The sequence below is a fragment of the Uloborus diversus genome, chromosome 5, assembly GCF_026930045.1.
Source record: "Uloborus diversus isolate 005 chromosome 5, Udiv.v.3.1, whole genome shotgun sequence".
Taxonomy (NCBI): Eukaryota; Metazoa; Arthropoda; class Arachnida; order Araneae; family Uloboridae; genus Uloborus; species Uloborus diversus.
Window position 1 is genome coordinate 160972531 of NC_072735.1, and position 72089 is coordinate 161044619.

Consider the following 72089-nt stretch of genomic DNA (forward strand, 5'->3'; position numbering starts at 1 on the left):
GCAATGTGATTTGCAATAGCATGGGAAGGCTTGGAGGAAATAGTTTCGTCCTAATGCTATCAAGATTTTTTAATCTGAAGTTATTAGTTTCAAATTAACACAGTTATAAATTTTACTTCGTTCTCAGATTAACAGGGCTATAACCCCCCTCCCCCCACGTATGAGTTCAGAACTTACTCTGGATAAAACCGAATTTTCGGAGATTTTAAATGCTGCAACACTTTTACAAAGAGAGCCTAAAACTGTTTTTAGGCCTGTAACTTCGAAGAATTTTGTTGGGTGAGCCCCTGCTTCCCCCTAATGTCATCGAAGATCACTTAAAATTGCATTTTTAGTACACCATTTCCGAATATTTCTGGAGAAAATTTTCTAGCTTTTTTTTCCAATTCACATAATCTTCACCCCTTTTTTGGACAAACATAGAATGAAATTTTATTTTGGCTTTTCAATTTCAAACTACATCTTGTGTGAAACGTCTCCTATCTATATTTATTGTCACCTAAGTAAGCTTTAAAACATGTTTTGAGGACGGAGAAGGGCGCCTGAATCTCTTTCCCCTAACAATACCATAAAAAAGCTTAATATTACCTTTCTTGCTTTAATGTCGAAATTTTGTACGGAAAGAAAGTCCTCACAAACACTCTCCATTCCCTTAACGTGACTAAAAACCTTCGTTTTTATGTCTTCAAGCTTGAAACATTTTCTTTAAAGACAACCCATTCCATCAAAATATAAATTAAAATTGTGTTTTCAGAACTTCAATATCAAAAAATTGCAGAAGACAGCCCCCGAACCCTAACGCATCTTCTAGCATCGTCTAAGAGAAAATAAAATGTGTTTTAAAGATTTCGATTTTGAAAAAGTTCTGGAGTAGATCTCCGAAAACTCACTCTTTTCCTAATATTACTATAAAAGATAGAATAAATTGACTCTTTGAAACCTCAATTTAGAAATTTAGTCGAAGAAGATGTCCAAATTCTTCTCTAGACGCTTACCGTCTTTAACGCAGCCAAAAATTGCGCTTCAAAGACTTCAACTTTGATACATTTCCGAACGATCCTCCCTAGCACCTCCCTTCTAGTATCAGCACAGATAGCTTTAAACTTCGTTTTAGAAATTTCGTCGAGACTATCTCCGAACATTTCTCTTCAAATCCAACCTAAAAATGACTTCTTGAAAGAGATTTCTGGAGGGAAGGAGGCTGATAGAGTCAAGAGGAGGCAGAAGGTCCTCTTTCCTCTATTTTCCCCAAACCTAAACCTTTAGTCACTAGGAATTCAATTTTGAAAAAATTCCAGAATAAAGACCTGACATAACTTTTGTGACGTTAGGAGATCCCCCTAACGTTGACGAAGAAGGCGTACAGTTGAGTTTTTTTTTTTTGAAATTTTAAGGTTAAAAATTCAAGAGACAGCTCATGGACTTGTTCCACTTCGCAAACGAAACGCCACCAAGGACAGCCTTTTGAAGACTTAGTTGTTAAAATATTTCCATAAAAAGCATTCAGAACTTCCCATTTTCTAAACTTAACAAACATCAACTAAAATTGCGTCTTTCAGACTTCACTGACGAAACTTTTCCAGAGAGGGCCTCCGAACCCTCTTCATTTCCTTAACGTCACCACTTATAGCCTTAAATTTGAGTGTTCAATCTTGAAAAACTTCCGGAGGAGAGCCGCCTAGTAACGTAATCATTGTGATAAAATTATGAATATTTCAGGCTTTCCAATTTGATACATAAAAATTTCCGAGTACAAATTGTGAACATGTTCAGTATATAGAGAGGTAATAATTGAACGGGGATCGAAAATAGCATTTATAATACCGAGGTGTTCATATCATAGGCTCTTCCGAGTACAGAGAGGTCAGTCTATGTTAATTCTACGGAGTTTCGCGGGACTATCAAAATGTGTTCAGAATATCGGGGTGTTCACATTAGGGAGTGTTAACACTCCCTAACTCCCCCTCACAGAGAGAGTCTACTGCATATATATTTTTTATTTTTACAAACTTTTAAATCCATCCGGAATAGAGCGCCCCCCCCCTCCCGGAATGACGCTACTTTCTTATTGTCGTAAAGTTTTCGGAGAGTTTCCTAAAGTTGGTTATTTAAGACTTCTGTCTCAGAAAGTTTCCCAGATTAGCTCCGATCCTCTAACATTGAGCTCCTCAAATGTCAGCAAAGCCAAAGATATCCTAAAACCTACTTTGAAAAGAGCAGGAACGCGGGAGTCAGGGGAGCTGTAACTCCCTCTGAAATATTTCAGATGGGCTCTTCTCCCCGGGAAAACTTTTGGTTTACGGTTCACATCTGTCTCGGCATATTGTTGATCTCTAACCTGAATTCAAAAATGTAGTCTTTGGTTTTAGAAAATTGAAGCATTAAACAACAAAGTAGTTTTATTATTCTAATTATTTTCCTGTCTTACATTACTCGCACTTCTTATAATTTTCGATTGCATAATTCCTTGATCGCGTTGTAACTTTCCTGAACGTAAGTGAGTAATATTGAAATTAAAAGTTGAATTAGATTTCAGTACTGGTTTTCAAAAGTTGTGTTCAGAATTATTATTATCATTAGTAGTAGTAGATAGTAGAATTTTTTTTTTTTTTTTTTTTTGATTGACACACAACGTGATTCTGCGTCTTGCATTTCCATTAGGGGAGATGTCTCCAAGGCTCCCCTCTCCCCTACCAAGAGATTCGCCTCCTCAGATTCCGGTTACTGGCTGCTTATAACGTGCCCCATCGAAAACGCTGACAATGTACCAGACATCCCGGTTATCATATCCAGAGACTGCAGTTTCGTTCATTGGCACCCATATGCAAAATTTTAAGGGGGGGGGGATCAGAAATTTTCCCCATAGTTTAGCAGAACATTTTCTCCATAGAAACCGATTTCAGTACAGTTTAGAGATATTAAAGTTTGACATTTTTAATAACTTCATTCATTAATGGCTGGAGAAGATTTTTTTTTTTTTACATTTTTTCAAAGGAAAAAGCGCTAAAAGCAAGGCAGTTCTCATTTCTAAGGGAGGGGAGCCTTGAGCCCCCACTTGCCTCCCTATATGGGCGTCCTTGGTTTCGTTCTTATTAGAACTCATCAGTCTGGAATTGTGAATAACCGAGCTGGGAGGCAGATGTCATCTCATTGAAGCTGAGAGCACCAGTTTGTTGGTGCTCTTAGCTTCAATGAAATGTAGGGGTTAAGGGGTGTCCACTTAGGGGGGTGGATGGTCATGGCTCAGACTGCGCCATTGAAATTTTTAAGGGGGTGTTTTGAAGGGTATTTCTCTCTTTTTAGGAAAGGGGGGCTCCTGCTTTGGGGGAGTCTTTACGATATTTGGGGGGGGGGGATTGCACCCTTGCTCTTAGAGGGGTGGGCACCTCTGATGAGATGATATCTGCCTCCAGCTCGGTTATTCACTATTCCTGACTGATGAGTTCTAATAAGAACGAAACTGCAGTCTCTGGATGTGATAACCGGGCTGTCTGGTACATATGTAGTTCTGCCTTAGCCCTAGTTTAGTGGCGGTAACTTACTGCTAATCGCTGTTATAGTTCACCTCACCTATATTGCCACTTGCCGGAAGAGGCAATAACATCAAGTTCGGAAGCAATGGGGAAATTAGTAAAACCGATCGTAAATCAGGACTTAGGAGCATATTTAAAAAATAATAATAATAAAAAATAAAATAAATAAATAAATAAATAAATAAATAATGTTTCGAATTTCAAAATTAATTTGAATTCTGAAATTTTGAATTCAAATTATGTTTTTCGCAATCACGAGTTGCGACAGGACTCTACTCATTGGTTACTACCCCACTCGCTTGTGTCTAGAAACGGTTCCTGTCCCTCCTCTTGGGCGGTTAAGTGTGCATAGTTGTGTATGGGTAGGCTTGTGTGTGCGCGTAGACCTGTGTGTGTGTACGTTGGCGTGTGTGTATGTGTGTAAAGGTGCGTGTGTGGATGTGTGTGAGTGCGTACGAGCGTGCGTGTGTGTAGGACATGGACGCCACCGACCAGGAGCAGCTGCAACCAGGAGGAGTCACGCCTGCAGAGGACGGTGGGGTTGAAAAAGGAACCGGACATCAAGAACGGTCAAATGAAAACAATTAGCAATCGTGATTGCTCAAAAAAAAAAAAAAAAAAAAAAAAAAAACAGAATTTGATCGAATCGAATACGATCAATGATCAACTGAATATACCAATAACGCAGCCAGAAATTTGTTTTCCTTCATTCAGAAGAAAATTTATCGCTACGCAACTTGTATATAGAATTCGACCGAACCGAACACAATCGAGTTGAATATGCCCCTATGCACAGTTGGAGCATTAGCGGGGAATTTAGCGTGAGATTCAAAAAAAAAAATAAATAAATAAATAAATAAATAAATAAATAAATAAAAATAAAATAAAATAAATAAATAAATAAATAAATAAATAAATAAATAATAATCCTTTCGAATTCTCAAAATTAATTTGAATTCTGAAATTTTAAATTCAAATTATGTTTTTCGAAATTACGAGCTGCGACAGGACCCTGCTCATTGGGGGCTATTGTTTCTAGAAACGGCTCCTGTAACCCCAATCCTGCCCCTCCTCCTGGGTGGTTACGTGTGAATAGTTGTGTATGTGTGTGTGCAGGCTTGTGTGTGTGTAGCCGCGCGTGCGTACACGTACACGTGTAGGCTTGTGTGTATAGACCTGTGTGTATGAACGTAGGCGTGTGTGTATGTGGGTAAAGGCTTGTGTATGAGCGTGTGTGTGTGTATGTGCGTGTGTGTGTGTGTGTATGAGCGTGTGTGTGTGTGGGTGTGTATATGAGCGAGTGCGTGTGTGTAGGTAATGGACGCCATCGACCAGGAGAAACGGATTCCAGGAGGCAGTGCTCGGAGCCGCGCCAGCAGAGGCCGGTGGGCGGTGGTGCTGGTGTCCCTGGTCCAAGCTGAAAAAGGAACCAAACATCAAAAATGGTCAAGTGAGAACAATAAGTAATCGTGATTGCTCAAAAAAAAAAAAAAAAAAAAAAAAAAAAAAACCCTCTGTTTTGTTTCCAGCGTGTAGTATTTTCAAGATTAGAAAAATACAAGCAACACGAAAACAACTTATTTCGCTAACGCTCGATTATAGGAAACTTCGCTTACCTTATTTTCAACCGATTTTAAAGTGCACTCGCACAAAGACAAATGCCAACAATCCTGAGGTGAACTACACTACCGACAGTGCCATCCTCATAAAATGACAGCTAACAACTGTAATATTACAAAAAACAGCTTGTAAAATTTTTAACTCTTGTCAAATGAAAAAAAAAAGCTTAATTTAGTTTTAACGATAAATTTTGACAAAACAAAAATACAATTGTTAAGAAATGATTTTAACATCCGAAAATATAGGAATAAACGAAAAAACGTAGGAAAACACAATTAAGAGAAAAACTTAGGAAATAAATTTACTTGTGAATCATTATTTTACTTTGGCAACGTAGAAAGAACGAAGTTCAAAGTAGCTCGTTTTTGCTGTTTTGTGTGCTCGTGGAGATTCGGCTGCCTGAGGTAAGCGTTTTTTTTTTTTTTAAATTTTTTATTACGAAGGTATATTGTGAGGCTCTGAGAAGTTGAACTCCGACTCTGACAATGTTTATTCTGTTTCGGTAAATAGGGAGGGGTAAATGACGCTAAGTTGTGTTGAGAAACTTTCTTAGTAGTTTTTCAAAAATGGGGGTTCCAACTGAAATCTGAGCCAATAACACGTCTATTTTTCACTTAACTCCCCTAAAACAGGTAAACCTAGTCAAGGTCACAGCTCAACTAACCAGAGGTGCACTATATATGATTATGAGTTTTTATTATTGCCTTGTTTCTGTACTTGTAGTTTAGTAGATAATTTGCATTTCTGAAATCTCTGATGTTGAAAAGTTTTCATTCTTAATCTATTACGTTCTAAATGAGCGTATGGTTTGAAAAATCTTTTTTTTTGGAAGAAAAGCCCACCTGGGTTTTTGATGGAAAACCCCTGGTTTTTCGTTTTTTTTTTCTATGAATCATTTGAGTTATTCTCTATTTAAACACTTCACCAACGCCTTCTAGCATTATTTTCCTACTTTTACTTTTCATAAAGCTTACATAATATTATACAATAATTTTACTCAAATATATTACAAAAAATTTCAAATTTATAGGAAACAAAAATAATTTGAAAACAGTTCAACATTTCTGTAAACTAGTATCAAAATTTATTTTTCTGGATCATGACCATTTAAGAAGAAAACGTTTGCCTCTGTTCAGAAATAAATTGTGTGAGTAACCAGGGGCGTGTACAGAAATTGTGGCCTGCCGAAATGGCTTTTAAGGCCCCCCTCCATATTGTTTACCCCTACGTCTGTACATAAATTCCACCCCACATTTTGAAGATCCCGGGCCCCCTTCATTCTCGGGCCCCGATCAACAGATATAACTTCTCCTCCTTCCCCTGTGCACGCCCCTGTGAGTAGTACTTTGAAAAAAGTGCTCCTAGTAATCCCGAAGTGCCTTACGTAGGAATAGATTTTTTGCTGTTTGTTCTCACTACATTTGGCGTAGTTTTCAGATAAAAGGGTCAAAATAAATCATAAACATGAATACTGCCGTGGGCTGGTAAAGTGCAGTAACTGCACATTTTTCATTTTTGTTTTGCTTTTTCGTCATCTATTGTAAGTTAGCTTTATTGTACAAGCTTACATATTTGGTTTCCGCTGAAAAAAATGCGGGAAAAATGCGTCTAATTTCAACATTTCCCTATTGTTAGTATTGAATTCAACACACATTTCTTCAAATATCTCGAAAACTCATTTCTGCAGGTATCGCCGTTTACTTGCCCACGGCAGAATAATACCCAATATTTTGAAATTCATTACTTTGTTTTTATGACACTTAGTACGATATAACATGGTACACATCCCTTGATTTGCATTAATTCTAAGTCTCGTATAACACTGTTTCGATATAACACGGTACACATCTCTTGATTTGCATTATTTCCAAGTCTCGTATAACACTGTTTCGATATAACACGAAACCGGGCTCGATACAACACTATACATGTTGATATGATTTTTACTATGTACATGATTAATGAGGTTAAAAATTAAGTTAAAATGTTATTTTTAAAAAAGGAATTGCCAGTGCAGGATTTATTTCCTTCTACTTCAAAGACCTTTTCCAGGTTTTACTTAAACTAATGAATTTCAAAACGAGCTTGAATCACATTTTGAGGTGAAGCACATGTTTCTGTATTTCAATTTACAATGCACGATGTACTGGCCTGAAGAGAGAGTTAAGATATATATATATATATATATATATATATGATAATTAATTTGAATTCTGAAATTTTGAATTCAAATTCTGTTTTTCGCAATCACGAGTTGCGACAGGGCCCTACGCATTGGAGGCTATTGTTTCTAGAAACAGCTCCTGTCCCCCCAAGCCTACCCCTCCTCCTGATCGGTTACGTGTGTATAGTTGTGTGTGTGCGTGCAGGCGTGTGTGTATGTGTAGGCGCGCGTGCGTACATGTGTAGGCTTGTCTGTGTGCTTAGACCTGTGTGTATTCACGTAGGCGGGTGTGTATGCACGTAGGGCGTGTGTGTATGTGTGTAAAGGCTTGTGTGTGTGTGTGCGCGTGTGTGTAGGACATGGATTTCTCCGACCAGGAGAAACGGATTCCAGGAGGCAGTGCTCGGAGCCGCGCCTGCAGACGGCGGTGGGCGGTAGTGCTGGTGTGCCTGGTCCAAGCTGAAAAAGTAACCACAACAGCAAGGACGGTGAAATGAAAGCAATAAGCAATCGTGATTGCTCAAAAAAAGTCTTTAGCCCTTAACAGTTGATAGATTGGGGGGGGGGGGGAGACTTACACTCCTAAAGAATTGGACTTTGCGCCAACATATATGACTATTTTTGCAGATCTATATCACCTAGAGTTACATAAATAAATAATACAAAAATCATCGAAAATTGTCCTACTTTCTCAATTCTGTAGAATACGCAAGAAATAACTTGGTGAGTTTATATACACCGAACCGCTCTTCACGACTTCTGTCACTAGAAAAAAAGGGAAAACTAAAATCACCTCACCAGCTAAGCTTTAAGCAAACACACTTGTGTATGTTTCAGGGTTACGATGGAAAAAGTTCGTTATTTTATTATTCCCATATAAGTGTACCACATTCCGAGCCTTCCTATACCGATATTTAGATGCTAGCGAACTGTTGCAGTTCTATTTATTTTATTGACAGAATTCGTGAATGTATTGTAAGCAGGGCTCTGAAGTCGAAGAGTCGGAGACGACTGATTTTTTGGGCCAAAAGAGTCTGAATCGGGAGTCGAAAAATTGAAATTTCAAGAGTCGGAGATTTTCCCTTAAAGTCCGAAACTCTGCTTCCAGTTCCAGAGCTTGCAGAGTCGGAGTCGACTGATTTTGAGGTAAAAGAGTCGGAGTTGAAGATTCTAAAATTTCCAGAATCAAAGCCGGTCATTTTTCCTTCGACTCTGCAGCGCTGATTACAAGTTTATGATTTTCTTTTGAATCTTGTTGCTGAACAATGGAAACATGCAGGGCCGCAGAGAGCCAAGGCGGGACCCTTGTCAGTTATGTCGCCGGGCCCCTCCCACCACCCCCCAAAAAAAAGAAAGAAAAAGGGGGGAGAAATTTGAGGAATCAAAACTACTAACTAGAAAACATTAACTCTATTTTTAGTGCCACAGCAGAACTACCAAAAGAAAAAAAATTTACTTATATCTTTACGTTTTCTCTTATTCAGAGTCCCCCCCCCTTTTTTTTTCTTTTCTTTCATTTTTTAAGTCAGTGCAAGGGTGCCCATATAGGGGGGCAAGTGGGGTCTCAAGCCCCTCCTTTAAAATCAGAACTTCCTTGCTTTTAATACTTATTTATTTGCAAAAATGAAAAAACATTTCTTCTCCAGCCTATAGTGAATAAGTTATTAAAAGTATCAAATTTGAATAACTCTAATCCGCACTGAAATCAGTTTCTATGGGGAAAATATCTTGCTAAACCATGGGAAAAATATCTGAGCTCCCCCTTAAAATTTTGCATATGTGTGCCCATGCGTCAGTGTCACCGGGCCCCTAGTTTCCGACTAGGCTGACATGGACTCTTGTCGGTCCTGGAAACACGGAGTAGAATACGGAACTCCGTTACACCGCAGGTGTTCAGGAACGTGGTTTGAATCTCCGTTATAAAATAAGCGTAGTACAATGAATCTTTTTTTTTTTTCTGCAAGCAAATCAACGACAGTTACACAATACTACTGATAAAGGAGAATTTTGAAAATGTGGGGCAAAATTAATAAAAAGGATGTTTTGAATTTCATAAAGGAAAATTTTGTGCTTACACGCTTACTTATAGTTGAACCCTGATTGTACGAAACATTAGATGTTGTCAAGACCGTACCCAGAAAAAATTTTCGGGGAGGGTCCCGTATTGGGGGCCCGACAGCAGAATTTTTCAGAAGTCTGCGACGCAGATTAAAAATTCCAAAAATAATCTGCAAGATGAACCGACACTATATTGATTGTAGAACCTAAAACAATGCCTAGAAATGCTGAAAAATATTGAAGCTAAAGTTAAAAACTACAAGAATATACCACCAAAGAATTATTTCGAGGAAAAAACGTAAAAACATTTGCTCGCTGAATTGTAAGATTTTTTCTTGCCAAAGTTTTTTTTTCACTCCAACTAAGAAATAGTCTGTAAACTTACTCAAGAATCAGCGACGTATGTCGCAGTCTTGCTGTTTCTGCTACAGCAGAGGTGCCCCCCTAAGACCAAGGGCGCACTCCCCCTTAATATTGCAAAGACCCCCCCCAAAAGCTTGAGCACCCCAAAAAGGGAAAAATATCCCTTAAAACACTCCCCCCCTAAAAGTTTCAATGGCGCAATCTGCGCTATGACCCCACTCCCCCAGGTTGGGACCCCTGGCTACCGGAATTAGGAGTATGTCGAAAGGAGTAATATGAAGGTGCCAATATAACTCTTTGAAGTACCGTTTCGTGAAGTTTCAGAGGGGTTCTAGACCCAGAAAGCCTCTTCTTTGAGGTTCTGCCACGAAAGCTGGAAATGGATGTTTTCAAAATATATTAATGGGCCAGAACTAAACATTAAGAACTTACTCGTAAAATATCCAATTCCACAATTTATAAAGATGCAGTATAACGAGAGTGTACTATATTGGTAATGTAATGCTTGAGAATATTGTTTCATATCGCACCCCGGCAAGGAAAGTAATACAACTCAAACAAAATAGCAATGGAGAAAATCGAGGCTTTAAGCAATAGTAGCTTTTAGCGATTAAGTTTAAAATAGTATTACAAGACGCGCAAAACATTTATAATGTGATGTTTACTGATTCGTTTTTGTTGTCTAAATTAATAAAAATAATGCATAAGTAAAGTTCGAACATTTTTCTTCTAAATTATGAAATTTTAATGATGTCACAATTGATTCAATCATTTTTACGCCATTACGCACCAGTTCCGTAAGATAACTTTGTGCGAGTTTTGTGACAAGAAAGAGCATCAAATTTTGATTTAAAATCAACAGTTAGTACATTTTTCCAAATTTTGAATTATTTTCTTTTCCGGGGTGCTATATTTTACCATTTGGCCGCACTTATATAGACATCAACGACAATTTCTTCATTTGTTTCACGGAACTTCTAAGGTTTTTAACATTTTGAAACCTTGATTACTTGCATTAGCTTTTTCGAAACCTATATTCAGGATGTTATCCTGTAAATGAAGGACTAAAATCCTTAAGTCAGTGTTTTTCAATTTGTGGGACTCCCTTCCTAGGGTGGCATAGAATAATTTCAAGGGGCACATGCATATTTTTAACCAACATATTTTTAAAACACACACAGACAGAAAAAATAAAAATCTGTGTTAAGAAAAAGATCCAGCAATACTTCATTGCTACGGCATTCGAGGTTGAGCGGCTTCCATTACGAAAATTATCATTTCAACAAGACCCAGAACTTTAGCAAATTTGAAGATTTGCACTCAAAAGCAAGCTCACTCAACGGATTGAAATTTTATTAATTTCACTAATGTGGGAGTTTAAACATTTTTTTTCTGTATTGTATGAGTTGTTACACGTAAGTAAAAATATTAATACTGATATTACTGCACCAGATGTTCCCAAAATGGATGCCGCGAAGTGTCCACGGTATTAGTTATATACCTACGTGTATTATTAGACCGGGGTGCCATGAGAAAATTCAAATTCTTCAAAGGATGCTGCGAATCGGAAAAGTTTGGGAACCCCTGTACAAATAATAAATTAACATTCTTTGGTGCTCAAAAACTTTACAATAGCTCTTATAGAACTGAATTTTTATGAAAATTGAAAGGGTGGGAGAGGGGGGTGGTGGAGCAAAACAATTTATGAAAAAGAAGGGTGCAGATTAAAAAAAAAAAAAACGAGCTGATATGTGCATCACATGACTTCCTTTTACTCCAATTTAATGATAATAGTGCCTCGGAGTAAGCAAAGAAACTTTAAATATTTTCACCCCAAGTTTGTTGCAAACCGAAACAAAGAAAACGTATTATACAGATAAATTTTCCCAATATCGGCAGTTTTAATGTGATTCAATGGTTAACTCTCTAAATATGGCCAAATTGAAACCAGATTAAAACGAACTGATGTGTGAATCACATGACTTCCTTTTACTCCAATTTAATGTCATTTTCTCATTACTGGCAGTTTTAATGTGATTCAAAAGTTTACTCTCTAAATATCACCAACAGTGACCAAATTGAAACCAGATTAAAACGAACTGATGTGTGAATCACATGACTTCCTTTTACTCCAATTTAATGTCATTTTCTCATTACTGGCAGTTTTAATGTGATTCAAAAGTTTACTCTCTAAATATCACCAACAGTGACCAAATTGAAACCAGATTAAAACGAACTGATGTGTGAATCACATGACTTCCTTTTACTCCAATTTAATGTCATTTTCTCATTACTGGCAGTTTTAATGTGATTCAAAAGTTTACTCTCTAAATATCACCAACAGTGACCAAATTGAAACCAGATTAAAACGAACTGATGTGTGAATCACATGACTTCCTTTTACTCCAATTTAATGTCATTTTCTCATTACTGGCAGTTTTAATGTGATTCAAAAGTTTACTCTCTAAATATCACCAACAGTGACCAAATTGAAACCAGATTAAAACGAACTGATGTGTGAATCACATGACTTCCTTTTACTCCAATTTAATGTCATTTTCTCATTACTGGCAGTTTTAATGTGATTCAAAAGTTTACTCTCTAAATATCACCAACAGTGACCAAATTGAAACCAGATTAAAACGAACTGATGTGTGAATCACATGACTTCCTTTTACTCCAATTTAATGTCATTTTCTCATTACTGGCAGTTTTAATGTGATTCAAAAGTTTACTCTCTAAATATCACCAACAGTGACCAAATTGAAACCAGATTAAAACGAACTGATGTGTGAATCACATGACTTCCTTTTACTCCAATTTAATGTCATTTTCTCATTACTGGCAGTTTTAATGTGATTCAAAAGTTTACTCTCTAAATATCACCAACAGTGACCAAATTGAAACCAGATTAAAACGAACTGATGTGTGAATCACATGACTTCCTTTTACTCCAATTTAATGTCATTTTCTCATTACTGGCAGTTTTAATGTGATTCAAAAGTTTACTCTCTAAATATCACCAACAGTGACCAAATTGAAACCAGATTTAAAAAAAAAGCTTGAAGATATATTGCCAAGTGTTTGCCAAATTATAGCACCGCTTGAGTTTACATTGAAATTAACAATGATTTTACCCCAAAAAGGTGTAAAAGACCCCCTTTGGAGCCTCCGAATGCAACCAAAAAGAGAGGTGCACAACTAGATCCCACTAGGAGTCTAAGTACCAAATTTCAACTTTCTAGGACATTCCATTCTTGAGTTATGAGAAATACATACACACGTACGTACAGACGACACGAGAAAACTCGTTGTAATTAACTCGGGGATCGTCTAAATGGATATTTCGGGTGTCTGTACGTTCCTATGCATATATCCACGTGTAGTCGGGTTGAAAAATAAACTCAACATTCATTTGGGGGGGGGGGGTGAGCAAAATGGAAATTAAGGTCGATTTTTGAGTGAAAATTTTTTTGCGAATACAATACTTCCTTTTTTGTAAAAGGAAGTAAAAATGGGAACCGCTGCCTAAGTAAAAGTAAGATTTTTCTGTTTCAGCCAACAAATATCACATTCTAATATTTTGTAGGAGGCTCGTTGGCGTCGGCAGGGTGTCTCGGTTTGCGGAGACATTTAAGAAAGTAATTTTCTCGGTGTAATAAAAATACAGTTGGCTCTCTGTTTAACGACTTTCAAGGGACCACAAAAGATCATCCTTAAGTAGAAAGCGTAATTATATAGAATGCTTTTAATACTATTTTGGAGCATCTGGGGACCGTGAAAAGCCGTCGTTAAGTAGAGAAAGTCGTTAAATAGAGCGTCGTTAAACGGAGAGCCAACAGTACTTGATAATGAATTTGATAATCTAAATAATCGGACTCTTTTAATACAATAATGGTCAATACGAAATCACGGCTAAAACGAACATCTTGCTCGTAAAGTTCGCATTGGTATTTAATTGCGTTCAAAATTTCAGGCATACGTGCATTAAAACTCAAATTTCGGCTAAGACGAACAAAACTTTCTGAACTCGTCGCTACAAATGTTCATGGTTTGAACACCAAAACTCTTTTTAACTATTCATTATTTTATATGGTTGTAGAAAGCCCAATAGGTATCGAGATGTGTCTTAAATCTTTTTGTGTAATATAGAGCAAGGGTTTGAAACTCAAGTTCCACATTGTAAACATTTGGAGGTGAAGACCAAAAGTCCAACAATATTTCAGCTCAGATGGTCTAGTTAGCGATAGCCCCCCCCCCCCCCCCCACCACAATAAGCCAACGAATTTCTTTTTAATTTAATCGCTAAATGGTAGTTTGTCAGATTTTCTGCTCTTGTTTTCCTTAAAAAATGCTTTAAAGGAAATATATTATCGAAGAAAATATGTATTTTTCATTTGTAAGCTTCCCGCGGGCCAGACAAAATCTGCTCGGCCATCGGCTGTGTTCGCGGGCCAAGACCCCTACTTTACAACATTAAATTTTCGCGATGCATTCTTAATTTGAGTAGAAGAAAAAATAACCCAGGGCAGATTTTTTTTTCTTTACAAAGGATAGAATAGTTTTTGCATATTATGTTAAACGCAAATCTCTACAGTTTTAGCAGCAGAGTACTGAATGAACTATAGAGTATAGAAATTCTGTGGGAATAAGAGTGTTCCAACCCGGCTCCAAGCCTTACTTAGATACAAAAACTTGTGAGAATTTTTTTTTTCTTGTTTCAGTTCACTTTGAACTATAGCATTTCCTTGGACGCCAAACATCTGGAATGTCAACAAAAGCTGTCACATTGTTTTTAAAAAATTAACCGCCTCCCCCTTGTGTCGCAAAGCGGCATGTTTCGCTTTACCTCCTCCCCCTTTGCCACATGTCACGCATTTTTTTATCATTTGTCAAGCAAATTGTTGTCACGTCACGCTTCTTGCTACCTCTCCCTCCCCCCCCACTGTCACGATTTCACTAATACCCTCCCCCTCCAAACATGTCATCATTTGTTGAAAGCCCAAATGTTTTAAAAAAATATTCCGAAAAATATATTTCGATGTGAGTTTTTCTCATTTTGATCAAGAATTGGAAACTTGCAGATAATGACGCCGGAAGAAAAAAAAACCCGGAGAGGCCCAACATCGGATATCATTCGTAATATGGAGGAGGGGAGACAGCAGTTTCCTAATAATATTAGTCGGTAAAATTTTCCTATCGAAATTACTTTCGTTTTAAGATGAAGAGAAAATTAACTGATAAAGTGGTAGGACTACCCATTTTTACTTTTTGTTTTCTTTGTTCTCAAATCCCGAGAGACTTTTTTTTCCATCAACTCCCTGCCTTTCAGCATGAAGCCATAATTTCTCTTAAGCGTGAGAGAAGTTTTCACATTTCGGAATGAAATTGGGGGAAAAATTCAACGCGAACGGTGCGACTCATCAAATTGCACAAAAATGTATAAAATGAATCGCACGTTGAATAAGATATTGTCCAAAGTTTCTTAAAATAAGCGACATGCTAATATAGAGGTAGAAAAATTCCCCGGAACAGCAGGCCGTCGAAGTTGGACTGAGTTTTGGGAAAATGGAATTGGAAGCTTTAATATTCTAGCAGCCTTACAGTCGGTCATTTTCCATTTTACTCCGTCGAATCCGCAGCTCTGCAAAATACATTTTCCCGCGCAGAAATCTTCTGTCAAATAGCATATGGTTAGCAACCAATGGGTGCAGGGGCACCCGCCCCCCAGGCTCGGATCTGCGTACCCGCAGGCCCCGCTGTGCGGGGAGGGCCCACGTCCCGTCCTTTAGGGGCCCAACTTCCCGCGAAATTAAAAAAAAAAGCACTAAGACTTATTAACGTTGCAAATACACACTGCTGGCCTTTGGGGAGAGGCCCTAACAGATTTTGTTGCAGGGTTGCCCAAAATTTATAAATCTGGGCCTGCCGCCCAAGAACTTAAATTTTTTGGGAGGGCGAAATTCTCAACTTGACGGATGGAACTCCAAATTTTGTCGAGCGATGATAATTTTGCCGGAATGAACAAGTTTTTTCGAATGATAATTTTGCTGAATAAGGAAAATTTAGGTTAGTGATTTTAAAAAATCACTTTTCTCAACAATTTATTCTGGCCCTTCCGATACATCAAAAAGTTTGCAAACTTTCACAAACTTGTGCTGCTGCCATCTGTTGACGGTAAAATATAACTTTCATCTGTTCGACAAACGAATAAAATTATTTTAGCAAATAACTCTTTTATTCGCGAGCAAGCGGCGAGAGAGAACGCATTTTATAGAGCAACCAATTTTTTTTTATTTTTATTAAAGGCTAATGTGATTTTAAGTCATCATGCCTCTTTTCCGTGTGCTTAGTGCTTCGATTAACGCAGGTTTATATTTGCATGGAAGCTCACGGGATCTCAGCTTCTCTACGTTTTGATTTTATGTGAATTTTCGCATATTAAGATGGAATTAAGACTTGCTGCCTAAAAGTCTAGAAGGCTCTCGCATTTTCGTTACGAATGAAGCCCTGTACATAACATAATCAAGTAAAATCAGTGGTAGTTGTAATGTGACAAAATGCACTGATGAGCAGCTATTTCAATAACAGATCCAAACCTTCATAAGCAGTTACGTCAGAGATTTGGTATTTTGCTTTATATACGTTCTATAAAAACCTTAAGCATTTTTTCAAAGCATCAAAATGTATACAAATTCAGAAAGTCTTTTTTTTTTTGAATAATACTTCATAATTACTTTTTCCTCCTTGGCGAATTGAAGGAGCTGTTGAATAGCATCAGGTCAAGGTACGAATTTTTCGCCCAATAAGTGCACATATTTTCGGTTTTTCTTCATCTCTGTGTTATACAATACATAGTTTACAAACTAGTCTTTTTGTCTACTATAATGTAGATGAATTAAATTATTTATGTGTCAACGTACATGGGCACTTTTGTACTAAAACTCGATATTCTTGAAAATATCTCTTAGCAGGCAGATCGCAAAAGTTTGGCTGAGACTGAGCATTCTGATGATTTTTTTTTTTTTTTTTTTTGAAATAACTTCAGCGATACTAAACAGTTTACTTATTTCTGTATTTTTAAGGGTGCAAGTTTTAAAGGTGCAAAGTCGTAGCCGAAATTTATTTTCTGTGAGGTTTCCTTCGGTTTTTTCCCGCTAGCATTTTACGAAATATTTTGTGTCCTTATTTACCACAATACAGTAAAACCTGTAAAGCTGACCACCTGTCTAAGTTGACCGCTATTTTCAGGCACAGAATTAGATCATATGTAATCCAACCTCTATAACTTGACCACCTGCTTAAGTTTACCACTAAAGTAGTGCACCGCATGTGGTCAACTTTCACAGGTTCCACTGTATTAGGATTCCCATCTTCATGTCAGAATTACCATAAATGATATATATCAAATCGTTATTCTATAAAATTTATCTTTTAGTAGGTAGATCGCAAAAGTTTGGATGTCTGAGCTCCCTGTTCAATGATTTTCCTGAAATACTGCAACGGTTCAAGATTCTCCAGGACATTCACAGTCTGTTCAGTCATCATGGCCGTGGCGCTGACCGGACTCGTCGTGCTTCTCATCTACCTTGCGGCCTCCCACGCCCACGAGAACGTGTTTTCATATTCCCAGGCAGAGCCTGTGCACCAGATTGGCGGGAACACCACCATATCCTTTCCCTTCGCCAGGGATGCCTGGTCCAACTCGTCTTCCAATGGCATGATTGGAAGTACACCAAGCGCTTTCCCTTGTCCAGAGTACCACTTTGCCTGTAATTCGTCTGGGAAGTGTCTTGACATGGATCGCAGGTGCGACGGATTCGTCGATTGCCCGAAAGCAGAGGATGAACTGAACTGTGTTTGTGCCTTCAGGATCCCACCGGGGAAGTTTTGCGACAAGTATCCCGACTGTTTCGACCAGAGTGACGAGAATTTTTGTTCCTACTGTCCAGAAGGATCATTCAACTGCGAAAATGGTAAATGCATACCAAGGGACAAGGTTTGCGATTCTGTTGTTGATTGCGACAACTTCATGGATGAAAATTTTTGTTTCAGGTAAGCAAAATCTGTAAAAACTCATTTTAATTGGTTCATTCTTTTTATCATGTATATGCCATAAACCCATGGTGTACAGGGTCTGCTACAATTTCCACCGAGATATGGAAGGCTTATTATCAAAACAACATGTTACCAACACAGCAATAACTTTCACTTACTTTACTGGAGAAAGAAACTCCAAGTTTTATTTCACAAATTTTCGATTTGCGAATTTTTCGAGATGCGCAGAAATCAAGTCTCAAATCTGATTCTTGTTTCACTCCCTTTCACGATCAATGATCGTTCATTTTCCAAACAGATGGGGCACCCTTCCATTATCTGACAAGTTTGGAATTTCCCCAGTAACGAGCCTCCAGGGCGTTGAACTGGACGTGGTTCTGACGAAAACAATGATCTTCCGTGGTCACCGCGCTCCCCGGACTGCATGTGGTTTTTCAATGAAGTTACATCAAAATCGTGCCCCTATTCCACATGGGTTACAAGATTTATGCCAAAGGATAACTAGTACCACATTTGCAACCATAGATTGTGATAAGCTACAGCGAATTAGAGTTTAGATCTGCCTTATCACGAAAGGTTCACATTTCGAATATTCGTGAAACAAAACTTGTAGTTTTTACTTCTCCAGAAAAATCAATGTTGTTGCTGTATGGGTAATACGCTTGTTGTAAGTCCTCCAATCCCCGGAAACTGTTGTGACACATCCTGTATAAGGGTTATTCCATCGTCACGCGCAGAAGCACATGACGATGGGCACATCAGCACTTTGTTGTAGATCTTAATATTTGTAAAACTTTTCATTTAGAAAATAACTTTAAGAAAAGGGCTTAAAACCCCAATGTATTTATTGAAAAAGTAAGTTGGTCAGAACCATCATCTAATTTTTCTGCATGAATTTGGTTGAGTGGTAACTTAAACTTACCAAAGTGTTTTTACCAAAATATCGTTGAACGCTTCTTTGAAAATACAGGTACGCACGAAAATGCACGAAATGAGCGCATGAAAACAAGTACACACACCAAGGAAACATTTTTATGGCGTTTTTTTTTTTTTTTTTTGTCATTTAAATTTTTTGAAACTATGCTTCTTGTGGGACGTTGCCGGCCATACCAAACTGGAAGAGAGAGAGAGAAAAAAAAAAACTTATGAAAAAAAGAAGAAAGCTTCCCTCTGTTACTTTTGCCGTCTATGGGGCGCATAGCTTTTTATTGTGGCGTTTATTGTAGCCTTTTATTATTTTATTATCGTTTGTAATTTAAATGTAACGGTGGCTCCTCTGGCGTGGTCCTCCGACAAAAAGGTTGGTGGTCCAAGCCCAAAATTAAAAAAAGTCACGTGACTGACCAACCGAAGCTATGCTTTTATTGAATAAAATACGCTTAAAATGCTAAAGTTGATGTTGAATTGATAAATTTAACTGTATTAACTGAAACTTTAACAGTATTAACTGAATTCGACTTGTTGCTTCAATCTTATAGATTACAGAGCGTATCTTTGTATCTATCTATGTGTGTCACTCGAAAATCTTCTGAACATCAGAGATTGGACGATCGAATCGGTTATCGATTGAATTTTAGGTTTCGTTTTTCTACGATTTTAATTAGCGAATATGTCAATTAAAACGTTTATTCTCAAGGACATTTCTATCGCCCGAAGGAAAGTCTTTTGGCACAATGCTAAATTCGACCTTTTCTTTTTCGAAGGCTACGTTGATCTTGATTCGGAAGAGGCTCTATTCCTGCGATAATAATTTCTATCTCTTTTTCTGCTTAAAAGCAGGAGTTATTGAATAGTTCGAGTTAATGGTTAAGTTACAAGGTGTACAGAGGACTGGGAATGGAATGATTCTAGAGCTGCGTCGCGCTGAAAATCAATACTCTGCTCTTGAAATAATGTGCAGGCGATGCGTTTTTTGATGTGATGATTTTTTCATTGAATGTGATGATTTTTTCCTTTGAAGGAATGTAATTTGCGTACCAAAACGTCAATTACATTTCTTTCACTAAGCAAAGCTCCAGAAGTGCAGTACCAAGGGCGCTGTGTTGCTGGCGGCTATGTTTTGGCGACATCTCTTTAACCAGCTGTTTATTATTCAGTCGCTCATGCCAAATCACCATGGCAAGTTACACGATTGAGCAGTCCGTCTAAATGATAAAACTTTAATATCAAAATAAGTGTTCGTTTGTGCAAACGTTGCGTGCCTTTCACCTATTTTACGGCAGATGCGGTAGACCTTCAGAGCCATATATGGGATGACGCTAAACGACACGAGGTTCATAAGTTTAGTTTTTATAGTTTAACTAGGTGACAATGAATCCCCAAAGAGTTACTGCTTGTTGCGGATTTAGGGCCGGAGGCATTGTTGTACAGTTCTTTCTTGATAAAGAAGTTGATGAAGCCATCATCGTCAACATTGAGCTCTGAAGAACGATGACAACCGATTTCTTTTGGCTCAAGCTGAACGAGCTGGGCAAAAACATGTGGTTCTGTCAGGACGGTGCTACGTGTCTCACAGCGGACACCACAATGCACATTCTGCATGAGCGATTTAAGGCAATGAGGTGACATGAATTGGCCGCAAAGATCGTGCAAATAGACCTAAGTATATTTTTTCTTGTACGGTTTCTCGATGTCTCAGGTCCATGCAAATAAACTGCAAGCTATGTAATGACCTTAAAATCAACATAACCAGGGTCATCGTTCAAATTCAACCGGTTCTATGCAGCAAAAATCATTGAAAATTAACCCATTTAGATCCGTGCCACCGTGAGATGCTGCGGTAGATAATTTAACAATGTTGTATGCCATACAAAATGGCCTGCATAGGCCTTTCAAATGAAAAAAAAATTTCTTGAATACCTCACGACACTTAGCTTATTTTATTCCATTTCAACATCCACCCGCTCTTATTGAAACACCCTTTACATGACTTACGTCCTTTTTAGCTATTCTCATCTTTATGTTTTTATAGTTAAATTGAAATTTTGATATTTTTAATGTTTGGCAAATTTGATTTTCTTATGATACTTTAGGTTATCTTCAGATTTCCGAATAGCTGATGCAGACCCCAAGGACCCTGAAGCTTTGCCTAACACCTCAAGATTCTTTAAATCTGGTTTTCTGTTGCGAAACAAGAAAGGAGTATGGTACCCGGTCTGCGCAAATCCACACGATAATATGAAAGATTCATTAGCTTCTTTTGCTTGTGTCAGCATCACAGCAAATCCGTTGGCTGAAAGTACCTCTCAGTATCGGAAGTTCAAGCCTAAACAAGGTTTCCATCCAAGCAGCTATATCTATCATTATCGAGGACGATTTGTCCAGTGGAACGGCTGTATCACAGACAGTGGCCTATTTGTTTCCTGCAATGATGTACGATGTGGTTTCAATCCAAAGCAACTCATTCCTAGCCGTCCTAAAGGAAGAATAGTCGGAGGTGAAACGTCAGAACCTGGTGCTTGGCCATGGCACGCTGCCATCTATAGAAACGGAACTTATTCTTGCGGTGCCACTTTAATCAGCTACAACTGGCTGCTTTCAGCTGCACACTGCTTCCTAAATCATAAGATCGGTTTCTTCGAAATACAACTCGGAATGCTGAGGCGACGTTCGTTTACACCCCATCAGAAGACGTATCGAATCGATAGGATCGTGCCCCATGAAAAATTCAACATCATTACCCTAGACTATGACATCGTCATGATGAGGACGTCCGAACCAGTCATTTTCGATTTCTGGGTCAGACCCATATGCCTTCCCGATCCCAGAGTGTTTGACATTGCCGGCTCTTTCTGCACAGCCATTGGATGGGGGGACACAGGTGAAACGGAGGATGATTCAGATTCTCTCCTGGAAGTAAATGTTCCTATCACCAATACTTGCAAAAAAAGCATGGATCGCTGGATATGTGCTGGATTCGTCGAAGGAGGACGAGACGCTTGTCAAGGCGATAGTGGTGGCCCTTTGATGTGTCTACAGAAGGATGGAATTTCGTGGTACATTGCTGGAGTTATCAGTGCTGGTGCTGGATGTGCAAGACCCGATACTCCTGGCATGTACACTAAAGTATCTTATTTCTTGGATTGGATTAAAGACGTCATGGTGGGACGTATTCAAGCTGATCGTCCTCTTACAACCTGCCCAGGATGGAAATGCGACGCTGTAGGTGGAGGACATTGTTTGAGAGCAGAAAAAGTTTGTGATGGCCACGTGGACTGTTACGATGCCCAGGATGAGGCCAATTGCTTATAAATGGTCCTGCTACGCGAACTGCTATGACGCACAAAATGAAACATGTTACTTGGAAAACGTCCAATTGTGTGGATCGTAACGGTTTCAGGATGAAGTGATGTGCCTATAAATGGTCCCGATACGGGTTTCACTTCAACATTCGTAGTTTTTAAACATGAGTCAAAGTTAAATAATTGTTTCTTTCGTTCTTTATATCATTGTTGAAATTTTGCTAATTATTGTTTCCTATCAGGGTTTTAATGTTAAAGTTGCTTTTTGTGTGTGCTATATGTCTAGGTTTGTCTCTTTTAACTGGATATATTTTTAAGTCAAAGATTCGGTTCCATACATGCTGTTGTAATGTTTATTTTTATCAGTTTGTAAAGGTTTTAAATGAATAAATTTTAAGTTTTGAAGTAATTTGTTGTTTGAATCCTACATAAACTTTCAACGCGTATTGCAACATAATGTATTAATATGAAAGCTTTCGAAAAAAATTAATTGAACGCTTGCTTGAACACCAGCATTTTAGAGAAAGAGCTTGAGATCGATTGAGATTAAGATTTTAATCTTACAATACTTTTTCATTAAAATGCAACATTTTTAAGGTAATTTTAAACAATGGTTTGATACAAAGAAAAAGCGTATTCAAAAATGGAGAAATATTTTGAAGGATTTGGAAAATAAATTCAGGCCAAAACGTGTTCGTAATTATTGATTTTTTCTTTTGAAATCTTTGAAGCTTATTGGTGATAAAACTTAGAACTTTCTCACCTTGCCACATATTATTCGCCCAATAAGGATTTTTTTTTGGTTCAGGGGAGGCAGGGCACACGACTAATTACTGAATAGAAGAAAATTTGAAGAAATCTATCAATCATTAGCAGTAATATGTTACACTGTAGTGACCACCAATTCACAACTCGTTTTTCAAGCTAAGTATGCATCGTTGGGACTCGAGCCCAAGACTTTTCGATTCCAAGTGGAGAGCATAAACGTTGAGAGAAGAGTTGGTTCTTTCAGAATATGAAGAGCCCCATGCTATGTTCATACGATATTTAGTATAGTAATTCCTTTTTTTTTCTATCGAAAGAGCTGAAATCATCAGTTATTTACATTTATTCAGCATTCAAACACATGTATCTTCAAGCCTGTATCGATCAAAAGATTCAACCAATCAAAAGTGAGAAAAGTGCAGTGAACTCGAATCTTAATTGGCTAGTGACATTTTAACGATTGAGATTGTTATGTTGGTTTAAAGTAAACTACTTTCTAGGGGGTTATTGCTATACTTAACTCCATACATAGGACTAAATCTATTTTAAGGCTTCCCTAATATGGTAGTTTTCAGCAATTCACATGTTTGAGAAATACCTGCTGAACTCGAGTTGAGATGTAAGGAAAAAAAACTGTTTTAGTATTTTTTGAGAAGTTAATTCTTCTTATCGAATTCCGCAGACTGAAGGAAGAATAGTTTTTAATTTGGGTGTTCGGCATTGTGTAGTAAGTCTTTGAATGTTTATTTGCATGTATAGCATGGCTCTGATAAGAGGAAACTTGACCTTGAAGGAGTACATTTATGTTCGGGTTGAAAGGGGATAAATATTTAGAACAAAGTCACTATCGTTATTAGTAAAGCCAGCTAGTTTTCCCCACCCCTATTTTAAGAATTGGAATTATTTAATTTATCATCCATCGGAAGTCATCCTATCAGGGCCAGACTGTAGATGAGTGTTAAAAAAGGAGTTAAGCATTTGAGACTAAAGATTAAAACAGTTGCATTCATATTCATCGTACAACGTAATAAACATAAGTAAACTTCAAAGAAACTCATTTTAAATGAATCTACAAAGTTTGGAAGCTTTGCTTAACGTTTGGAAGCGTTGACAGTAGTAGAGTAAATAAGTAGCGAAATGTGAGGCAAAGTGAAATAGTTAAGATAACTCACTTTTTTCAAAATGAACGAGTTAGAAATTTGTTCTGAAAATTACGGTATATAAATCAAGAACAATATATGTAATAGTAGTATAACGTGCATTGAAACATTTTTTGACAGTAAATTTGTACTCCCAAGAAAAAGTGGAAATTTTTCACTTCTGTTTTTCAAAGGGCAAAGTGAAAAATAAAATGTTTTTTAATGATATATTTTCTATTCGATTGTTAGAGATATTTTTGATCAAACAAATGAGTAAGTAAAAGAACGATTGAATAAAGGAAACTAAACAATAAACGAATTTAAAGAAAAAATAAGTTCCCAAATGGAGTTAATCAGTTAAATAAAATAGTGAATGAATAAAAAAAAACCGACTGAATGAATAAATAAGGCAGTTATTAAATGAAAGAATAAAAATGAAATAATTAATAAATGAATGCGTAAGTGATTTGATAACAGATTGAATAAGTAAATGAAATGAGCTATTCCACTTTGCCCATTCATGCACTTGACTATGTAAAGCATTTAAAATACAAATAAGCTTACTATTAAACAATACTGCACTCAATGTTTAAAATGTTTATAACAATAACTTTGTCATTTAAGACTAACAAAATATTACAATAAGATTATCAATTTTTGAAAATTGCTTGTTTTATCATATTTTTTGATTTTGAGAGGTAATTTTTTCTTGACTGGAATCAACTAATTGTGTTAGTGGGTCATTCCGGTGAACATGGTACATTTCAGTTTTCAAAACTTTTTTTTTTCAAAGTCCAACAAAAATTTGTGTCAAATAATGGCAAAAGGGTTTAATTTATCTGAGCTATAAAAATTAATTAGCTCAACTTGGTATTAATATCCAATTTTCTCAGTTCTTTTATCAGAAATGAAAGATTTTGTCCAATCTGTTACACATTTAAAAACAACAAATTCAAAATTTTCAATTATTTTTCGAATTTTTTTTGTTTAATATAAACAAATGGAACATATCTTTCATATAAATGCTTAAAATGTCATTGTAAAAGGCACATTTAAGTTTTATTGCTAATTATCTTACTCAAAAATACAAAATTTCAAAAAATCATTTGCAAAAGTTAGATTATTATATGAAACAAACTTGAAAAAAGATTGAAGTTGGATTATTCTAGTTAGTAATTGTGTAGTTCTATGCAAATTAACCTTTAAATTAAATATTTAAAAATAATTACAATCAAATCAGTTAAAATATTCCTGTAACAGAGTGGACACTATTATTGAAGATAAAAGTAATCTCTATGTTTAAGCAGAGAAAATAGATAGACAATGTTTCATTTTTTAAAATTTTGCATTTAATTCAATTTTTCTATAAATTCGTTATGCTAAGCTTTTTGAAAAACATCAATAGCATCACTTGTTTACTATTTCCATAAATACTGTCCACTCTGTTACACAAGAAGTGTAACAGAGTGGACAAATAAGTAGTTAAAATTTTTTTTCTAAACCTAAACATAAAGTAACAGTTAAAATAGTAATACAAAAGCAAAGAGTAACTCTAAAATTACTACTTTATATGTAATTTAGATTTTTTAAAATTTTAATTAATAAAATTAATGTAACATAGTGGACATTTTGTTACTCAAATGTACTATCAGAGACAAAGAATGAATCTTACCTTGCTTGTTAACTGTTGAATCCACTAAGGTTAGCTAAACATGGAGTTTTTACCATCTGGTCATGTCAAAAGTATTGCTAGTTTTTTTGTAAAAATATTTTTTTATTCTTTAATGACTGTAACAGAGTGGACATTTCAAAATTTGTAAACTGTAGGGACAATTATAAATTCCCTGCATTTTCATAAAAAAAATATTTTTCTATAACAAATTTGTTTTAATTGTTACAATAAAGGTGTTGCAATATAATTGGAATTTTTTTTTTGTTATTGCATCTAAGCAATTACTTAAATCACCTTCTAACTGTCACTGTTTTGAAGCTGGGACATCAAGATTTTGCCTTTTTGACTAACAATTTTTTTTTAAATTCCTAAATCAAAATATTAAAAACAAAAAATACCTCATGATACAAAATTGCATGAAGAATAAAGAAAAAATATGGTTTATTCATATTAACTATCAAATTTTCTGTAAAAAATCCAAAAGTGCCGGACATGAAATGTACCATTGTCGTCGGAATGACCCTAGTACGTAGTCAAAATACTACCAGATAGGTGGTGATGAAAGCAGAGTAAATATTTCCCCATTACACTTTGCCCCACACTCCCTTCCTATAATTTAAAGAAAATAGAAACGTTTAGGAAGTTCTTTTAATTTAAATTATTTTTGGAGAAATAAAATACACTAGAAAACTTTGTGTAGGGTTTTTTTTGCATAAAACTTCAGCAGAATCGATTCAAATACCATTTATCTTTAACTATTCTGTGAAATACTTAAAACAACAATCTATAGTTATGTTGAAATATTGAATGCTTTTTTTTTTTTTTTGTTTTGTCCAAACCATTGTATGTTCAAGTTTACTCGAAATGCCTCGCTCAGCATTTCAGAGCTTTATTTATGTGTCGTACCGAAATCACATTCAATATACTATATTTAGTATCGGAAACTCTGAAAGAAATGAGTTTATCTTTTGAATTAAAGATATGTGCTTTATTTTTATACTTCTGTAACCAGGGACAAAAATAAAATTCTTCCGAGTTCTTTCAACGTATGACAAGGAATTCATCTTTTCCGTTAAAGCTGCAGAATCAAAATATAAATCTAATTTAAATCCAGTTAACGTTTCCATTTCAAAAGCCTTCTTAAAATGTATTTGCTTTTGGAAACGATTCGGATATAACATATTCTGTTCTTTCTTCGATTCATTTATCTCCGCTAGAGGGCAGCTTCAAATATAAATCTTTTTTATTTTACTTTAATCTGGAAAAGCAGACGAACAATTCCAAAGTGAATTCGAGAAACTTTTCGCCGCTGAGCAATCAGTCTTCGTAGGGGTCTTTTATACGGACCAAACTTCCTGTCTACAGGCTTGACTGTCGCATTCGAACTGTCCCCAAATTCGCATAAGATATAAAGAATGGTCTTCTTAACTCTCACATTAGAATATTGCAGTCTTTTACTGAAGAACAACAAGAAATTTTCCATCCATTAATTTGTTTCGCGGAGTGGCATCAGCTTTACGCTCGCTGTTTTCTGGAAATGGAGATGAATGGTATTGTGCAAATTATACATTGGGCTTGGCGGGGGATGTTTTATTGATGTTTTCTTGTTGAAAAGAACAAAAAGAACAACATTGTAAATCTTGAAATTGCAGTTTTCGAACATAAATCTGAATCTAGATTATTTTAAATTTCGAGAACTTCATAAATTACGCGTAATTGGGACGAGTTATGGTAATAGCACTTTTTGTTTGATAATTTTTATTGCTAATAGGGTGTAAGTTATAGTCAACTTGGAATGGAAAAACGAGCTGTTTTAAATCTTTTCAGTGCTTTGAATATTATTACCCAAAATGATGCTTGTGAATAAAATTAATGTTTTACACCCTCTTTTAGTTCATTAATTCATTTGGCGCCAGAAAAACAACGAAAATGGTAGACAGCTCAAAAATGTCAAGCAATTTCACTCAAAATAATTACATAGACTTCAACAAAACTTTGTTGAAACAAATTTTATTTCGATATATTTGTAACTTCCTCAATGCCACACTTCTCGTTTAAATAGAATTTCAGTATTTTATGAAATATTTTTTCTCGAATTGCGGCATTTTTCTCTTCAAAGGCTTGGTTATGGTTGAAATTTTTTCAAAGGAAATTCTATACATTGTAGGGGAATGTAAGCCAAAGTAAAATGGTTAAGATGACTGAGCTTTTTCAAAATTAACAAATTAGAAATTTGTTTTGAAAATTATAGTATATAAAGAATAAACATTGTATTTAGTGGTAAAACTTTGCATTGAAACATTTTTTTTGACAGTAAAATTGTACAAAAAAAAAAAAAAAAAGGAAAGTTTTCACTTTTTCTTTTTTCACGGGGCAAAGTGAAAAATGAAATATGAATGAAATGTTTTCTGTTCGATTGGGAAATATATTTTTGCGCAAGATAATGATCAAATAAAAGGATAATTTAATAAATGGAAAGAGAATGAAACAATAAACTAATAAATTAATTTATGAATTAATACATGAGAAAAAGTGAATGAGTGAATAAAATAATGAATGAATAAAAAAATAAGTGACATAATGAATTAATAAGTGAAGTATTAAATGAAGGAATGTCAATACATTAGTTAATAAATGAATACGTAAGTGATTTAGTAAATGATTTAATGAGCAAACGAATGAACGTTAATCCACTTTTGCCTCGCTTGCACTTGACTAATTGTGAAAAATATTAAAAATACAAATTAGCTAAATAGTAGCTAAATAAATACTGCATCGAGTATTAAAAGGACCCAATTAATATTAAAAATGTTAATAACAAATTTATAACTAGATAATATGTATCAAATAATTTTTGACTTACAACAAAATATACAAGTTGAGTAGGGTCACCCGGGGTAAAATGGGTATAAAAAACAGCATTTTTAATTTCAGTGACCCATAGCATAAATATCATGAAATATAATTGTGTTTTTGTTGAATATTCTATACATTGTGTATCTTAGGTCTAATTTGGGCATAGTTTGTGTTAACTTTTTGCTTTAAATTTAGTGTAAAGGGGTATACCTATTTTACCCCTGTGTATACCCATTTTACCCCGTGCTTCGGGGTAAAATGGGTATACACTGGGGTAAAATGGGTATATGCTGTTTAAAGTTGAACTACACTAACTAATGGAGAATTTTTTTTTAAATTGAGTATAATTGCATTGGAGGAGAAAAACTTTAATCCAAAACAACCACAAAAAATGTTTACAGAACCAAATTTATGAAAAAAAGGCGCATTGACAAAGACTTGCAGTTTGGCTGAGGTAGTATTTTTACAACTTTGTGATGCCTGCACAACATCAATGTCATCTTTCTTGGGAGCACATAGGATAATTTGGCAGATGATTTTCTAGTAAATTTCTCAGTATATTCACCTTCAGCTGAGATTTCAGTGATTAAACCTATGAATTCCACAAATTTAACAACGGCCCTGTCGCCAATTGCTGGAATTAACAACTAGGAGAACCACTAGTTTTCACTTTTACTTCATTAGTTATTTTATCAATTATTGTTAATGTTTTTTTTTTAAATTTATTTATTTTATGTGTATTTATTTTTTCTGCTTTTGTTTGTCTCTTGCCTGTTTGTGTACAATCTTGCAGCCACCTGCTCTGTAATTACAACATCTCCCACCTTTGTTTAGACTCTTACTTTTTTTTTTTGTAAATTTTTCATTTCCTTACCAGTGCTAAAAAATGGCTGTTAACCAAGAGGTATAGTAGGAGAATTTAGTTATTCAGTACAACTTTGCTATGAGGCATAAGGATTCTGTTGTGATTGTATGTGAGGTTGTACTTAGACTATGTTCTGGGAATGGGGTTGGTGGTTTTAAAAGAAAATTAAAAAGACAGCATATTAGCTATAAATCTTACTATGTTTTATAATCTGTAGCAATGAACTATATACATAATAAACTTACAGTAAATTACTAACCTACAGTAATCATGAACTATATCGACAATAATCAAAAAATATAATACCTTTAAGTACTAATGGCATAAGTTGTAGTAATTAAAATACAATAAATAAATGAAGAGTAATTATTTATAAAACTTTTTAAAAACATACTTTTAGTTTAAAAGATGAATAATATGTAACATTTGTCTTGCAAAGATAATTAAGTTTTTTAATCTTCATGCATTCACTGTCTTTAACTCGAAAATGTTGGCTATACCCATTTTACCCCGTGCAACTAAAAGTGCTACAAAATTTTTGTAAATATTAAAATTTACTTATTTTTTGAGTTTTCTGTTAGAAAAATTCTTTTTCTATCAAATCCAAATAAAAAACTTCCAAAACTCTTCCTGTAAATTTTTCTAGAAAGAAGTTTATCACTCACTATAAACGCATTGCTTTGTGTTCTGAAAAATAAAATTTTTGCTAAGCCTGGTAAATGAGTTGCTGGATTTTTTTCCTTAAGTCAAAATATAGCCTGACATGTAAACATTTTCATCATATTTTTTTATTTTCAAAAAATGTTGTCCAGTAGAATAAAATCAAGAAAAATGCAACTATACCCATTTTACCCCGGCTACCCATTTTACCCCGGGTCCCCCTATCCATTTTTAAAAATTGCTTGTATTATCATTCTTTGATTTTCAGAGGTAATTTTTTCTTGACTGGAATATACTACATATTGTACTACATTGTAAAAATATTACTAGGTAAGTGGCACTAAAAGCGGAGTAAATATTTCACCTTTTCACTTTGCCCCACATTGCCCTACATGTAGCAAAGAGCAATATATCTCAAGGCTGCAGAATCGGAGGAGAAATGACCGACTCTGGCTACGACTGAAAATTTTAGATCATTCGACTCTGATCCCGCAAGCACTAATAGAGTTGCGGACTTGAGCGAAAATGACAGACTTCGACTCTTGAAATTTTAAACTGTCGATTACCGACTCCGACTCTTTTACCTCAAAAATCAGTCTACTTCTACTCCGCAGCCTTGAATCTAAGGCATAATTTTTAACCATTTTAATTTCAAAAAAAAAAAAAAAATGTCAAAAATCAAATCTGAATGTAATTTATCACGAAATTTATTATTGGGATATGTTTACGTATTTCATTCAATACCAGCATCGATTGAAAGAACAAAATTGCAATTGAAAAAAAATTAAAATTAATTTGTATGTTGAACTTCATAGCATGCAACTGAAATTGTGTTCTGACTTTGCAGGACGCATCAGCAATAGAAGCCAGCATTACAATCCTTAAAACCTTTTCTCATTACATAATGTTTTCTCGGTACCATGAAACACGTGTATGCAAAATGCTTAATCTTATATTTCACTACGTGTTCTCTCATATTGACACTAGCAAACAAAATTATTGACTCTCATTTTTTTAAATTTTGTTTTAACCAAAACTTAACTCAATGCATTTTCACTCTGTTAAAATAAAGATGAATAAATGAAAGTTAGTCCTAAATTCAGTATAGCTCATGAAGTAAACTAAGTAATTTAATTCAAAAAATGTATTGCTTGAATATATTTTCTTTATCTTTACTAATAATCAAGCTGAAAGTCTTTCAGGATCTCTCTCTATCCAGCGCCTAGACCGTTCGGCCGATTTTCATGAAATTTTGCACAAAGTTAGTTTGTAGCATGGGGGTGTGCACCTCGAAGCGATTTTTCGAAAGTTCAATGTGGTTCTTTTTCAATTCCAATTTTAAGAACAAAATTATCATAAGATGGACGAGTAAATTTCGAAATTATCATAACGTGGAACCGTAACATGGACACGAGCCAATTGGTTCACCACACGAGTTTTCACCATACATTATTTGTAAATATACAGGCGAACCAAAAGACCTTTTAATTTTGTATTACGGGCAAAGCCGTGCGGGTACCACTAGTTTTATTATAAAGTGAAATTTAGATAAAATTATTAGCTCAAAAGATGAAAAATCCTAGGTTGCAATAAAATATTGTGCTCGAATAAATCCATTTAAAGTCACAGCATGACTAAATGTTGCCATTATTCATTGTTAGTTTCTTCATTTTTCAAAATAACTGACAGACAATAAAAATATGAATCAGAAATAAGAATTCTGAAGCATGAAATTTTAGATTTTGGATTTTCTCTCAAGAAATGAGGTTTTGCGGCTGGGAAATTAAAAAAAAATGTGTGTGTATACATATCGTCCTCAAATATTTCTTTAAAAAACATTATTTCAAACGATGTAGTTCACCTTAAAGCAAAAAATTTAGTAAACAACTATAGTTGGAGAAAGCCGAACCTGACAGCGTCATAATGCTGTGATTAGGATCTGCGTAGCCTTCATAATGCTGCCAAGTTAGGTTTGCCCGACTTTAGTTTCTACACAAATGTCACTTTAACAAACATAAAAGAAAAAAAGTGAAAAAGTTCTTCCAAAACTTCGGTGAAGGTACCAGGATAGCTGGAATCGCATAACAGATCTACAGCTACATGCGTTTAAAATTAAAAAAAAAAAAGCTTATCGCCTGACAATTGTTTTTTCACATATGTTTATACTTGATTCTATTAGATAAAATTAAGATTCAAAAAAAGGAAAAAATACTGTCCCTTAAGTCAACTGCCGCTTTCTGAAAGTGCTGCCTGCTTTACAAATTAATGCACAAATCGCCAGCAGTCGCCGACGCTTTAAATGCAATAATTTCCTGGATCCAAGATTATATGGGTCGTTCTCCAGAAAACGTAACTTTTGAACGCAAATACTTTTCAATTTCGAAATTTTTCGTTTCTTTTTTTTTTCTCGTTCTTAAATGAAAGTGTTACCTGCTAGAAGTAACCATAAGCAATGACCCAGCTAAGCTGCAATTATTTTTCTCATAAATAAAAAAATGCCTTATTTATAGAAATTTAAAAAAAAGAAAAAAAAATCTTTTAATATTTAAAAATCGAGGTCAATTTAATATCAAAGTAGTCATTTTGTTAATTGTGCAAACAATCAGCTATTTTAGTGATTAGTGCGAATATAATACTAAGCTCTCTTAATTGAAGTACAGCTTAATTAGTAGTTTCAAATGTGTGTTAAAAATATTATTTAGTAAATTTGAGGATATACTGGCAATTTTTAATTTTGGTAGAATGCCTGTTATTGATGTATTTCTCCTCCTCCATTTATTTTCACCTCAGAAATAATGACATTGATAAGTTCTGCCACGGAGGTGAGGAATTTTCCATTAATATAGGCCTAATAGATACATTTTTCAGGGAAATTTTTTTTCTTCGTTGCTACAATCTGCACGTGTTAAGCATATGAAAACATGTTCACTTCTTTTTTTACCTTAATTTACATCTCTGAAATTCAAGTTCACGGAGGTGAGAAGTCAGAATAACCATACTAAGTTTTTGAAGCAAAATCTATCTTTTTGTTTTTCGACAAAAATCTCACAACTTCAACTATGGCGGAAAATAAACAAGGGGGTTCCCTTGTATCATGGGAAATAAAATTTGATGTCATTACTGCCATGTGTTAATGAGGAATGGCATTTTGTGTTTATGTAACGAAGGTGAGAATTTATTGTGTGACACGACTTCTTGTCTTACTAAAATGAACTATAACGCAATATTAAAAAATTAAATGTATACGTATTTACACAATTAGTATTTGAGACACTTTTAAAAGGAATAATCAGTAAATAAGTACAGTAAAACCCCTGCTAAGAGACACCCCCCAAAGGCGGACACCCCTCTTATGCGGTTAATTTTTAATTCCCCAGTTAAAATGCAAATAACATTATTAAACCCCTGTCCTGCGGACACCTCTGCATTGCGGACAAAAAAAAATTGTCCCGTTAGTGTCCGCATTAGAGGGATTTTACTGTATATACTTTTAATTAAACAAGTTATTGAGCAACATAAACAGTCACACAAAGTGTGTGACATGCCACGGAGGTGAAAATTCACATGTTGTGAACCAAAAATATACTAAAATAAAAAATATTATTAAAAAATTGTTGACAGGTTTAAATAGATATATTTTTGATGAAATTAAAAATCATTGTTGAATGAATTGTTACTTAAAGATTTTACTGTAAAAGGCGTGTGACAGAAAAGTTACTTTTTGAAGAATGACCCATATGCATTAAAAAATTATGAAAATATTCATGCAGATATGCCCTAAAAATACCTAAGATATGCACTAAAAACTGAACAATAGAGACTATGGACTAAAAAATATAGTTTCATATTGTTTTTTTTAAATCACGGCAAAAGTGTTTTCACATCTGAATAAAAAACTTCTTGATTTTTTTTTATTTTGTTACTAAGGTAAACAAAATGTTATATGCTCATTAAAATTTTTATTGCAATAAATTATATTTTCTTGTTACTCTTTCTTTAGAGATTGTCTTTTTTCCGTCGAATTTCATTCATTAAATTGAAAATATCTTTTTAACTTATGCAGAATTTCTGTTTAAAAAAAAAAATAAATCCTAAATGAAATACAAACCGCTGTAACATGCACTTATCTTGAAAAAAAAAAGTAAGAATACAAAATATGCAATCACATATGCACATTTGCGTATAGTTCGGACTCTGCTTATCAAACACATCAACGTACCAATTTTCGTTGTTTCAGATAATTTTCTCTGGATATTTTTTGCAGTAAAGCAAGGGAGTATTTGCATAAATATATTAATACATTAGGAAGTGCTAAATTTCTTATGGCTACCAGTTTGTAGACACTCTCAGCTTCAACAATCCCTTTTCACATGATGCTTTTCTGCCCCGTAAAAAACCCCTGCTTTAAACCGCGTTCCGGTTATTTCTCAGGAAAATGTGGATCTTTCTTCCTCCAGCTTCCTATTAGAGTACAGTAAAACCCCTCCTAACGGACACCCCTCATAGGCGGACATCCCTCTTATGCGGACAATTTTTAATTTCCCTGTTCCAATGCAAATAACATTATTAAACCCCTGTCTTGCGGACACCTCTCTATTGCGGACAAAAATATTTGTCCCGTTAGTGTCCGCATTAGAGGGATTTTACTGTAAATGCTGGTTTTTTACTATGCGAAACGAGTTTGTTTACTGGTATAGACGCTAAGGATGCGGGGAGTTAAACCGCTTTGTCGGCTGCAAACTCATTTCGCATGTAAACGGTGAATTTTCCAACCAGTTTTTTTTTCGAAGCTGAAGCCGGGATTTGAGAGGTAGCAAAGTCTCGCGTGAACGCGGCTAATGAGATGACATCTGCATCGAACTCGGTTATTGGTTATTCCAGACCGATGAGTCCATAACAAGGACGAAACTGCAGTCTCTGGATGTCATAACTGGCAGTCGGTGAACTGCATGTACAGGGTGTCCTGAAATAGACCGATTGTTTTCAAAAATTTATAACAGGAAAACGATTAATAATAAAAAAAATAATTCTTGCGGAAAATTCATGGTAGGCCGTAAGTTTTGTCCCCCAGACATCCAAATTTGAGTTCAAGGATTTTTCAATAGATGGCGCTACAATCAAAGAAAGATAGAAAATTGCATCATAGTTTATCGACAAGGGGCCGTGGTAGCCCGATCGGTAGAGTGTCGGATTCGGGGCCGGAGGGTCCTGAGTTCGAACCTCGATGGTCGAAGATCCACCGTCGTCATTAAAGGGGACTGGGCGACGCTAAATATGCTCGTGGTCTCAATGTCCTCCAAGTGAAACGGTACCTCTGGGGGTGCTAGCACCAGGTAGCTATTAGCTCCTGGTCTAGCTCTAAATTCTCATTAACTGTTCGATCCGGTGATGGTGCTGCCATCTATCGGTATATAAAATAATGGAGGTAAGGCACTTAGTATGCAGTCCTCGACATAAATACAGTTGTAGTCAGTTGTGACTCGGAATCGAGTTTATCGACAAATGTTTTTAATAAACAAAATTACATAACTTTTCAAAATGTCTACTGCCATCTGCAACCACATGTCACAATCGGAGGAAAAATCGGTGAATTTCAATCCTTCTTTTTTGACTGAAAGGCTTACTATCTGCAGCGCCTGTCAGTTGAAAATTTTTTGAACTAAAATTCCGAACTGTAGGGAAAAAATTTACGGCCCACCACATCAATTTTCTGCAGGATTTTTTTTTTTTTTATCATTAACCGTTTTCATTATTTTTTTTTTTAATCAGTCAGTCTATTTCAGGACACTCTGTGTATATTAATATATGAATAGCGTATAATAGGGAGCAACGAGAAGGTTTTGAGGATTAATCCCCCATAGCCCTTTAAGTCATACTGCCAACCCTGGTATGTTAAAAAATATTTGTGATGGTCAGTTCATTTTCTTTGTTTTTTCGTCGGGTAGGAGGGCTTAGAGACCCTTCCCCCTCTATCCAAATTGTGCGCTCATATTTTAGAAATCGAATCCTGAAGCTGGATCCATCCTTGCCACTTTGGCAGATAGAAAGCGCTTCCCGAACACGATTTTCCTTCCAGCAGACGCGCCAACGCTTTCTCAACCGAATGTGAATTCGAAAGAGATATAGTAGCCAAACGACGCGGGACACCGGGCCCAATCACTGCACTCGCGAAACTTTCAATTTGACACTGTCCCCAGGAAGGCCTGGCACTGGGCCAGCGGCGTTCGAATTCTCTTTCTGCCCTCCCCTTTTTTTCCTGAAATCTCTGTCACCTCTTGCATTTCTTAAAAGAGAAAATAAATCGACTCCACTTTTTCCTTCTGCTTTGCTCCCCGTTTGTAAAAAAAATGAAAGACGCAACGTGATGCACAAAGAAAGGAGACGCCACGGGAAGCTTTATTTCTCTCCATAGGTGCATCGGAGGGTCTAGATGCTGGAAGATGCTCTTTTTGCCCAGATTTTTATCCGAAGAAAAAACTCGGGAAAAAGAAATTTTCGCTCTTTTATCTGGTTTTCTGAGGTTTCGGTTCAGCCGACCAATCAGCAAGCAGCCGCCCATGGATGTTCCTGCCCGTAAATATCTGATGAGTTGGCGACATTTCGACGCCAGAGGACCCCCTGATGAATAGCATTAGCTTCTTCATATTCAGCAAGGAGATATATTAAATTATAGTTGATGCCTGGAAAGTTTAAATTTCCGTTTGAACACTCATTTCGCGTCTCGTGTGGTGAGGCAACTGCCCTATTGAGAAGTTGCTCGATTGCGGAATGTCAACAAGAATGAAATATGATGGGGATTCGGCAGTGGTGTGACGCGGTTTCTTTTATTATTGTCGCTATGTTTATTTCTGGTTGTAATACATTTTATGTGCAATTTTATACAGGAAAAATTGTCCGCCAAATGCAATGTATTTCATATTGAATGGGGCAAAAAGAATGCCTCTGAAAATGAGGTTTTTTTTAAGACAAAACAAATTGATTCCAAAGCCACAAATATACCAGTGTCACATAGCAACAGCAAAAAGTTTCCTACTTTTGAATTCGCCACTCCGGGATCTTTTATTCAAAATAGCGCCATCTACGAAGTAGAATGCGGATTGTTTTCTGGAATAGGTCAAAACATCGCCGTTTATGGTCGAAGATCCAACTTAAGTTGACCTACCCTCATCGTGTTTCCTCATAAGTTATATATCGTCGCCTAAGAGCAACAGTAAGATATCTAATCTCAGAAATAACACTAAGATATCTTACTGTTGCTCTGAGGCGACGACATAAAAATGTAGATAAAAATATTACAAACACCATGGTATTAGGTTGTCTAAGCAAAAGTGGTCAAATCATAGAGTTACCGCGATTTGAAGTTCCGATAATTGATGTTCGTATGTGTGTATGTTCGTATGTATCTCGCATAACTCAAAAACAGTATGTACTAGAAAGTTGAAATTTGGTACATAGACTCCTAGTGGGGTCTAGTTGTGCACCTCCCCTTTTGGTTGAATTCAGATGTTCCAAAGGGGTCTTTTACATCTTTTTTTGGGGGGGGGGGGAATCACTGTTAATTTCAATGCAAACTTGAGTGGCGTTGTAATTTGGCAAACACTTGGCGGTATATCGCCAAGCTTTTACTCGCAAAGTTTTTCCGCCAAATTGGCAACAAATTTGGCTTTTTTTTTTTTTTTAAATCTGGATTCATTTTAGCCAGTATTGGAGATATTTAGAGAGTTAACCATTGAATCACATTAAAATGTCCAACATTGGAAAATTAATCTGCATAAAACGTTTCCTTGCTTCAGTTCGCAACAAACTTGGGTTAAAAATATTTTCAGTGCTTTTTTGCTTACTCCATGGCACTTTTATTACTTCCTTTTACAAAAAAGGAAGCATTGTATTCGCGAAAAAAATTTCACCCAAAAATCAGCCTTAACTTCCATTTTGCTCACCCCAGATGAATGTTGACTTTTTTTAACCCGACCACACTTGGATATGTGCCTGGGAACGCACAGACACCCGAAATATCCATTTTGACGATCCCCGAGTTAATTACAACGAGTTTTCTCGTGACGTCTGTATGTACGTGCGTATGTACGTATGTGTGTATGTATGTCGCATAACTCAAGAACGGTATGTCCTACAAAATTGAAATTTGGTACGTAGACTCCTAGTGGGGTCTAGTTATGCACCTTCCTTTTTTGGTTGCATTCGTATGCTCCAAAGAGGGTCCTTTGCCCCTTTTTGGGGGGAAATCATTGTTAATTTCGATGTAAACTCAAGTGGTGTTATAATTTGGTGAACACTAGGCGATATATCGCCAGTCTTTTGGTCGCCAAGTTTTGTCGCCAACTTGGCGTCAAATTTGGCAATTTTTTTTTTAATTTAGTTTCAATTTGGCCACTGTTGGTGATATTTAGAGAGTAAACTATTGAATCACATTAAAACTGCCTATAATGAGAAAATGACATTATATTGAAGTAAAAGGAAGTCATGTGATGTACACATCAGCTCGTTTTCTAATGATTAACTTATAAATTTTCGTAAGTTACCGCCCTATAGCCAGGGCTGAGGCAAAAATACATAAAATGCACCGTCAGCTCAGTCATTCCATCCTAGGACTGCAATTTCGTGCTTATTAACACTCATCAGCCAGGAATAGGAAGTGAATGAGCTGGAGGTGGAAAACCTCTTAAGGAAGCCAAGAGAGCCATTCAAACTGGTAGCAAATATAGATATAATTCTATATTAGCGTTATAAGAGGTTATTATAAGAGGTTTTCCACCTCCAGCTCATTCACTTCCTATTCCGGGCTGATGAGCGCTAATAAGCACGAAACTGCAGTCCTCGGATGGAGTGACTGAGCTAGCGGTGTATTTTATGTATTAACTTATCTAGTTTTGAAAATGCTAACTGGCACCTGTAAATTGTCAACAGTAGTTATCAAACTGTAGTATGTTGTTGACCCTACCTAATGGAATTTTTCTATGCAATGATCCTTATTTCGCCAAATTCACATGCAGTGAAGCACCGTTTATACGTTTTTGAAGGGACTGTATGAAAAAAGCGTACAAACGAAAAAACGTATTAATAGGTATAGGTTAATGTGTATTAGACTTTGCAGGGACCAATTATAAAAACGTATAATTGATAAAAACGTATAAAAGAGAAACGTATAAACGGTGGTTTACTGTAGTTGTAGTTCTAACGGTTATACTATAGTATAAACACGTATATGACCTTAACCAAGTTTAGATCAACTTTGTCGTTAGACAAAACCATTGCGCAATTTCTTTTTCTTTCTTTCTTTTTTTTTAATAGACTCTAGGCAAGTGAATTATTTCGTAAAATCGTCTTTCGTTCCCTGTCCAAACGCTTCGAAACAATTCCTTATTACTCCTCTCCTGTGGCGCGAGTAGGGGTATCATCCTCCCCGAAGAGAACCCACCAAAGAGTGTGACACACCATTTACAATGGAGGCGACCCCTATCAGACTCTCTTTTCATCGAGCCCCCTCCTCCCGTCCAGATTAACTGCCGGCCACAAACAAAACAGCGGGAGCGAAGGGATTTCGCGTAATGATCTTCCTCACAAATAGATTTCGCTTTTCTTCGCGCATCGTCTCCGGTTTTCTTTTCCTTTCACGGGGGCAACGAGCTCCGAGATTAACGTTAATTGCCGCTGCGTCCCCCCTATTAATTTTTTCTTGTTTCTCCCCTTCTGATATATGTAGCTCTAAGGAGAGAGAGAATCGATCGGATCTGCGTCCGAATTCTGAAAGTTATTTCGATGATAAATACGGATTATATATATATTCGTAAAAAACGTTTTCACATCAGAGCAGAAGGGAAAAAAATAAATAAATAAACAGACATTCGAATTTTCTTTGTTTCAATCAAAACCAATTTCTTTTAATTGTTGAAAAAACATTCGATCGTTCACGTTTTAATGATGCTTTCTTTTTAACATGCAATGAAATAATTTTGTTGCACTGACATCCTGAAAGCATTTCTCGCTACCTTTAACCTTTTTTAATTATTAACACGCTTTTATTAGCTTCACCTATATGTATGTATGTATATATGTATGTATGTATGTATCTTGCAACGGAATCTTGCAGCTCAAATTTCGCCCACTTCCTGCGATTGGATTCTTTTGAAATTTGGCACGCGACCTCAGACCCGATGACTGCAATATTCTATAATCAAATTAATTAATTAACTCTTTTTTAATTGTTAGTTTCCTCCAATTTAATCAATATTTTGGCATAAGTCCAACAATGAAAAAGGAAAAATTAAAAAAAAAAATACATTAAAAAATGCTCGTAAAAATTATTTAAAAATATCTATAAAAACCTTTAGTTTTTCTTCATCAGACAAAACTTGTTCCAATGTTCCAAGGTAATTGGAACATGAAATATAATTGTTTTTAACTAATTTCATGCCAAAATTTAGGTGAGCCTTCAATTGGAAATTCATTGATGATCAGACCATTGTTGAACAAAACTTTTATTCAAATTAGGACTCGACCGATGCATCGGCCTGGCCGATGCATCGGCGCCGATGGTTCAACGATTTAGCCATCGGCATCGGCATCGGCGGCCGATGCTAACTTGCAGGAAACATCGGCCCATCGGCCTTAAAAACATCGAAAAGCCGATGGAATTGGCCGATGTTTTTGAAAAAAAAAAGGACTTTTGTTGTTTTACATTTTAATACAAAGTAAAGGGAATTATTGTTTTCAAACAAAATTGTTTACTTAAATTTCAGTATGAATTTCTATAGTCACCCCTGAAAGAGTTTTTAATACTGCATTCAAGTACCAAACAAGTTAATTATTGCGTTGTTTCTTGCTGCTGGATGTATGTATGTATCTCTCATAAGTCAAAACTTAAAAATGGTAAGCTGTAGAAGGCTAAATTTTCGCATGTGGGATGCGCACGTTCCAGTTGTGCACTTCGCTTTTTGTTTTCGATCGGGTGTACTAAAAAGCTTATTAACCGATTTTTTGTGGCTATTAATTACTTATTTCAAAGCAAAATTAATATAGCGTCTCAGACTGACGATCATTTAGTGATATATTGCAGAACTGGAGACTATGAAAACAAATATGAGATGCAGAAACCGGTTTTGTTTCATTTTGTTAGATTCCCGTTGAACCGACGGTAACTTTTAATTTTTCGATATTCGTAATATGAACCACAGTAATGCAGTCTTTTCTGTATCGCTTCGGCGGAGCTACATGTTTGGGGCCCATCGAAATACATTTTGGGGCCCTATTTCTCTATCACAAAAGTTGTAAAACATTTATCATAAGCATTTTTGTAACTCCTACGGTGCCCCTATGTATATGGGACCTCTCGCGCAATTGCAACATTCGCTATATTTTAAATCCGCCACTGCACGTCAAAACAAACTCGGGTGCAAGTTTTAAAAGGGTTTTTCTGCTCAATATTTATGATTATTTTGAACTCTATTTTTTTCCGACTATTTTTTGTATTTCCGAGAACACTTGCGTGCCCCTCCTCCCACTCCCTCAATTTCTGAAATTAAACTCTAGTTGTACTTCTGAGTTGTTTAAAACTAACACCATTCATAAAATTAGAGATTTTTTTCAAGCTTTATCTATTGTTTAGGAAGAATTTAGAGTATTCATGTAAGAAATTGATTAAAGACGTTTTGAATGGTGGCATAACTCGGAAAACAGGGACTTTTGACTTTTTTCTTCGGAAGTGCTGAAGTAGATTCAGAAACTCTTCCGAGACGTTGGTGGTAGCGGTTCTGTACTAAAAAAATTAAGTCGAAGTTGCGGCCGAAGTTTAACGTTGTGAGTTACTCCAAAAACAGAGGGTGACCCCCCTAACCCATCCTCGTCGTTTCAAGCATTTCTTAAATAATTAGCGGTTATTCATTTTGGTCAAGAAATGCCATCTTGCGTATTTCTTGTACTTATTTCATCTATATTTTGTAATGCGCCATCTTTTTTGCATCATTAATAGCGATCGATTTTTTTTTCTGTTGTAAGTAACTATTTTTATGTCTTTATATAAAATCAAGGAATAAGTTATTTTCGTTTTCATCATATGTTTAATAATATGTTATAGAAAAGTTTCAAGGATTTCCTACTATGCCATTTTTTAAATTTCAGAAAATTATTGTTAAATTGAAAAATTTAATTTGAATTTGTTTGTAGTGCTGCATAAAAGATTAAACATTAAAATTGCTCAATATTACGTGTGCAAACATCAGATCAAGTAGTATATGTATTCAGTTATTAACTTGGTGTAAATATTGAGTTTGTTTATTGTAGCTGCGTTTTAAGAACCTCGCTCTTTTCATGGCTATTTCTTTTTTCCGCAAAACTTATGTCATTTTTACACATTTATGAAAAATGCGAACTTTTCTATTCATAAATTTTAAATAAGTATAAAAATATTCCTATTATGATTTAATATTGTAATTTATCTGTTACCTTTTTTGTTTAATTTGATGATTAAAAAATGTCGACGTGCAATCTTTCCACTTTAATTGCGTAATTTTTTGACGGTTTCATAGTTTTATTCTTTTTTTGTATGATAAAACAACATAATTTAATGTTTTTTAACTATGTTTAGTTTACTTAAATCATACAATATTACAATATTACTGAAGTCTTTGTTATGTGTTCAATTAAAAAAAATCAATTGGTTATTAAACAGTATCTTTGTTTTTCTTCCTTTTTTTTTGGCTGTAGTTCTTTGTCTTCCATCATACAACACACAAAAAAGTAGAAGCATTACTACACCCTATACAGATTGTACGTAGTACGATCCAAAAGTTCGGGGAACAAGTTGTATAAATCCTTACCCAGAATAGTTCACATTACCGAAGCACATCCACCTTCAAAAGGTCATTTTGAGGGACTATGTACTTCTGCCAGTGTTCATATAACTTTTGGAAACACTCCTGGAAGCCATTTTTTGCTACCTTCTGTGATGCAGCTTTATCTTCTCCTGACGGAAGAAAGCGGTGTCCATATAAATGTTTTTTTTTTTTTTTTTTTTTGCTGGGAACAGGTAAACATCACACGGAGCTAAGTCCGACGAAATGTTATGTTATCTGCTTATCATATAAGAGTATTGACCAATCGAACCGTGCATCCTCAACAAGAAAGTCGCCTTCTTCCCCACGATGAAGTTGAAGCAGCAGCGCAAGAGGCCTTACAGGAGGTTGCGACAAATGTCCAGGAGCCCTTCTAAAAGCTATACGAACGTTGGCAGAAGTGTATAATCGTTCAAGGTGACTATTTTGTAGATACAGTGGCTCCCAAAAGTGTTCGTACACCCACGACTTTCAATGAAATAAGCTCCTATGGCATTGGTTAGAATTAATATTTCGGAATAGGTATTTAATTATAAGATCTATGATCTTTTTTTAACAAAACTGCATGAAATTTTTTAATAAAACATGAAAACTTAATTTTTTAAAAATAAAAAACCAAAAAGTGCCGGAAATTTTATTTTACAGAAGTCTTCGTACACTTCGGAAAAAATAACAAAAAATTAGTAAATAATCTAACTTTTTATTAGTAGAATATCATGCAGTAACAATAACAGCTTTTAAACGTCTGAGAAGAGATTTCATTGTTTTTTTCTGTCTTTTTTTGTGCAATTTCTGAGTAAATGTTCAGCCGCACTACGAGTCTTACTGTTTCTAGTTCGTTTTTCGTTTCAATGATGTATTTTCGTAATCTAACCACCAGATATCTCCAAATATGTTCCATTAAGTTTAAATCTGGCGATTGAGGAGAAATTTCTATGCTTAAGGACAAATTTTGAGGCACTAAACTCGAACGTGTGCTTCTTATCGTTAACTTGATAAAAAACAAAGTTGTTTCTGATTACCAAATTTTGGGCTAATAGTTTAAAATTGGTTTTTGAAATATTAAAGTGAACAGCATGATTCATTATTTCATCAAAAAATTCCAAATTTCCAAGTCCTGATGCTATTATGCACCCTCACACAAAAAACACCTTCACCGTCCTGATTAACTGATTCAGTTAAGCTCTTAAGATTAAATTCCTCATTTTTTCTTCTGTTGACAATTATGCACTATTTTAACCCAAAATATTGAATTTATTTTTATCTATAAGTAAGACGTTGTTTCAAAACGTTTTGAGCTTATTTATCATTTATTTTACGACGGAAAGCGTAAGTTTACTGCTTTTCGCGCGAACAAGAAATTTTCTGCGGGAAGGGGTCCCCTTTAATCCAGCTAATCAGAGAACTTGGCGAACAATTTTAGGTGAAAATTAAACGTAAAATGTTTCATTTCATTCTGTAGAAACTTTTTCAGCGCTCAAATGTGTATTTTTCATAATTTTTTTTAACTGTAAACCTCCGATCACGCTTTGTTAACTTTGCCAGTTGACCTTTTGTTACCTTGTTTTCGATCCGATTCTTGTCTTTAAAGCATTTTATCAAGCACTTCACTATAGAATGGTATAAATTAACTAATTTCGAGACATTTCAAACCAATTTATGGCTACTGTGAGGGAAAAAAATCAAATTTCGAATCGTGTTTGTTGTTTTCTGCGCATACCTGCCATTTAAAAATAATAAGCAGAAGCTTAGGGAATAAATAAACAGAAAATTAAAGGCAAATGACTTTACAGTGTCATTACAATGTAAAAACAATAAAAAAAACACATATAATAATTTTAATCATGAATTTATTCGAAAATATTTCAGTGTACGATGACTTTTGTGGCGTATTTTTTCTCTGTCTCATCGTTTTTTGACAAATTTCAAAAATGAAATTTGGCAATATTTTGAGAAAAACTACTGAGTTTTATTCAGAATGGCATAGGAATAGTGTAAAAAAAATGGTCTTCATATTCGAATTCAGTTTTGCGTTATTTTGGTTTTACTACAAAATTTCAAAGTGTACGAACACTTTTGGGAACCACTGTAGATGTACTTCGGTAATGTGAACTATTCACGATATTTTTATACAACTTGTCCTCGAACTTTTAGATCATACTACTTACGTATGAGTTTTCAACTTTCTATTTCATAACGTTTTTGTGTAACGTAAGTTTACGCGCATGAAGACATCACAAGAGAATTTGCGATAATTAACTAAGGAGGCGTTCAAAATGGATATTTCGGTCATCTATATGTTCTTAGGTACATATGCGCTGAAAAAACTTGTAAAGTTTAAATTGGATGATAGTAAAATAAAAATTTAGGTCGAAATCTGATTTTTTTTGGGGGGGGGGGATTACAATTCCTTATTCCTAGAAAGGAAGTAAAGTGAAATGAATCAATGATCCTTTAAATCCTTGACAATCTTATCAATTTATTTCTGTTAGATTTTTTTTTCTTTTTTTTGCCATCGGCCAAAAGCATCGGCCATCGGCCATCGGCAATCGGCCATTTGAAGGAAAACAATCGGCCATCGGCCATCGGCCATCTTTGAACAATCGGCCAACAATCGGCATCGGCCCATCGGCCAAAAAATGCCATCGGTCGAGCCCTAATTCAAATGCATCTCAAATTTTCAAAGTAATATAAATATGATTTACGCAAACATACGTCGATGATTCACAGTAGCTTCCCATCGGAATGCCCTTGTCTTAATTTAAGATATTACCTCGCACTCGTTTTATAAATGATTTCGTCAATTAAGTCCCAATCTGATTTAAATTTTCATATACCGCACAAAAAAAAGAAAAAAAAAACTTTGCCTGATAATTCTCCAACACAAGACTAAAAAACAGAAAAATAAAATAATAGTTTAAAAAGCTAAAAAAACACGCTTTCGTAGCAAAATGAACTAAAAAGTGAAAAATAATCTTTGGATGATAGTAGTTGACCCATCACTTAATTTTAATGTAATACAAAAAAGCGTGGGGGGCTTCTTATCAGTTGTCTTGATTTTCTTCCATTTGTTGTCCAAGCAAAAATGTAAATAGACAGCACCCCACGCTTTTTTGTATTACATTAAAATTAAGTGATTGGTCAACTACTATCATCCAAAGATTATTTTTCACTTTTTAGTTCATTTTGCTACGAAAGCGTGTTTTTTTAGTTTTTTAAACTATTATTTTATTCCCCTTGAGATTCAAATTGGAACCACTGAATAGAATATGTTTCTCTTTCTCCCTCAGATTATAAAGCACGTACTTTAGCTGAACGTCAGCACTGGAAACAGGATGAAACCCGCGAGAAATCCGGTCTCCTTCAATACTGTAGCGAGAGCAGGCTGTTTTCCCTGCACCAACACTCTGATAACACAGAAACGACTTTTAGAGATTTCACTGTTTCATTGATAATGCGCTTGGCGGAAAAAAATGCTGTTTAGTACACAGGTCTTTAAACTGGGTTCCGAGGAACCTTGGGGTTCCCCAGAATTTTGAGGGGGTCCTCTAGCGATTATATTTGCCAATCACAGTGCCGAAATTTCAGTGAAATTTTGATTTCTGCAAAAGATTGAATTTTTATTGGTACTTCGTTCGTAAAATTAAATATAAATAAACATTTTATGAATAAAATATTATTAATTCTAGAAGTAAAAAAGCTTTTCATTGAAAAATAATCACACAGCATATTGGCTAAAGAATTTTTTAAATTAATTTGTTATAATTTTGAATGTTGTTGTTTTTGTTTATTATTCATAGAATATGTTTTAGGGGGAAAAAATAATTAGCTACAATAATATCATAATCTTGTTAAGTTTGGGATAGAATAAATATGCAACTATGTTTTTAAGTTTATGAAGGATGAGGTTTTCTTTTTGCTCCTTGATCTGGAGGCTCCCTCAAGAAAACGATAACCTCAAAGTATTAAAACCATCCTATTCTAAGATACAAAGCGTTTCCTATAGTCTTTCAGGCTATTCGTCGTCAGGTAGCAGTGTGCAACCTAGACTCGTAGGATGGAGATGCGATTATAGTTTACGTTCGACTGTGAGATGATGCATCAGTCCATAATTTCGCTGTGCGGGATTTTATTCTGTATTAACTGATAGGACTAGCGTAGCTGTTGTTGTGAAGTTTTCAGTTATTTTCATCTAAATACATGCTGTAAATAATTAGTTTTTGTTATGCAAGATACCAATATGAAAGTGGGTGAAAGTTTATAAGCGGAAATATTTTTCTCACATAACCGACTTGAATAATTCACTTTAAAATCCATACAAAAATGTTTTGGAAAAGAAAATATTTCTTGATTTTTACTAAGAGCTTTTTAAAGATGTTTTCTTTAAAAGCTTTTAGTGCGTCCCAAGAAATGAAATCAAACACACTTTATGCAGTTACATTGAATTTGTACGGGGTAATATTTTGTAAAATGAGATGCATTTATTAACGGCACAAAAAATAAACTAAGAAGTCACCAGTACTTGACATTCTCAAATAAGGTGGGTGCGTCAAATAAAGCAATGTAGACCAAGAAGGTCGCCTCGTCTCCATTTCTTTATGTAAGGCATCCTGACTAATGATAAAGCGCTATCTACAAGCAGTTTGCTATCAACGGATAAAAATGTTGCAAGAGCAATAAAAAAAGTCTTGTAAAAGTTGTCAGATCATATTTTACAGTACTTTTGTTTTTTCATAGTTCACTGTAGTTTAAATGTAAAAAAAAAAGCTGTTACTTGTTCTAGAAAGCCTTATTTATGTAGTTGACGAATTTAAAAAAAAAAGTCTCTATATACCGCCATTATTTCCTGTCACTTGATAACCTTAGAAAAGCAGATCGTAACCCAATAAGGCCATGATTGGCATAGTTAGGATTCCAATCATGGGAATTCCAATAATCATTTCAATCATAGATTATTTATGTAGTAGACGAATTCAAAAAGAAAAATATCGCTATATACCGCCATATTTTCCTTCATTTGATAACCTTAGAAAAGTAGATTGTAACCCAATGAGGCTATGATTGGCATCATTAGGATTCCAATAGTCATTTCAATCATTGATTATTTATGTAGTTGACGAATTCAAAATGAAAAATGTCGCTATATAACGCTATATTTTCCTGTCATTTGATAATCTTAGAAAAGTAGATTGTAACCAAATAAGGCCATGATTGGCATCAATTAGGATTCCGGTATCCTTATTAAGATGCCGAAGGATATGGATGGAGAGGAGGGTGGAGGATGTGATCCAGTGCTGCATCTGCTACACATATGTGCACGAACTGTGCGTAGGCGTTAACAAAAAACTACTTACTTGGGACTTATTAGTGCCCTGAATGTTACAATTATTTTTCTCTTTTCCATTAAAGTAAATGTGGAATTTTTGATAATGCTTTTGAGTTTATCAAATGAGTTGGCTTCATTCGAGACCCCTGTTCCTAATAACGGCAATTCGCCTTTTTTTTTTTTTTTTTGTTAAACTGCTGAAAAACGTAATTTAAACTTGTATTTTCTTGTGAAATGATTTCTTTTTTTTTTTTTTTACTGAGTTATTTGATAAATGTAAAAAAAAGAAGGAGCCAATTGAATCATAGGTAAGCAAGATACTAGGTTTTCAACCTTTGGTTCGCCTTATGTAGTGCACTAACCTTATAAAAATATCGCAAAAGTTCAATCGTTATGATTTTAACATTATTCCATAAATGTCGCAAATTAACCGATATTTATTTTTAGCACTATCTTTCTTCCACCATGCTGTTGAATACTCAGTGAGGTTCCACCTCATTTATGTATTCTTGGAGGAGAAGGTCAACAACACCCTTTACATGCAGTGCATCCCTTCCCCCACCCCCATGAAGCAACAAAATTATATGTACGTACGCACATGCAAGAGCCTAAGATTACGCTTTTCTGTCTATAATCTTGAAAAATTTCATATGAATTCTTACCAATGAAATCCCTTTCTTAATGAAAATTTCTTGATACAGTGCTGTTAAAAAAACTGCATCCCCTCGCATTTTCACAACAATGGGATATGTGAGAAGTTTTGGTCAATCGATTAACGATGAATGTATGTGAAATTCTGCAAAACTTATGAAATAAACATTTAACAGCAGGAATCCAATAATTGTTTACTTTATTTATGGTAATACATGGCCAAAATTGTAAGAAGTACAATGTGAAGTGCATCTACGTTGCCAAGTGGACGACGAAAAAGTAAGCAGAGGTTTTAATTGTAACACTCTTTCTGTTCAAAAATAAACAAAAGTAACATGGAAATGTTTGAACATCATAAAAACTAATATTTGTTGGTCCGCCTCTAGTTTTAATGACAGCTTGACATCTACGGTGCATTGAACGGATGAGTGATTGAATGTATTCTTTACTGAGTTCATGGTGCCAGACACGAATTATTGATTCCTGGAGTTTTGCAAGTGATGTTGGCTTACGTTTCATCACTTCTACACCCATTCTATTCCAACAATTTTCGATCGGATTTAGATCGGGGCTGTTTCCGGGCCAAGGCAAACTGCTAACCCCATGCTTAGTTTTCCATTTCTGAACCTGCGTGTGAGTTTAGGGAAAAAAAAACTTAACCCCATGTCAATTTAAGTCCAATGGCAGGATAAAGGTTTTTAAATTGTTACTTACCAGTTTTGCCCTATGGCACGGAGCAAAATCATCCTGGGAAATGACGTTTGGAACTCAAGTAAAGTGATCCTAGATAGTAGGAAGCGATTTCTCCTCCAAAATGCCAATATACACCTGAGCGTTTACTGTTCCTTCCACAAAGTAAAGCCCACCATCTCCTTGATCAGAAATACATCCCCAAATCATCTGGGATACGGGATGTTTCACCGTGTGTTGAATGAAGTCAAGATGATATTCCTTTCCTTCGCGGCGTCTAACGGTGTGCTGTCCGTCGGACCCATGCAGATTGAATTTGGACTCGTCCGAAAACACAACTGATTTCCAATGATCAACAGTCTACCCTTAGTGAGCGTTTGCCCAGTCTAGACGCTGTTAACTCATTTTTTTTGGTCAAAAATGGCTTCTTTCGTGGTCAACGTACCACCAAACCCGCACCACGCAGTCGTTTTCGTACAGTAGACGTGGATGCGTGAACACCCGATTCGTTTTCCCATGCTGTTCTAAGGTCTGTGGAAGATAATTGTCTATTCCGAAGACTGAGTCGTATCAAATACCTGTCCTGCGCTGCATTGGATATTCATGGACGACCACTGCCACTCTTTCTTAATGTGCTTCCGGTGCTCTTTAACTTATTCAGTAGTCGAACAACAGTCGATTGCAAACAGTTTATTCTTTTTGCTATGGAACGTGACGACAATCCTTCTTTGTCCAATACAACGGCAACACTCTTTCTTTGTGGTGTCAGTTGAACGTATTTCGACATACTGCAACTCATAAGTCCAGATCGTAAATGAATGCCTCGAACGTTCAACTGTTTTTTTTTTATACAGTTAGAAGGATGACGCAATCTTACGCAAAAGCCTGCGTCATGTACAGATGCCAATTCGTTTTATATGAGGCAAGAACCGTTAAATATTTCATAATTACTTATAAATGCTAAAAATATTTGGATTTCGCGGGTGATGCAATTTTTTTTACCACCACTGTATGTCCTTGCTTACATGCACAATGAAATGAACACACATAGATTGATAGTATAATTGAGTCGCTCAGAAGCCAATGCGGTTAAGTCCATTTTTGGATATTTTCTTATTTTTGGAAATTTTGACGAAATAAATATCAATCTTTTTAGATATTAAAGGATTTACTCGTTGGTTATTTTTTTCAAGGTTATACAGCACTTTTTTTAATAGCTTCTGAACATATTGTATAATAATTTCAGAAGCCATTGTGAATAAGTCCACCTTTTATCAATATTTTTTTACATAGACTTTGAAATAAAAATTAAATTATTCTTCTTCCTTCGATATTTGTTGGCAACACTGAAAAACAAGAAATTCATTGTACAAGAAGTCATAATCCCAGTGACAGACACTTGAATTCAGATCTTTCTATTGCAAAAATGTATAACCTGTATGTCGAACAATGTAATGAAGAGCAAATTGTACCAGTAAAGGAAAAGTTTTATTACCATATATTTTCGACAAAAGTTAACTTACAATTTAAGCAACCTTCAAAATATACTTGTGCAAAATCTGATTATTTGGTAATAAAAAACAATCTACAATAGATGAAGAAAAATATGCAGCTGAAGTTGAACATGACGAACACTTGCGAAATGCAGAAATTGCCCGTAATAGAATAGTATGACTAATGATCGACTAAGAGCTTCAGACGAAATATACGTGTTTAGTTTTGATTTAGAAAAAGCATTACCATTTCCGAAACTATCCACATCAGTGGCTTATTACAAGAGAAACTTATTTATATGCAATCTTGGTTGCCATGATTTAAAGACTAACGAGGGCTACATGTATGTTTGGCCTATAACCCAAGCATCGCGGGGTTCACAAGAAGTGTCATCGTGTTTAACTAAACACATTAAACTGTACGCAAAGGATTTTCAAAAAATTATAATGTATTCAGATTCATGTTCAGGACAGAATCCACAAGAATTTCTTTCCACAAAACCATTGGAAGAAGCTGTTACCAACAGAAAAAAAATCAACAAGTGGACTAACAGTCAATTAATTGGCTTAATATGAGATGCATAAAATTGGAAAAGTCAAACCCAAGCAGCATTAAGTTCAAACATAATTTTGACGAGGATGATACCTTTCATGTAATTGATATTAAAAAAAAAAGAAAAAATAGGTGGCCAGTGAATTTAAAAAATATAACTCAACCTATATTCAGAACAATTTCAAGAGAAACAAAAAAAGACATCATATGTTTATTAAAGTATACACCTCCAATTAAACACAACTTTTACAGGACATTAAGGACAACACATGGAGATCAAGATTTACATTTAAATAACTCGTAAGAAGATGGTGTTTGTTATGATGAATAAACATAAAACTTATGACAATAAATGTTATTTTATTATTTTTACATAAATTTCTTATATTTTTCATCTGCCAAAAGGTATAAGTCCTAAAATTTTTAAGATGCTGTCATTATTTCAATAAATACTTACGTTTTTATTTACACATCCTGAACATATCTTGTTTTTTTGCAGAGTTTTCATTTCGAAAAAAGATTTTATACACTTTTCTAATTAAATTAATACACCAAGAATTTTAAAAACTAATGTATCAAAAAACATTAATTTTCTCAAATTTTGTGATTTGGACTTAACCGCATTGGCTTCTGAGCGGCTCAATTTAAAACTAAAGAATTGGGTGGTTGACCTTTTCTCTCTGCGCCCTTGCTCAGTATTGTGTTACACTATTTTACGTATATGTTAACTTAGATTGCGTTACATTATTTCTAAGTAGAACACCAATTATTTATTTGAATTATTACTATTTAATATAAAATGTATCACTTTATTAATTCATTTTTTATTGAAAACATACTCCTTATCCGTCATGTGAAAAAAAGTTTTGTATTCAATATTCAGTTGCAAGAAAACTTATCAACTTTTTAAAACCATTTTACTCAGTCAATTGGTGATTGGTGGGGACCCCCTTCTTAAGGAACAGAGACGGCATTCAAATGAGGTACACTTAACCACAGAGCCACTTAAATCTATTTTCTTGCTCTACAATCTAAGTCATTACGGTGGAAAATTCAATCAGAATGAAGAAAGGAAACAAGAAACAAACGCAGGGATTACATTAATTAACCGGAGCTTAATTAACTTAATTACCTTGCTACCTCGTCGTACTTTCATGCAAAGGTAGAAGTCATTACTAGAAATTTAGAAAACCCTTTTTCTTGTCTGAAACTCAACTTTGATAGAAAAAAGGATTTTGTTAATATGCGTATGGTATTTTTGTTGCCAAATTCCAAAAGTTATTTACTTCGAAAGATTTTTTTTATTGGATGTGCTTAAAATATTTCATAGAAATTCATCTCAACTCAATTAGTTTTAATTAATTTTTTAAATAATTATAAAAAAAACTTTTTAATGAAATGCATTTGCGAGTAACACTCAGGTTTCTATAAATATCTTACCAGAGATTAGCAGCATGGCCGGTTATTCAACCATTTTGTTTCACAAATTCCTAATTCAATCGACCAGTATTTCAGAGTTTCCATTATTTTCTAACTGAAAAAAAAAAAAGCTTTAAAAGAAAAATTTTACTCTTAAGTTTAATATCGGTGATTTGTCGCAAATTTTCAGTTAAAACTTATTTCTTACTAGAAAATCGCCCGTCAAGGTATGACAGGTGAAAATTGCTTCTACATCTGAACGAAGCCATTACCTGTTTGGTGATATTTTGATAGTTGAAATTTTAACAGTAACTCCAGTGGATTAACCCTAAACTCCAGTAGGCAGCGTTCATTGTTGAGCACTTTTTCGTTTCTTCATTCACCTGAAATGACAGTTTTACCAGTAAAACTGTTCACTTACCGGACCGAGTTCAGCCATGTCACAATAAATCCTTTCCCTGCACGTTAAACATTACCGAAACATATTATCAAATTATCATGCCGTGGCGTGAGTTTAGTAGTTGAAATTCGCGGGTTACTCGATCATCGGTTGTTATCACGGAGTAGAAGGAAGGAGAGAAATGTTTTACGGGACGGCTAGTTTAAAAGTGGCAACGATTTTCCACTGACACCAGAGGGCCCTGTAGGTGCACCGCTCCCATGTGTTTTAGTTAGATTCCAATTGGATTCCATTGAAAAGTTTGCATATAGTGTAGTAAAAAAGTAAAATTTCGCCAGCTCCTCGTCGTAAGGAGTTCTAAGTTTTCAAAACAACATGGCAAAGGAGCTCCAGGCGTATCTTATTTTGATATTTTATAGAATTTGTTTGCCTTAATTATGCTTTGAAAACTTTCTTCTTGAGATTAAGTTTTGCTAATAATCCCTCGATTATGTTTGATCGTTAAATTTGTTGATTTATGTTTTACATACAATTTTTCTTTCTTTTCATAAATGGCGGTCTCAAAATGCTTCATATACCTGGCTGTCGCACTGGATATACGGGCCATCGCCGGCAGATGAAAGCGGAAGGGCAAAAGGTTCCTGCTCTCTTCGCGGCAAAAGTTCGCAGGACGTATGTGGGCCACAGGCCGTAGGAAGGAAAATTGGGAAATGAAGCTAATGAATATGATGACCTATTTTTACCATTACCTATTCCATTTTTACATATAAAAAAATCCTTCAAATACAAAATTTCATTAGGTTTGAGCAAAAAATAAATAAAGTTTATTTTGCAATCTCCGATGTAAAAATTACAGCTGGTAATTAAAAAATATATAAACACATAAAATAAAATATAGTTCAATCTTTTTAACAGTCTACATAATATATTCATAAAAAATAACAAAATTAAGTACTTATATAATTAATTTGTACAACATGCTGAAGCTATAAATGACTTTGAGAACTTATTCTTAATAAAATAACATCATACGACGCAAAAAATGAGGCATGCATACAGTTCATCTGTCAAATATGGCGAATTGGCAAGCGCAGTAAATTAAACATTTTTCATAAAAAATGCTGCAACAATTTCCGTGGGATGAAGATCATATTTAGTTCTTTATGTTAGTCGATGGTTTACACCAAATTTCAGTTGAAAAATATTTTATTTCTTTCTCATAGTAGCCTCTAAAAGAATGACAGATTTAGCATCATTTACATTGATTTGTTTACAAATGATGGGAGCGGTGCACACACAGCGCCATCTGGGAAAAGTGAACTAACGTTGCCACTTCTACATACTGAAGATTTATCTCCTCCCCTTTAACCTCTCTGGTTGTTATAAAAATGAGGATTGCAAACAAACAACGATGCTTCACGAAGAAAAACTTTTTTCGCCAACGCTTGGGACTCTCGCTTCTCTTGTTTTGAACTGGACACGTCCACCGACGAATGCCAACAACATTGAGGTGGCCTGGGTTTAAAATTGATTTTCCTTTAAACTTTAAACCTCCTATGGTGTCGAGACGGGGGGTGTACCAACCGGAAGCAAATGTGGGAAACCACAAACGTGCAATACTGATCGCCGCCCGATGCATCCGATCTTACTACTGTTTATTAAATGGGAAGTTCCAATCCAATTTTTAAGAAACAGTAGAGACTAAAAGGTTTCCTTTCACTTTTTGGAACTTGCCTTGACTTGAAGCATTGTACGTTTGGTAGTTAGACTAAGTTTTGTTGTTTAATTTTGTTGAAATATGTTTTATTATTTAACTCAACGCAACTTTATTTATCTTATTTCTGTACCTCAGAGCCAGTGGAACATAAGTCACATTATGATATTTTTACAGTAGAGAGGAAAAACTTTTTTCTGGCGCATGCAACGGATAGGACGAGCGCTCTTTTAACTGTCGTAAAAAATTGAAAAGTATTTTTTTTTTCAAGAATTACGTTCACATGGCTCGATGCGGAATAGACTTCTACATACAATGCACTAATAAACAGAAAATCGCAATTATCGGACATACGCCCTTCTGGCTCTGAGGTATAAGTTTTAGGAATGTGTAAAAATATGAATTTAAAAAATTATTTTGTTTGTCATGTAATAATTATTTACCATGAAAATAGAAAGTTTTTCATAATTTTCGATTTAAGTCATGAACCCCACATAAATTGCTGTAGTTGCGCTACATGAGAAGCACAATGTAATATTTCTTTTTGGTGTGTGTGTGGGGGGGGGGGGCATTAGTCCGAAGTAGCCTGCAAGTAATAATGAAAAAACCAAATAACATTTTACTTTCGTACCATTTTAATGGTTTTTATTTGAAAACTAAAATGATAAAAAATGCTAACTGAATACCTAACAGGAATACCATAAATAGTAAATGGTGAAAAATGAATGTTAGTTACTTAATAACTAGAAAATCTCCCGTCAATGAAAATTGTTTCTACATCTGGATGAAGTAGAAGTAATTGCCTGTTTGGTGATAATTTGAAAGTTGAAATTTTAACAATAACTCCAGTTAATGAACCTAAACTCCAGTAGATAGCGTTCATTGTTGACCACTTTTTCGTTTCTTCATTCCGCTGAAATGACACAGTATTACCAGTAAAACACTTAAATCACCGGATCCAGTTCAACCATGTCAAAGTAAAGCATTTCCCTGCATGTCAAACATCACCAAAATTTTTTTTCAAATTTTCATGACGTGGAGCGAGTTTCATTGTTGGTGACGTCAAGAGCATTACTCGATCATTGAATTCGCTATTATATATATCGTCGTCTCAGAGCAACACTAGGATATCTAATCCCAGTAATAACACTAAGATATCCTACTGTTGCTCTGAAGCGACAATTTTGAGGGGTGACGGAAAGAAAAATGGTCAGTACATATTTTCTTCTATTTTACGATGTATGCTACAAAATGGCGATGATACCTTGACTTGCATTTTTGAGATTCCTATCAGGAATCCAGTTTCTTTAATTGATGATAATGTGTAGTAAGCGATAAGTTTTAAATTCAATATGGTGTTTTAATGTAGATGCAAATTTTTAATTACAACATTTTTATTATTTAATGTTGCAAAGCTAATAACTTTAAAATATTCTTTAATTAAATATTAATGAGATAAAATTTGAAGAAAATTAACAAAAACGGTTTTTGAAAGGACGTTCAGAGCTTTTTTTTTCTTTCTATAAATCTATAAAGTGCCGCTGAGTAATCGAAGTTATCATTTCGTTGATCGGGAAAATTTAAAACTAAACTTAAAATTAAAGCACGTCGATGAACATTTTAAGATGTTTTTCACTAGTTGAAATCAATAAAAGTTCATCAACAGTTGATTTAACAAAATTGCTGAAAGTTAATGAAAAGTAATTTAAGGGAAGTTATTAAATCTTAATAAGTAAATCTCGTAATCACTTTTTTAGCCACGAAAACTTCCATAAAATGCAGAGTTTATTAGATTAATTCTTTTTTTAAGCAATGGCACTTTTATCTTATTTCAGGGAAAATTTGTTAAAAACTGTCCAAAGAAGAAAAATTAACTTACGCTACTGCTTTCAAGATTTTTATAAATCCACCGTACGGACAGATGCTGGTTTCTTGTTAGTCTTTTTACGGCGTAGATGGAAGAGCTCCACGTACACCAAGTCCATCCTGTTTTGCATTTCTACAAAAAAAATTGAAAAGAGGCAAAAATAAACTTCTAAAATTAAAATTAGGTGTCTTAAATCCTTAATCCTTAAATATCTGATTTTTAAAAGCCATTCCTAACTCTTTAAAATACGAGTTTTTTTCGGTAAAACTGGAAAAAAAAGATTGAATTTATTTTTGGCAAAAATGACTATATGTATAACTATGCTGCCGTCGTAAGGTGAAGCGCAGTGTCTGCAGAAATATTTCCTGTTTTGCATTTCTACTACAAAATGGAAAAGAGGCAAAAATAAACTTTTAAGCTGTAAGTAGATGTTTGAAACCTTGAACCCATAAATGGCTAATTTTTAAAAACTACTCTTAGCCCTTAAAGCACGAGTTTATTTCTTTCTTTATTTATTTTTTTTATTTTTTTTGAAAACTAGGAAAAAAAATGATTGAATTTGTTTTTGGCAAAAATGAATGTAAAACTATGCTGCCGCGGTAAGATAAAGCGCAGTATCAACAGAAATGAGTTTTTGAGATAATTGAAAAAACGCGTTTTAAATTCCATACTAACAATGAGGAAATGTTGGAATTGGATATTTTTTTCGTGCTTTATATTCTAAACAAGCAAGCTTGTTCAATTAAGCAAACGGGGGAAAAAATGGAAAATGAAACATTTGCAGTTACAACTGCTGCAATAGAAATTACTTAAAGCATTTTCAGTTCCACTCCCAGTAAAAAACATAAAAATCAAAATCGGCAGCGAAGCTTTTATATCTATAGAGGATTCTCTTTTTATAAAGAATATGGCGATCCTCTTAGTACCTTTTTTTAACTTCATTAAGAATGAGAAAATCGGAGAATTGAGTACAAAAAAATATTCTGAGGGAAGATACTTCCTTAAGTGGAGGAGGTACGCTCACTATCCTCTACGGTAAAATATACTTAATTATCTTTTAATGCATGTAGAGAAGTGTAGGGCAAAGTGAAATGACGAAATGCTTACGCTGTTTTTGGCACAACCTATATGGGTATATTTTAACCGTGTAGTACCATGGTAGTCGATTTCATTCAGTGAAAAGTTATCTCTTGATTATCAAAGCATATGATAAGACAAGCAATTTTCCAAAAATGATACTCATAGTGTAATATTTTGCGGTAAGTCAAAAATTATTTTTGTTGTTATAAAATGATAAAGCTCTTGCTATTAACATTTGAACCATTAATTGAGGTCTACTAATTTTCCGTGCAGTATTTATTTATTTTAAATATTTTTTTTTACAATTAGTCAAGTGCATGTGGGACAAAGTGAATAGGGCAAAGTGAAACAGCTCACTTCATTTACTTATTCATTCATTTAATAAATCGCCTAGGTATTCACTTATTGATTAACTTAGTTACATTCCTTCATTTAATAACATACTTATTTATTCATTCAATCACTTATTTTCTTTTTTATTCGCTATTTTATTCACTCATTTTTTCCTCATACATTGATTAATTATTTTATTTATTTATTGCTTCATTATCTATTCATTTCTACATTCATCCTTTTACTTACTCATGCATTTCATCAAAAACAATTTCAACTATCAAAAATAAACTATTTGATTAGAAAAATAATTTGTTTTCTACTGTGCCCCTTAAAAAAAGAGTGGCGATATTCCACTTTATTTTTGAAGGTACAAATTTATTGCCGAAAGAATGACGTTTCAATGCAAGTTATACTATAAACACAGTGTTCTTCCTTTACATGCTGTAATTTACAAAACCAATTTCAATTCAGTCATTTTGAAAAAATAAGCTATCTTAACTATTTCACTTTGTCCCACATTTCTACTTTTATCTTGTATATATGAAAAGAAGAAAAAAAATATATTCAAAGTGTGTTTTATTTTATTTATTTGTTTTCCAAAGAAAGAAGTATGGGAAATTAAAATAAATAATCTTTAGAAAAATGTCTCTTTTTCTTTTCGCTAAACATTTAGCTTTTTTTCTCTTCACAGCTATTCAAACGCACACAGCGAAAGTGATTAATATTTTTTTCAAACAGTATGTCTTTAACAATGTGGATATTTCAAACAAAGACGCGGTAAAAAATGATGGGGAGAAAAACCACTAAAAATGATGCTAAACAAACAAACATCCCTCTCTTAATATAATAAGGAATGTGAGAGGAACGGGAAATTTTACAACCAAAAAAGGGAATCTTCAAAACAGGCAGAATTCTTTTCGGAGGAATACGAAACAAATTCACACCCCAAAAAACTTTCTGAGGCACAATAGACCGGGAGCTAGACTTTTAGTTACAAGCACAGACTTCTGAAAGAGAAAGAGAGAGAAAAAAAGGTTCTCTATCGCCGAGAAACTTTTTTAGCTTTTGGGAAAGACGCCAATGGTATTTTTTCTCCATCTTTTCATCTGGCGCCGTTGAATGTAAAATTAAGTCCTCCATTTGCCAAAGTTGCTTCCTCGTTTCCATGGAAACTCCGAAATGACTAACGACAGAAATTCAAACTACGAAAAACGAATAGATGAAAAAAAAAAGTCTCTGGATTTTCTACCGAGCTGTGGGGGGTCGAGGTTGTATTGGGGAAAAAAAATCTTCCTCTTTCTTTTTTTCAGACTCGAATGCTATTAGGAACCTCTCTTAGGAATAATTTTCAATTCAATATCTTTTCCCTCGCATTGTAACTTTTTGAGTTTCTACATTGTGTCATATAATTTGAGCCAGTTAATGGAATTACTTTGGATTTTTTTCTACGAAAAAAAAGACTTATAGTTTATTTTAAATTGATAAATTTCTAAAGCACTAAGATATTGTTAAAAAACAAACATTACCAACAAAAGTTTCGAATATTTTGATAACATAATATTAGAATGATGTTATTATACATTTTACATGTTTCTGTACGACAGTTTATATTGGGTGTATGGTATTACAGATTGCGTTAATTCAGTCATCCGCCTTAAAAAAAAAAGGTTAAAACATAATGTTATATGTAAACATAATTAAATGATTTTAAATTGTGGAAGGGGAGGGGCATTAGCTTTATTTTGTTCCTTAAGTGTGACAAAAGCTGAAAATAATATTTAGTTCACATTGAAATAGAAAGTCTGAAACGCATTTAAGTTAAACTAGGGCTGAACCAGTTGATTTAAACTTCGTCTCTTAACAGAGCAGTTAAAATAATAGTTTCTTTTAGAAAAACTCATCCACACTTTTAAAAAAATATGTTTAAAATATTTTCAGTAAGTTACCGCCCAATAGCCAGAGCTAAGGCAGAAATACTTAAAATACATCGCCAGCTCAGTCATTCCACCCGAGGACTGCAGTTTCGTGCTTATTAGCACTCATCAGCCTGGAATAGGAAGTGGCTGAGCTGGATGTGAAAAAACTCTTAAGGGAGCCAAGATAGCCAAACAAACTGGTAGCTAATATAAAATTAGCATGCTATGCTAATTTTATACTATAAAGAGCATTCAAATGAAACATGGTCACTAGCTTAAAGTAACGGTTACGATTTTACTAACTTAAAAATAGTCGCCAAAACTATTGGCACCATTATCCCATTGCGACACTAAGCGGTCAATTCCATCTTTGAAGAAGCTAGTGGGTTGCTATCGGATCCAGGACTGAACCCAGTCACACACTTCGTCGTCCATTGTGATATCCGCGATATCCGGTGTGTCGTCTGCGAATAGCTTGTTTTAGAGGTCCAAGAACATGAAACTCACACAGTTTTATGATGAAGGCTGAAGTCTGCACGATGAAAGGGTGCACGGTGGACGTTCCAGCTCCATCGTTTCCCACCGAAACTACTGTAATGTTGTCTTCACCGCATTGGCCATATGTGGACGCCTTTTTACAACATGCCTGGCCGTTTCGGCTCATTGGCGCAAGGCTCTATAAAGTGGCTTGATAACGCTGGGCATTGATGGTGGATCCCTGTTTCAGGAACTCGACAAGCAGTGGGCCCCCTCCCCCTGAGTGTGTCCTTGTGGTCAAAAAAGGACATGTTTCGTAGTGGACGATAAATTGTGCGACCACCTTCTCTTCGGCGTTTAACCACACTGTCACTGTGCAACATGAAACGTTGCGCATGCGTCAGTCTCTCTAACAATAGATGGTGTCTCCATACATGCAGTTACGTGGCATCGTCTAATGTCTCATGTGAAGTTAGACGCATTGACCTGGTTTCATTTGAATGAATCTTATAGATCACCAAGGTTGGTTTGCTAGTTTTTCTTTCCGTTTTGAGTAGAACTACCTTATAGAACCCGTCTTTTAAATAGTGAAATTAAACGCAGTTAAAAAAAAAAAAAAAAAAGAAAAATTAGTTTGAATTTTGACTTAGTGAATTCCAATTATGTTTCTCGCAATCACGAGTGTGTGTGTGTGTATGTAGGCGTGTGTTTATGTGTGTGTGGGGGGTATGTGTATGTGTGTAGGCATGTGCGTTTGTATCTGTGTGCAGGTATGACTGTGTGGGTAGTTGTGTGTATGAGTGTTTGTGTTTGGGGAGAGGGGAATGTGTATGTGTGTGTAGGCATATGTGTTTGTGTCTGTGTGCAGGCATGAGTGTGTGTGGGGAATACGTGTGTTTGTGTGTGGGGGTATGTGTATGTGTGTTGGTATGTGTGTTTGTGTCTGCGTGCAGGTATGACTGTGTGGGTAGTTGTGTGTATGAGTGTTTGTGTGTGGGGGAGAGGGGAATGTGTATGTGTGTGTAGGCATATGTGTTTGTGTCTGTGTGCAGGCATGAGTGTGTGGGTATTTGTGTGTATGTGTATGTGTCTGTATGTATGCGTGTGTGTATGTGTATGTGTTAGTGTTTGTGTGTGTAGGTGTATGTATGTGTGTTTGCGTGTGTAGGTGTATGTATGTGTGTTTGCGTGTGTGTGTGTGTGTGTGTACGTGCGTGTATGTATGTGTGCAAGTGTAGGATATGGATGCAACCTGGAGACGGTTTTCGCAAGAGGAGCAGTATCGTGAGGCGGATTGTCGACGGTGGTGCTGCAGAGGGTGCTGGCGGAAAAATGAAATGATAGCACATCAAAACAATCAAATGAAAGCAATAAGCAATCGGGATTGCTCAAAAAAAAAAAAAAATAATAACAACAATCCTTCTGAATCTTAATTTTCATTATTTTGCCAAACAAATAAGCGTTTAAAAATTTATGAACAACATTTAGAAAAAAAGCCGAAATTTGCCAAATATTGCATCCGCGTGTTTTGTCTGATGTATTCACATCTACCAACTTACATGTTTATGCAATGGGAAAGGTGTTCTTTGTAATCCCGAGACATGTGTTAGCAAAAACTTAGGAACTTTTTCACTTTTTTCTTCTTTCATTATTTTTTTTCTTTCTTTCTTTTTTTTTTGTTAAGCGTTGCTGTTTATATTTTTTAAAATAACTAGAGAGGCACCCCCTCCCGTTAACTAACGCTCACCTTCTTCCGAAGATTACAATCTCATTTGGATCGTGAAGTGCTTAATCGTTTTCTTGGAAGAATTTGGTTGAAATACACGCTACGATTAGAGAAAAATGTAAATATTGCTCCTTTCCTGTAGAATATAGAATTTAATTGAGTACTCATTATAGTTAGAACAAAATAAAAAAGTCCACTCTCACTCAAAAAAAATTTTTTGGTTGAAGTTTGCGTAAATAAATAAATAAATAAATTCATAAAATAAAAAAACCGCTTTGAAGTGTACACATTCGGGGTTCGAACTAATTGTGAACTAAATTCTAAGTTTGGAAAGGCCGTAAGGGGACTTGGAGACAGAAAAATAGCTGCATGTAATAATTAGAAAGTCGCACCCAAATTTCATGCTCTTCAAACTCGCTAGTAACATCGTGCTCTGTAGCTTCGTATATAAATTGAGTTTTGCCGAGGATTTTTGCTAAATCAGAAACGCTTATATATCCTGTTTTCATTAATTGAGAATATTGAATATATTTCATCTTCTGCAGAAAAAACGCTCTTTTGAATGATATAAAATATTAAGGGGTGTAGGAATGTTTTCGGCTCCTTTTTAGGCAATTTATGCGAAATTTTAGCTTGAAAAATAACTAGAAAAAAGAAAAGAAAATAAACTAATGCGAAAGAAAAAACGCCGAAGTCCAGAATAATTTAGTACATAATTTCAAAACTGTTGATGCTATGGGGTCATATAGACATCACGGAACCATACACGCATACGCAAACAAAATTTTGACTGAACTTTTTGAAAATATATATAAAGATTTATTTGTTCCCTAAGTATGTGATTCCTTTTATGTTTAATATATAAAACGCGTTACTTAACTCATGTATCCAATAGAAAAGAAGAAAGATTTAATTTAATAAGTAAAATAGTGTTTCATTTATGAAAAAGAGATCACAAAATCAGTTCCTAAGGATTTCGTTTCTGAGAAGCTCTCAGAGTTAAAATTTTACATGAAAGATTACACTTGACATCTTTAGTTTATTAAGTTAGGGTATTTCTTTCACTTGGCAACAATAATTGAAAGTAATAGGATAGACAAAGTTCTGGGAATGCAATTAAGCTTAACATTCCGTTTAACCCACTCTTTTAGTTGAACTGAATCTCTGTAACACAGTTATCAGTTTGTTATAGTTCGTGTACTTTTCTATCCGGGATTTGAAGCATGACAAATTACTTGATTAAATAACCTTAATAAAAAATGAAAGAAATATATTAACTTGGGATAATTTTATTCTTTTTGCTAAATTTTGTTCGTTCATAGGTGCAAATACAAGTAAAAAAAAAAGACTTCAAAAAAATGCGTTCATTGATTTTCTTTTAGTTATTTTTTAAGCAAAAAGTCGTAACACTTATATTTTTTAAATTCGTAAGGTGTTTCATTTTTTAATTTCTTTAAGGACAGTACAGACTGATGGTGACACATAACGGTAACGCCCTTGTAGGGACCATACATAGTTTAAGGGACGCATCTTGAGTTCTCACCTTCTTATAATTCCGTAAATACAGGCACGTTAAAATATGCTGAGATCTTTGACAAGTTATTGAGAAATTCACGTAGAGGAAATATAGCCAGTCACAACGTACAAGATTGCCGTGTTAGCTCAGTCATAAGTCACGCCTTCAGTTTCAACTTTTAAATGTTAAATTCCAGTTGCAACTGGAGGAGGAAATATTTTCATATCCAGCTATTTTTATTAATAAAAAAACACCAAGTGGTTGTACGTTCTGTGTTTAAAATTTCAAAGGGTCATAGTCGGAGCCGGTCACTTTCCCCTAAAGTTCGTAAAACTTTGCCAGTGCCTGCAGAGTCGGAGTCAGTCTGATTTTGGGGTAAAGGAATCGGAGTCGAAGGCTCTACAATTCCCGGAGTCAGAGTCTGTCATTTTTCCGCCGACTCTGAAGTCCGTAACGTCTGAAGTCATAAAACGTTACATTTACTTCCGTCGAAGGAAATTAGAATTTGAAAAAAAAAAAAAAACTTTTTAAATGATAGTAGTAATTTGTGAGTGATTGATGTCTAATATTGATTACTCAAAAGTCTCATATTAAGGGCCATATTCCGGAAAAAATCGGTGTAGCGTTTTCTTCGGATTGACGTCATAACTCCTCCCGAAAATGCACATATTTCTTAGCGCGGACGATTTTAGGAAGGAGCTATGACGTCAATCCGAAGCGGAATGTTTCCATGCGTGTGTCGGAATATGCTTCTAAGTCAAGGATAGATGCCTTACTTCGGGAAAAAATGTAATGATTACCCCGAAAAAAAATAGTCTGTGATAATTATGCTAGGGATATATTTTTGGTTTCAAAGTTAACGTGCGAAAACTATCAAAACTAAAGCTACCATTTCCATTTTGTTAGTTTTCTTTTACAAGCTCTATGAAAACTTTCAAACTGAATTTTCCGACATCTTCAATCTAGAGGTCTACAAACGTGCACCTCAGGAATACCTCATAAAATCTAAACTATAAATCTTTTTTAAAAAAAGAATTGTATTTTCAATATTATTTGGTTAAAATTCGGTACTTTTGTAAAGATGAAATTTTTATCACGCATTCGATGTAATATTTCTTTTTTTTTTTTTTTTTTTTTTTTTTTTTTTTTTTTGACGCAAATAAAAATGTTGAATATAGAGTTTGGCACTTTAAAATTCAAAGAATTTTGAGTTTTTTTAGCTTTAGGTTTTCAAAATGCGAAGAAAAACGCTGTATAGTATAATATTTTGTAAAAGATGACATTCTCAATAAGTACAACAAAAATATGTACTACGCGGACGGCAGTGAGTTGTCACAACAACAACGCCCTGATATATATATATTTATTTATATATATTTAACAACATGTTTAAGATGAAACAAATATCTTTCTATTGCAGCAGTGTTGTTCCGAATTCAATACAAGAAATATCAATGGACGCTTCAACATATTAATGAAATGATGATGTATATTTTGATACCACGCTCAATTTTCTTATTAGTGTATTTTATAGTGATTTAAAATCAGTCTAAATTAGGATTGTGAGGCAAACTTTCAATCCCTAAAATCTCCTTTAAATAAATCAACTCTTTCCCACATTGCAAAAGTAAATATCGACCTGGCTCATAAACAAAAAACTTAAAGCATAATATTAAGTTGACTTATAATAACTGATGACAATGCTTCTTAATTCAAATATTGATTTGAGATCCACTTCAGTGCACATTTTCCAAAGCAATAATTTTTCACGCATGTCAAAAATTGTCGAATTTCAACTATGAAAACGCACAGCAATTAATAGACGCGCTTCATGCGCGTTTCCTTAATTTTCCGTTCAATTCAGCTAGTGGAATGAATGCTTTTTTTTTTGGGGGGGGGGGATAAAATATATTACATCTTTTCGCTATGAAATGTACGTTGGCAGCTTTTAAGTTTTTCAAAAGGCATTGCGTTGTTTAAAGGTTAAATAAAATGTTCGGAGGAAATTAATTTTTGGAAAATGAACAAAAATGAATTAAGCTTGTTTTTTAACACACGAAATTGTTAGTTTCGTTTTTGAAAATAGCTTATGTGGAAAAAGGAGCGTGCCCGGGGGGGGGGGGAGAAGAGACATCTGTTGTCTGTTGGTCCGGGTCCGTGCCTTAAGCGGGCCCAATATTTTAAAATGAGGTGTGTGAAAGATAATGGTAAACAATATGGATGGAGGCCCGTAAAAGTAATTTGTGACGGGCCCCAAAATTTCTTTGCTCGCTCCAGCATAAAAATATAAACGAGAAGACTTTTGTAAGAAACTCAGTATCTCTCTTTATAATTATTATAGTATATTTTTTTTCCATTAACTATTTATTGCATTCGATGCAAAAATAAAATAATCGAAATAGTTACGGTTTCCATTAAGTGGCAATAGATGGCGCTACTGAAATCGATATCACGGTAAGATGACCAGTATTGTTTCGCTTTAAAACATTTTTTAAAAAATATCATACATGAAAACGGAATAAAATTTCCGTTCCTAATTGATAATAATTACGCTTTGAGAAGCTAATAATTTGAAAAGAAAAATTAAAAGTAAATTTTTGTTTTTTATTTTAGTTGATTGTTGGATCTCGTTAACATTAGAAGACTCACCCTTTAGATCACTGAACCTTCTACGTCAACAAGACTTTTGCAAACTTATGTTTACACATGAATATGTTTTGTGTACAATGAAGTAGAAATTAGTTCAGCCGCTCTTGTTTTCAACAGAGTTTTTTTCGTGGAGAACTTACAAAATTTTCAATGAGAATGCTTTATTTTTGTTTTCTGATATATCTTCGCTAATTTAGCAGTATTTAAACACATTTTTATTATTAATTTTTAGACATCATAATAAAGTTTGCCTTTTTGTCTGGAGAAAAACTAGTTTAATGCAATATGTGATTTGAAAAATGTGGAAACATTTTGATACACGTTAATGCGAGTTATCCACTTATTTAAAAAAAAAAAAAAACGCGGTACAATTGAACGTTGCATATCGAACTCTGATTTAACGAGGAAACGGTATAACTGCTGGGTTAGCACAGTGTTAAGTCGATGGGAGCAAAAGTCGCTTTTAGCGAGCAATGTTTTTGTGTTTCATGAAATTTCTAATTTTGTTGCTCAGCTGATCCTTTTTCGGAATGCTTTTTCATGAATATTCCTCGAAAAACCATAACGCATGAGGCACCAAAACATTTCAAAGCAAAACATTTCAAAGCAAACCAATTTCTTTGAAACGAAAGGAGCAAAATATGTTAATATGCATGAATTTTTATTATTTTTTCTACGGACCCGTTTTTTACGAGCACTCAGTTATAACGAGCAAATATCGTGTGGTCCCTTTAAGCTCGTTATAAGTGGGTAGCGAGTTGGAATGTAAAACGTTTTTAAAAATCGACTTCAGGAACCACTGAAAAACATTTTTTAAGCATTTCAATCTTTGAAAAAAATAGTTACTTCGAAAAATATATACATTTTCTATAGTCTTCTTATGCTTTTTTATATCTCAATTTTTATTTTATAACATTTTGCAGTGAAGAATAACTTTTGAATATTGATTTTCATAAACGTCAGAGTATGGATCAGTACTCAGTATAGTTAGTGAAAATACTGTTTTTTAACTTGTTTGTAATCAACATTTTCAGTGTATATAAACATCTAAGCGTGATTTAGTTCTGTATTGTTATTTTCCAGGAAATGAAACGAAAGTGAACCGCTTCCGTCCTATTAATTCCGTCATATTCTTCAATATCAGAACTGCTTCTGTTGAGTTCGAAAAATTTGTTCTAATTTGTTAAACTTTATTTGTTAATGTCTTTTAATTCCATGCGTCAAGAAAAAGTATGAAATGTTTTACTAAAATGTCTCTGAAAAATTAATTCTTGTTGAATATTTTAATAAATATGTAGCATACTTCTGCGAATAAGTATAAATACATTATTATACTTTTTGTAATAACAAACGAAATTAGAGATATTTTTACTGCCAGTATAAACGTATTTTGTGCATTAAAAATCGAAAGTACGATTAAAAAAATGAAAAGAAAAGAAATCGCGCGTATTTTCACGCTTTGTATTTTACATAAAAATTTGGCATCGTGAAAAATAAAAAACGAAAGGCGATTGGAATTTCAAAGATTGAATTTTTGATTGATTTTTTGTTTATTTAAATATATATATATGCAAAATGTCAAGCATTTTACATGTTCAACGTCATAATAATAATCATCTCTACTTTCCCTACCGTCGTCATCTTGCATTTCATCCTTAGAGAAATCATTTTCGCAATGAAATTGACCAATGAAATGGTCTTCATTTTTTTCCGTACATTTTGTCCCTTCAAAATGAATTTCACGCTGGTGAAAAATGGCAAGAAATATTTTCGCATCTTGGAAAAATCCAAATCTATGTATGAAATTATTGCTGAAATGTTTCTGCCCTGCTCCCACCCTCCCCTCGCACGAAAATTTGAAATATAAAACTCTTAAGTTTCGAGTCTATAGTTAAGGAGCAAGAAATAGTCCTTTTAAAAAGTCTAGAATTTTCAGCTTTATGTTCTAAAATCTTAGCAGTGGCACGTGGTGTAAAATTAATTAGTACCATTAAAAATGAAACTCATATTTTAAAACTTAAAAAGCTTTGGCGAACAATAAAACCAAATAAAATCTAGAAGCAGTAGAGAGAAATTTCACAATTTATGTAACTAAACATTAAGTCCAAACAAAACAAGCAATAAAAATAACAAAACTACAAACTCATGCTATTAATCTTACATTAGCATATTAACTAACGGTCATTTTGCTAGTAGAATGATGTAAATTTTCTTTGTCTGAGAATGGCATCTATTGAGTTTATTTTGCAATGAGGGAACAGTGAGACAGAAGCAGTGAGAGATCATTAGTTTGTTGCTTACTACTCATGGCACTTTTATGTCAAAAGTGAAGAAATGATACGAAAAGTTAAATGTAATATAACTAGCCTGTTGATGCAAAAAATGATAGTACAAGTTCAAAAGTACTGCACCAACAACATTAGAGCGCTTGAACGGAACTATGACTTTTATAGCTATATAATATCTCATTAATATTTCTATTTCATACTTATTCTATTTAAATAATTTTTTATTGTTTCATTGCAATTTGCAAAAAGTAATAATATACTGTGTAAAGAAGATACTGTTAAAAATTTCTAATTTAAAAAAAAAAAATAATAAAAATACACACTGAGTCCTGAAAGACTTACAAAATGAAAGTGAAAAACGTGTCCTAAAGGAATGAAATTTTGGTATAGGAGACTCTTAAAAGCTAAAATAATCATTCATAATTATCGTATTTAAGCGTCGAAAGTTAAATAATGTTCCAAATCTATACAGAAATAATAGCAAGTATAAAGAATATCCAAGCCAAAATAAATAAAGAAAGAAAGAAAGAAAGAATGGAAAATAAGAAAGAAATAGAGAGCGAAAGGAAGAAAAAAATTAGAGAAATTTTTGCAGGGGGCAAATTTACAGGAAAATAAAGGTAGACGAGAATTTTTTTTCGAGATTGACTTTTTTAACCCTCAGAAATTTAGTTCTCCCGAATTTCATTCATCAACGTAATGGCAAAGGGTCACGTGATTTACTATCTACCAATCACGAAGCATTACAAAAGAAACGCACGCACAGTAAAAGCAACGAGCAATCTTGACCGCTCAAAAAAAAAAAAAAAAAAGCTTTTTTTACACTTGGTAAAATTTAAGAACCAAAGGTTATTTTTCCAAATATTTTTTATTGAGAAATCCTGTGGGTTGCAAGACATTTTATCTACTCAGGCAAAATAAAACCTGAAATCTCATTCGGGCAATTTCGGCCCATTCCCCCAAGCAACAAAGAACTTAATTAGGCATGCTGTATAAATAACTTAGTAGCCAGCATGCTTAAAGTGTTAATGAGCCATTGCGTGGCAGATGAATTGCGCTAAGTTGGCTCTTTAACGGAGGGCATGGCAGCTCGCAAATGGAATCATCAAAGGAATGGCTCGAAGGATATGTACTTTGTTTGAGAACGTTAAAGGAATTCATTCGGACTAGGGTTCATAGCTCTCTTGCCTTTCTGGTTTTGAATAAACGTAATGCTGATTAAAGGAAATGTCCTTTAAAGACGAGAACGTTAGAACAGAAACTGTTATTGTGTTTTTTGCAAAACACATTTGATGTATAAAAGAAACAAAAATCTTGTCGGAGCTGAAACCCGATTGACACACGAAACGCTTCTTTTAATCGGATTTTCAAAGCCTGTTGCGCTTGGTTGACTAAGATGACAAATTAGTGCAGATACCCCCCCCCCCCACCGTATTCAGAAGGATTCATAAGCAATCATAATTTTTCCTTGCGTAGGGTTTTGGGTCATCAAGGTTCTGTCAGGTATGCTAGGGGATTGCCTCCCCCCCCCCTTCAGAATCACCACTCTTTCTGAAGAGTTCACAACTGGGCAGATTTTCGCTTTGGTACGGTTTTTGGAAATCACAGTTTTGGCAGGTATGCTAGGGTTGCTCCCCCATCCAGATTCCCCCCCCCCGAATGAAGGGTTCACAACCAGGCAGAGTTTTTCCTTGGGTAGTGTTTTTGGTCATCACGGTCCTGGCAGGTGTGCTAGGATTGGGATTATATCTTAAAATGAATGGTTGCGCGGATGGAGGTGATTCACCCTAACCCCCTCCTTGCGTCCCTGTTCTGATACATTATAATGTCACATAAACTGTGTTCTGACGCACATTTAAACAACGTCAAAACGAACTTCAACGTATCACAAATTTTGTTCATTGCAACGGAAATTTCGTTACAATGAAATTCAACCAAAGTAATGGCGATTAAAAAGGTACAGAAAATTAATTTCGCTGAAACGTATATTTCGTTGCATTGGTATTCGATGTAATGAGATTTTCTATATATTCCGTAAGTTCACCCCCCCCCCCAAATTTATGTTTGCAACAACAACTGTTAGCAGTGAAGATCTACTTTAATTTTTTTTCCCTCATGATACGATCTGCTGCTTTTGATTTAGTGTCGAACCCAGCGAAACCCAAGAGATTCGTCTGTCCAATTTCGTAAATCAATTCTGTCATTCAACATTTCAGGCCATAATGTCACCTTAACGTCAGTCCATTCCAATAATACTGGTTTTCAAATAATGTTCTCCTCTCCGCAAGCACAAGAGAAAAAAAAGTTACTATTTAAAGGCAGTTAGTTGAGTCTGATATTCCACCCACGTATTATTGAACCATCATAAACATTCATTTTTTAGGTTCAGAAGTGTTAACAAAATCAATCTATAAAAAGTGATTTCTCCCTTATTCTCATTTTGTAGGAGTTCCACATTAATGTGACGATAATTCCTTGATAGTACAGACACACACACACACACACACACACACACACACACACACACACACAAATATACATACATACAATTGCACATATGATATCGCCTTATTATTTAAATTGGAGTTTACCTGGTTTCTTCTTGTTTAACCTGCTTTAAAATGACGACATAAATGATGTTGCGATCAATTTCTTCCTTGAATTTCTATCGTTGTATGTACTTTATCTTTTTATTCATTCATTTACGTATTTTGCATGTAATGCCTGATTTATACATTAGATAACTTTGGAGTTTCTCTTATTCATGGCATTTTGACTAGTTATTTAAAATTTATTGGGCAAAATATAGAAAAAATTCTAAACCTCATATGAATTCTGCAGCAATAGTTCAAAACTTTTTGAAATAAAACAATTCGCTAAAGGCAACTTAGGCTGTGCAATAACGTGCGGGTAAATATGCAATTTGTGATTTCATATGAAATCAAGGAACAGTTTGAGTTTCAGCATCTCAGATATTGATAGGTACAAAGATACAATCAGGTCATTAAAAAAGCCAATAAAAATTTCAATTTTTTTGACTTTCATTTTTGAGTTGTTGATATTTGGAAATGCAAAAATTGGGCAAGTTTAACAGCACTCAGACATTTTTTAAACAACTGAATCTGAAAAGTTTTGCCGTCAAGAGC

The 72089-nt window shown here is 34.7% G+C and overlaps 1 protein-coding gene across 1 annotated transcript; it reads left to right on the forward strand.

The window, feature by feature from the left end:
- Positions 1-17284: 17284 nt before the first annotated feature.
- LOC129223229 (serine protease nudel-like) lies at positions 17285-22047 on the forward strand. Its single transcript, XM_054857793.1, has 3 exons — positions 17285-17445; positions 17479-17793; positions 20829-22047. The coding sequence occupies exons 1-3, from the start codon at positions 17285-17287 to the stop codon at positions 22045-22047; spliced, it is 1695 nt and encodes a 564-aa protein (XP_054713768.1).
- The last annotated feature ends 50042 nt before the right edge of the window (positions 22048-72089 follow it).

Excerpts from the sequence above, each read along its gene's own strand:
- LOC129223229 (XM_054857793.1), top strand. The coding sequence starts at position 17,285 with ATGGCCGTGGCGCTGACCGGACTCGTCGTGCTTCTCATCTACCTTGCG. Across the intron at positions 17,446-17,478 it reads AGGGATGCCTGGTCCAACTC|CGCTTTCCCTTGTCCAGAGT; the intron begins GTCTTCCAATGG and ends AAGTACACCAAG. Across the intron at positions 17,794-20,828 it reads GATGAAAATTTTTGTTTCAG|GTTATCTTCAGATTTCCGAA; the intron begins GTAAGCAAAATC and ends ATGATACTTTAG.